Here is a 72,089-nt window from a genome sequence, read left to right on the forward strand (position 1 = left end):
GGCTCATCACCACCACAATGTGTCCCATTCCTTACCATTTATCAAAACCCTGCCATATTATAATTGCGAGATTACTCATGGTCCCCACCTTGAGTAGAATAACAATATGCCAGCTTGCGGAACGACCATGGCTGGGCCCCATTCAAGAGCATGTACCACCTGCCACTAAGGAACTCCTTCCCAGGGTCGTGGAGACTATGTGTACTATCGGCTATACCTGTGAAGAGATTGTTTCTTCCCTAAAGCACAGGGAGCCAAATAATGTAATAGCCACCATGAATATCATCAAATACCAACTGAGCTGTGGAGATAGCCATATGCTGAATAAGACCTGGTTAAATGTGACCCATGCAGCTCCCCTTAGCCTCCCAGCCGCCTTGATGAGGAGAGCTACTGAACCAGGTGGAGATAGCCATATGCTGAATAAGACCTGGTTAAATGTGACCCATGCAGCTCCCCTTAGCCTCCCAGCCGCCTTGAAGAGGAGAGCTACTGAACCAGGTGGAGATAGCCATATGCTGAATAAGACCTGGTTAAATGTGACCCATGCAGCTCCCCTTAGCCTCCCAGCCGCCTTGAAGAGGAGAGCTACTGAACCAGGTGGAGATAGCCATATGCTGAATAAGACCTGGTTAAATGTGACCCATGCAGCTCCCCTTAGCCTCCCAGCCGCCTTGAAGAGGAGAGCTAGTGAACCAGCTCTTTCTGCTGGAGAGAGGCAGTTGCACAAAGAGGGTTTGGGAGAAAGTGTCAGGAGGTGCAGAAGCTGTACCATGCTCAAGGGATCCTGCAGCATGGAGGTGGTGCCGTGTTCAGGTAATGCAGACCCAGAAAAAGATGCCTTTATGGCTGATGTCATCAACTCTACTCCAGAGAACACTGCAGTCAACAGGAATTCAGCTGACAGTCAGCCTGGCAATCTCTGCTACCCAGAATCAACTCTGGATGGAACATTCACTGGGTTTGTGAACATGGGCTTCACAGAGGAACCATCCTCGGGGCAAGGCATCCCCAGTGACCAGTCCCAGGCGGCACCCACAACATCTGGATCCAGGCCATTCCGGGGCTGGAAACTGGTGAGGAAGAGAATTTCCCAGGCACTGAGAGCACTGTGCTGCTGCTGCTGCTGCTGCCTGACCACACCACGGTGAGTCCTGGATCCTTGTGTCAGGGGCTTCACAGAAAAGAGAGGACAGTGGAGACCTACGTGGAGTGCAGGTGGTTTGGTCACCCGGAAGGATTCCTCCCTTGTATTTTCACAGTGTTGTTTCAATAGCATTTATAAATGACAAGTTGAACCCACATAGAAGGCACAGAGATTAAGATGTCTTCCTGTTCATGTAAATACCCACAATGCTGAGCCTGAAGCAGATAGCATAGCATGTGGACCACAGGGTGGGAAGGAAGGGAGGGGATTTTGGGTAAAGAGGACAAAGCTTCAGAATGGAGGAATTGGAAGGGGAACTATGGCACCCAACATATCTCTGTCACAGTTACTAACAGGGGTGCTTTCTTGTCTCTTTCTGCTTTGCAGTGTGGAAATTGAAATGGCCTAATAGAATTCCAGCCCTGGTGAGGAGTGACTGCTAATGAAGGAAGTCAGGACAGATCTCCAGAGTGCCAGTCCCTCCAACCCAGGGCCACAGACTCCTGCATCCATCCTCCAGCTACTGGGAATCAACTGTGATTTTGCTTCTCCTTCAGCTTCTTCCAGCTCCAGCACTGCTGCTGTACAAAGAGCTGGTCATAGGCACAGCTTCCCGATGACCCTCTACCTCCCTAGCTTTGGTTGTGCTTGTGAGGCCACTCACATTGCATGTAAAACAGCTGACTCTATAACCAGGCATGCCTTTATACCAATCTGGGCTGCTCTCATCTCGATAACTCTAACCTCTCCACCTTAATCTGTGACTGTGTTCTGGAAAGGACAGCGAGACCTGTGTGAGTCTGGGGAGGAGGGAGATGGGTGAAAGGAGATAAAGGGGACGAATTGGGAGACAGGATGGAGACAGGAAAAGGGGAAATGAGAGGTGGTGTAGAGTAAGGAATACAGTCTGTCCTGAGGAACTTCTATCAACAAATGACATGAAAGAGATGGGTGTGCTGACCTGTGACAGGGACCCTGGACAAGCTAGAGCAGGAAGAAACCTCCCCTGAAGAGCATAGAGGGAACAACCAGCCATGAGCATCAGAGGGCCTTCTCTGAGGTTTCCAGCATTGTCAAGGCACACAAGTAGGATGCTGCCTTGGAAATTTCAGTCTGATCTTTCCTACTGAGCTAGGGTGTGGCAGGAGAAAAGGGAGGCCTATTGGTCAGTGGATTTCCATCTTCCTCAGTGCTGAGAATCTCCTCTCTGTCAAAGTCACTAGAGAGGGACTTTGATTATTCCCTTGGGTTTTTTTTTTGAGAGGGAGTGCGATGACCTGTTTGAAACACTGTCTTGGTGTGTAACTGAAGGATCAGGTCAGATGCTGTGTCCTGTGATGATATGTCAGGGCTACAGGTTCTGGTGTCCATCTTCCCGCTATAGAGTCTCAGTTCCACCTCCCTGCTGCCCTGCACTGTTGTTGGGCATCTCTGCGTAGTCACATGCAGCATCAACACTGAAGGCCTCCCTCCCTTGTCTCATGGATCCTGTCGGACCAGGCTTCTCCAGCATCTAATAGCCGGCCTCTGTCGATAGGACAGGCTTGCACACAGGATTCAGGCTTCAGTCCTTTGTGATCTCTCCATCACCCTCAAATTGCTCTCTGACTGTCTTTAGGAAGAACTGCAGGAAGCATAAAAGCAGTGGGGGAAGAGGAGATAATGGGGGAGGACCAGGGGAAAAGGAGGTGGAGAGGATCAAGAGGAAGTGAGAGGACCTGCAGAGAGAGGGCTAGTGTCTGTCCCGAGGCACTAACCTGGAAATGAATCAGGAGAAAAGAAGGTTTTGCTGGGTAGGGTCTTGAAGAAGTAAGACCAGGAACAAATGTCTCCTGCAGCACAGAGTAGGAACTCTGGTTTCTTGCCTCCTTGAGGAGGAAAGTCTCTGCTCTGAAGGTTTTGGCATGTGTCAAGGTAGAAAAGTGTAAGGCGGTCTTGGAAAGGCCTTCTTGACTGGGGCTACTGATGAAGGTAGGACAGAACGGTGCTCTATCATAATTGGAGTCCTCCCCTGGTCTTGTCTGACATGGCCTATGGCAGGTCTGATGACTTCTGTATCTTTGTCCTCACAGGCTCCTTCATCCAGGGTTTCCATGTTGCCTTCCATTGCCTGATCCAAGAATCTGGAATCATTTCCCTACTCACAGAGGGATTTATGACCTACATTAGACCTCACATTACCATTGTTCTGCTCCATCGTGGGAATGTAAGTACGTCATGTCAGGTCTGATGTGAGTTCTGTCTTCACAAGGCCAGCACCCAGGGGACGTCTCTATGACCAATGCCCGCCATAGGGGCATGTGCACAAGGAGATCTTGGTCATCATGGAGCCCCTGATGACAGCCGGTGGTGCAGTGTGAACACTGGTGAGTGTGGGGTCTGAACTGTTTTTCAGGACACCTTCCAGGTAGGGAGCAGCTCGCTGAGCTGCCAAGGGGAACTGAACTCAATGGGTAATCCAGGGCCATATCTATGCACAACATCCCCTGAAGGTAAGATTGATTGCAATAAGTATCTGTTTATGGTAGAAGATGAGTTTCTGAAGTCTTGTCCTGATGTTGTGAAGAAAAGGATCCCATGAGGTGGCCTCTGCCAGCACCCCTAACACAGAGGGAAACTTACCATTGACTCGCTTGACTGAAGAGCAATGGGAGGCGGAGAGACTATGGAGGTGTGGCAAGGGAGGAACCATCTCTCTGTGGTACTTGGCATCCGGCTTCCATCCTGACCATTTGACCTTTTAGCTAACACTGGTGCATAGTGAAGACTTGGCCAGATCTTCAGCCCAGCAGGACAGCAGCCATCTTGTGATGTCACGTACGTTCTAGAACCCTGACCATCTGGTGAGTCTCACATACAGGTAACAAGAAGCAGAGGCTTAGGAGGTAAGAGCAACTTTAATTAATGGGCATCAGCTGGGATCAGGTCTTGTTTCTGTTGCTTATCAGTGAAGCCAGGGCTGTGAAATGGTTGAGGGTTCTGTTGAATTCTGGAAATGAGATAGGGAAATTTCCTGAATCCATATTTTATATTTTATGTTTTGAGACTGGATCTCACAATATAGTCCTGGATGTCCTGAGACTCTCTATGAAGAGCACACAGATCTCAAACTCGTAGAGATCGACCATGTACCCCTGCCTCCTGAGCGCAGCACTACAGATGCACACTGCCATGCCTGGTTTCATCAGCTGTACGGCGTCTATGGTAAGTTCCTCCAAACAGCTGTATGGCGTCAATGGTAAGTTCCTCCAAACATTTGTATGGCATCAATGGTAAGTTCCTCCAAACAGCTGTATGGTGTCAATGGTAAGTTCCTTAAAACAGCTGATGCAGAATCGTACCAGTTCTGTGCTTTTTTCGTCTTGACAGGGTCAGGACTGAACTGAAGGTTTTTTCATCCACGATGGACTAGGAACAGGGGGCAAAGATCTAACATAACCTTCGGAATAGAAGTGTATGTCCAGCATGAACAGACACCTGGAGGTAAGAAGTGCCATCAGGAGTTCTTCTGTGGACACAAGGCAGTGGGCTGGGGACATGTGCCATTGCTGATACATCCTTGGGAACAAGGCATAGAGTATTAAGTCTATGCACCAACCGTGTTTTTACAGAATCTCCACCTGAATCTTGGCACAAGTCATATGACTTCAAACTGACCAATCAGCAGGGTCCAGATTGGTTTCCTGGTGTGATTGAGTTCTCTCTATTTGGGCTCTGAGAACAAGTCTCAAGGTTTGTCAGTGTGACACTGGGCTCCTGTCTTGGGATTTTGAAGTCAGAGATTTAACTCTATGGACACCAGTGCTAGAGGCAGTGCAAGAAGCCACAAATCCTAGAAAGAAGCTTCCAGTCCTCCTCATCCAACACAGATAGAGTCCACTTGGCTGCTGGCTTTCTTTACTGGGTTTGGGTTGGTTTTTCGACCATTGAACCTTCTTCTTTCTTGCTGTCTAGTGGGGATCTCAGAGCTGCCGGAGCCCTGATACTGAACAACTAGGACTCTGCAGCACACGCGGGACTCTGTGAGGGCAGAGGTGATCATTCCCCCCCCCCCCAATGTGTGCGATCCCTGGGGGACCACTGTCCAATTCTGTGTCCTCAGTGTTCTGTCATTCATGTTCCATCTCCTACAGACCTCCAGATTTTCCATATGACAGAAGAGAGATCTCTTTTGCTTTTGGGACTTGCTTGTCTCACATAATGGAGCCTTATTAAGAAACATGCATTCTCAAAAAGTCAAAATTTGACTTTTGCTGCTGAGCATGTGCCCTTTCCCCATATCTTCAGATAGTTATGTCATCAATTTTTTCACCAGTTTTTCATATTTGAAACAGTCATGTGTCTTTTGCAATTGTCCCATTAACTTGTTTCCCTGTATGGGTGTAAATTTCCAAATCTGACATCAGAATCTCCAGTCCCACAGCTCTCCCTGCTTCTAAGTAAAGTGACATAGTCGAGCTGGAGATGGAACCAGAGGGTGAGAGACAGAGGCTGCAGAGGCAGCAGGAAAGAGTTTGCAGAGGGAGGAATATGGACGGGATGGAAGAGACAGAGGGGAGGAGCCATGGGGAGAGGGAAGCTCAGTGGGTAAGGAGAGTGGAGACTGAGAGCTGCATGTTTCAGTTCCCTTAGAGCCCCTCTCACGGGTCCTTCCTGTTTAAAGTGATGAGCTCTGGACATCAGGAGACACCGGAAGGAGACTGCAAGCGTGGCCTGAGACTCAGAAGTAGGAGCATTGGAGGAATTCCAGATGGCAGGGTGCCCGCGTACCCAGTATAAAGGGTCTCTGTCCAACAGAAGAGGAGGTAAGCCATCTGCCACAGGTTTCTCCCCAGGACACCATAATTTTCAAGGGAAAATGTCCAGGGCTGGCCCATCACAGCATCCTTGACAGAGGGAAACTTGAGCCAATACCATGTCCAAGCTGCCCATGAATGTGCAGACCCTGTGGACTAGTCTGCAAGGGAATATCTCAGCAGAACTCATTAATTTGTGTGCTTCTTCAGGTTTCTGGTTCTAGTGAAATGTTTCCCCACATGAGACAAGGGAGCTCCTTCCCCTCCTCCATCTGTCTCTGCTCCCTGCGTTTTTGTTGGCTGGATTTTTATCCTTGTGTCCTGGCCATCAGAAAAGACACAGTCACACTGTGTGCAGCTCTGGTTACTGTGTTTCTGAAGAAGCCTTACTGTAGAAAGTTTTATGAGAACTGTATTTTTCCCCTGACAGGAAGTGACAGCCAACTGGAGGAAAATGGGCATCACTTTGGAATGCCGGGACTTTGCTCCACTTTGGAAGTGAGTTGGGCTTACCTAGACTAGGACACAGAGGCCAGCACTCTCACACCTACTTAATACCCAGGTCCCACTGGTCACAGGGGTCAGGCCTAGGCAGTTTTGTTGATCATAAAGCTAGGAGTTTCAGCTCAGCTGTCTGCTTGGTTGTCCTGCTGGGCTAATTGTCTAAAGTGTTGTCAGGTGCACCTGACAGCAGATCGCTGTTCCGTGCAGTGAAGGAAGGCCACTCTGAAGGGGTTGAAGGCCAAGGCTCATCTGTGGGCAGCACATGGCTGAAGGCATCACAAGACCACTATAGACCAGCCTATGGAAGTTGAGATGTGTTTGGTTTCTGGTCTAAAGTTGACTCTACCTTATGCATTAGGAAGCTTAAAGCTGGCCAGAAATGCTTCTCTCAATCCCAAGGGAAAGTGGTCATTGAGCTTGTGTTACAGAGGACAAGAAAGAGAATGAGAAACAACACGCAAGCCATGGCTTCAGAGGGATGTTGAGAAAACTTGGTGTAGGTAGCACATCTCTCTCCTCTGATCTTAAATCACTGGGGAGGTACAGTTTGAAACAAAGAAGATGAACATCTCACACAAGGGGATTATAATAACCACAGCACACGATATAGATGGCATTCACTCCACAGTGACTTAGTCTATGTTGAGTTCCACCGCCGGGAGCAGGATGGTTCACACATCGAGCAGGAAAACCAGCCCAGAGAAGTTGACCTGCTTCCTCCTTGGCAGTTGGCTGATCTGTTGATCAGTGAGTGACCACTAAGGCAAGTCAGTCCTGATGTACTTTACTGTCACCAGTGCCTGGGCAGAGACACTTGGGGACTGTGACCAGGTCATGGAATCTCAGAAGAGACAGCCCAAGTGGACCAGGGGCCCCAAGCCCATGTGATGGTCTCTAACAATGTGAATCTCAAAATGCAGACATGATATCCAAGAGGCCCAGTGGGTGTAATGTGCACTTTTTATATCGCTGGCCACTAGAGGGACCCATTGTGGTCTTTAGACTGTTACCTGAGCTCAGTCAGCTTATGATCAGGCTCACACATTTAACATCCCCCTTCCTCACTGTCTCCCTGATGGAGGCAACAGGAAGAGGTGCAGTCAATACCAGCTATTTGTACCCAGATCTCTGCACACACAATCCCAACGTTGCTCAGTACTGTTTCGCTTGCAGTGGGGAAAACTTGCTCTTTGGACAGTGCATGACTGGTTGGATTCCTGTTTAATTTACTTGGCCCCAGATACGATGACCATTGTGGTAGCAGCCTGGGTCTCTTGCAGTCTCAGAGGTCAACCCCAGACCTCTCATTGACCGCCCTTCTCTCCTCAGATCTCCAGGATCTGTTGGACATGCTCTGGGACAAAGCTCATTGTCACCGTATGTGCATCCTGTGTCGTCTAGGCAAGTGTTGAATGAGATGGGGTGCAGGAAGCACAGTGCCCAGATATAGACATGTTGCTGGGAACCTGCTTTTCCTCCCTGACCCTAGAACCCTTTCACAGGACAGGAGCAGGGAAGTCAGGACAAAGCAATCCCTGCAATCAGAGCTTCCTGAGGAGACCATAGTGAATTCTCCTTTAGGAAGGTCACATAAGAAAATCAACATTGACCCTACCTCATTAGGCCCCAAATCCCACCAAAAAGAAAGCTGCCCTTCTCCAAAGTCCACAGGATAAGGACTGGTGAATGAATCTTTCTGCCAGCCTCATCCTTAGTTAAAATAAGGCTTCTCTTGTAGGTGCTGGGCCACAAACTGAATCATGGACCCTGAAATTCCTCACCTGAGGATGAGCACACTGAGCATTAGTGACCTTGAATGTGGAGTCTGTCCTCACCTCTACGTCTCCTGGAAGATTGGCATGCCATTGCCTGAGCTCTTGAGGATCTCAGAGGCTCCACTGGACGTCATGAGGACACTCTGTGGAGGACAAAGAAATGGTTGCTCTTCCAACTACCAACTACTGACAACCACCTGAATGACTGACAGGATTTGGAGAATCTACCAAAAGGGCCTCTTGGGAAAGCCTCCCAGTGGTTAGATACTGTTGTGTCCCTGCCCAACTTAGACCCCTCTGTATTTTGACACTGCAAAACATGACCTGTGCCTCTTTGTCCTCTCAGATAACCCAGAAACCCTGTGTGAGCAGGCTAAGAAAGGATCACAGAAGGGCCTTGAGTAATGAATGTGTTTCTCTTTCTGACTGGATCTCCCAAGAAGGGAGCTCTGCCAGCTGTCAGACCCTGCTGAACAACACCCGCTTCCCCCACACACAACCTCAAATACATTCCTAAATATTGGTTCATGAAGAAGGTCCACTCAATCACATACTACCTGCTAGGTATCAGGCCCTGCTGAGCAATCGAGTCCCCACACCTCGTATGTCTACCAAGGCATGGACCTTGAATGACACTCATTTAACCCCACTAAGTGGCTAGTTACCGGGCCATGGCCAATGATCTGCCAGTCTACCCTAAACACACTGCTATTATTTGGTACCTACAGGAAACCATCCTACCACACAGGTGACGTTCTCCAGTGTTAATTACCAGACCCTGTGATACCTCATGACAACAACTCATATAAATTTTAGGATATCAAACCTTGGTATCCAAACACTCAGGCCATGATAACTCCTACAATGGTAGCTGAAGGCCCTTGAAACACACACATTCCCCTAGGCAGCCTCACATATATTTCTAGGTATACATCCCTAGTGGTACCCGTGGATATCAGACCAACCACTGCCAATCCAGTATATTAACAGGCCTGGATGGACACTAATTCTCCCCATCAGGTATGGGGTGCTGCAGGACACCCCCTTCTACTGATCCTCATGGAAACACATTCTTATTCTTCATGTCTCTTGGACACACTACCACCGCAATGTCCAAGTCATAGGGCAAGGTTTCAGATCCTGCTAGGTAAACCCTACCTGACAGCCACATTCTTCTTATACACTGGATATCAGGTCTCCCTACGAATCCCCCACCTTCAGTTAACCCCATCCAATGGGTATTACGTGTTAGCTCCTGCCAGGGACTCCCTTAAGAATAGTCAAATACCCTACATATAAACAGATACACATAGGACTAGGGATCACGTTCTTTGATTCCCTCCGTTAACATCAAAGTCCCCGGATGTACAGTTAGTGCCAGTGTCTGCTAGGTCTACCTCCTAATAGAGTCTCAGGTACATGACTATGTGTCAGGTCCTTCTCTGAAACACCTCCGATAGAGGAAAACTTCAAATACACATGCATAACAAGGTGTCCTGTCATGCTAAGAGTCTCCTCCCTTATAGCCAGTTACACCCATATACATAAGGATGGTGTAAGCTTGCAGGCACCTACCTTACATGTTAATCCTACTCTCTCTCTGTCTCTTTCTCTCTCTGTCTCTCTCTCTCTCTGGCACACATACACACACACACACACACACACACACACACACACACACAAATAGAGATATTTAGAGAGAAGGAGAGAGGAGAGGCGAGAGAAAAGTAAGGGGAGGAGAGTGAGAGAGACAGAGATAGGAACAAAACTAGGGCTCATGTCCTACATGGTATCCCCACACTTACCTCAAAAGCCCCACCCACATACATGCATAGGTTTCTGGTCCTGAGAGTAATGCTGGCGTCTACAGTCAATGACAGAACACAGGGTGGGTGTCATGTCACGCCAGCTGTTCCTTCTGTCACAGCCTTTGCTCTGCCTGCACATTGGTCTTAGAGCATGCTAGATGTGCACTAACTTAAAACCAAAATTCAGAGAGACAGACACACAAACTGACATACATGCACACATGTGTACTTGGCTATATAGCATGTTGTCCCTCCTGTTCTCTCAGGAACAAATGAAGCCTCACCAATCCACTCATGGCTATAACTCAAGTCCTTCTAGTCCCTCCTGCCAAATCCACACACTCAGCTTTTCATGTAGTCTTTCCACATATCCACTCCTCCACAGCCAAATCCCCATACACACACACACACACACACACACACACACACACACACACACACCCATGTACACACCATTATGTCTAAGAGTCATTGCTTGAAAACTCTCCCTTGGAGTGGCACACCTTGGTATGCCCCCTACAGTCAATGGCTTCCGTACATGCCTAGGTCTTGTGTCCACCTCATTTTTTCCTCCTGTAAAGCAAATTTCCAAACATGCATGTAACGTTAGGAGTCACATCATGCTAGGTGTCTCTGCCCCTACATCCACTGTCACAGATACATATAGGTTGTGAAGGCTGTTCCTGACCTTGTATTCAAAACCAACTCTCTCTACCTTCTTTCATTCTTTTCTTTTCCTTCCCCACTCTCTCTCTCTCTCACGCTAGGACCCTGGTATCTTTGTTAATTCTGTACCATATACCCAAAGGCAAACACCTCTTATACATAAAGCCCTGCCAGGTGACACACACCCTCTAGCCAAACCATCTCATACATAAACAACCAAATGTCTGGTTCTTCTAGACATTGCCTCCCCACGGCAAAGGCCCTAATGCACACACAGGGCTATGTTTCAACTCCTGCTGATTACGATCTTCCCTACAGCCAAAGCTACACATGGAAGGATAGATGTCGCTTCCTGTTGGCCTCCCTTCTTTCCCCGCTGCTCTTTGTTCCTCCATGTTTTATTCTCACCTTAGAAGTTTGGGAGATAGAACACCAGATGGCGAAATTTCCTGCCATAAGTCTCTCGGCATCTAGGACCTGTCTCTTGAGATCTTTCCCACAGACATCCATTTACACAGAAAGATGTCTTTAAAACACAGAGGGTTAATTGCTGAACATCTGATACTGGCTTGGGGTTTTGCAGCTGCTGGCAGGTTACAGGACCCATTTCTTAGTGCTGACTAATATGGGAGATCTAGGCCCACTGTGGGTGTCTCCACCCCTGTAAGCTGTCTTGAATTGTGTAAGAAAGCAGACAGACAGCCATGAAGAATGAACCACTAAACATCTGTCTCCTGCTCTTGAGTGAGTTCCTACCCTCACTTCCCTATGATGGACTTTGAGCAGGACATGAGCACCAAATAAAATTTTCTCCACCAGTGGATTTTGCCATGATTTCTATCAGAAATAGATAGCACTATAGCTGTATATTATTTGTGTTTAATAAACAAAGCTTGCCTGAAGATTAGAGGGCAAAGCACCACACTAGTCAGCCATATAAGCCAGGCAGTGGTGGCCCACACCTTTAGTCCCAGGAGTCAGGAGACAGAAGCAGAAGGACCTGTGTGATGTCTTGACCACCCCGGGCTACCCAAGATTGAATTTGTCTAAAAGAGAAAGCTGGGTGATGGTGGTGCATGCCTTTAATCTCAGCACTCAGGAGGCAGAGGCAGGCGGATCTCTGTGAGTTCGAGACCAGCCTGGTCTACAGAGCTAGTTCCAGGACAGGCTCCAAAGCCACAGAGAAACCCTGTCTCAAAATACCAAACATAAATAAATAAATAAATAAATAAATAAATGAAAAAAAAATTAAAGAGAAAGAAAGAAAGAGATCACACACCCTTAATCGAAACACTAGGGAGGTACAGACAGAAGCAATATGGACGGGCAGAGATAGGAATATAAAGGGGAAGAGACAGGAATTCAGTGGAGCGTGGAGTCTGAGGTTGGTGGAGAGCATTGCAGGATCGCCCCTTTGTTCGCCTGACCCTTGGTAGAGGTAAGATATCTCTAGTGGCTTAGCCACTTGTTTTCCCTGATCATCAGTTTGAACCCCAATATCTGTGTCCGGATTTTTATGATTCATGCTACATAGTACACTAGGACTGTATCCCAGGACTTGTTCTCAAACCTGGGGTCGTCCTGCCTCTACCTCCTGAGTGCTGAGATACACGTATGCACTGTAACACTATAGGAACAAACAGCAGCTTTACGAGTGGTCAGATGCATGGAGAAAACAAATCAAGACCCAGGAAAATACACTTCCATGGGATGAGGCTGGTTTTAATGACATTAACCAGAGAAAGTATCATAAGCAGATGGATTTTGGAAATCATACTAAATGAGAGTAGGAAAAACAACAACAACAATGAAATAAATGAGCCCAAAATGTATACAATCGCTTGGGGAGCAATCCTGAGTTTATTTTTTTTAACATGTTGAGACCTCATCAGAGGATACAAACGGAAGAGTGCATTCATCTGACTTGAGATAGTTAAACAGGGGACATTGAGCAGCAGCAGTGATTGCAGGAACATCAGTTTATGAGGCTGGCGGAACTGTGCCGACATCAAGGATGGTTCACTCCCTAGATCAAAGCCTTAGTGAATATACACACGACACTGTGTGCAATGTAAGTCATGAGTTCGGAATATACATGAACACATAGGGACCAGCACACAACCTTTGTAATACACATAATCTGGCTCATGAGATCAGTGGGTGTGGGACATTCTGAACCCTGCCCCAGCACACATCCTGTCACAATTCCAGAAGGCTGGTTTGTTCGGTAGAAGGGACACCCTCCTAGCTCATCCAGCACCAGTCACCTAGCCCATCTACAGTCCAGCCAGCACCATGTGTCTCCACACATGAGCTCAGGAAAAACACAGAGGAGCCAAGCACAACCCAACTAGGAACAGCAAACACCAATCCAAACACTCCCTGAACACAAAGGTATCAGAAACACTTCACGAACAAACTCAGTCCAGGAAAGCAAGCCCTGTTACAAAAGAGAAGTTACATGTGGGGTGGAGAAATGGCTCGCGGTTGGGAGACTGGCTGTTCTCCTAGAGGACTTGAGTTAAATTCCTAGCACCCACATGGTAGCTCACAACTGTTTGTAACGCCAAGATGTGACATCCTCACATAGACATACATCTACACCAATACACATAAAACAAAAATAAAGAATTAAAAAAGAAATTACATGAAAAACCAGGACAACAAAAGTCCCCCCAAAATGGCCAGTCCCGTAGTAGTGGCAAACAGGAAGAGTGACATAAATTAGATTCAAGACACAGTTATTCCAAAGAATGATTTTTAATATGTTCAGATAAGTTCACCAATGGGTTTATCAGGGTTCAAATAATTTCCTCAATTAATTCAGAAAACAAAAAAATTAAATCAGTAAGAAAGGCAAGTTAAAAAATAGAACTTAATAGAGAGACCTATAAAAAACTATCTTAGAAGGTAAAGAATTAAACAATACTAGAAATCAAAAATACATAAGTCTAACCAAAAGCACATTGGATAGCCGCAAAATCAGAAGATGTTGTATGCAAAACTGGGCTACAAGACAAGGGAAATTTAATCATCAAATACAAGGCCTATGATAATTTAATTAATTCTTTTATTAGGAAAGAAACATGTGAATTCTTTGGGAAACCAGGAGAAATATGCAACTATGAATTATGGAAATAGAAGAATGAGAAGAATCCTTCCGGTGAAAATATGCAAAATACATTAAGTAAAAATCATAGAAGAAAATTTCCACACACAGGGGTGTAGTAAGGAGGCCACTTGTTTGTCCCAGCAGCCCAGAACGGAAATAATCACACAGAAACTGTATTAATTAAATAACTGTTTGGCCTATTAGCTCTAGCTTCTTATTGGCTAACTCTTATGTATTAATTTAACCCATTTCTATTAATTGGTGTATCTCCACGTGTCTGTGGCTTACTGGTTCAAGTTTTGGCATCTGTCTCTGGTGGGGCTACATGGCTTCTCTCAGACTCTGCCTTTTCCCCCCCAGAATTCAGTTTAGTTTTTTCTGCCTAACTATGTTCTGCCCTGCTATAGGCTCAAACCAACCTTATTAACCAATGGTATTCACAGCACACAGAGGGAAATCCCATATCACCTCACCTTTTTTTGTTTAAATAAAAAGGAAGGTTTAAACTTTAACACTGTAAAATTAAATAAAACAAAACAGGTATCAAGCAATAATTAGTTACAATATTTATATCTACTTTTTTTATCATAACTAAAGAATATTATAACTACAGCTATCAATTCTTCAACTCCATCAAAGAGTCCAGAAGCCTGGGGGAGCTGGCACGTCTGTCCCACATTCCCTTGCTGCATCTGTTGCATGTGATGCTGCATCCACTGCTTCTGTTGCTGCTGGGGTGGGTAGCCAATTCCTTGGGACTGCTGGAACTGGTTGTGGTTGGCCATTCCAGGGCCAATTCCAGGACCTGCTCCCTGCTGTTGCATCATCTGACATCTTAAGATGTCTCGGAACTATGAAGGCATGGTGTTGTGATTCGTATTCATTGGCTGAGCTTGAGGACTCATTCCTCCCATGGGTGGCTGGAGCTGCTGCTGGGGCTGCTGCTGGGGCAAGCCAGCTCTCTGGACACCTGCCTGCATAGGATCCATACTCTGCAGGGCTGGGTTGGAGTGAACACCTTGCTGACCAGGCATGGTAGGTGGCTGCAGTCATGGCTGTCCCTGAGGCATGCCAGGCTGTCCAGGGAGAGGTTGTGGATTAGAGTAGGCATACTTGGCAGCGCACTGCTTGATAAATGCAGCCAACAGTTGGGGGCTGGAATGAAGGATACTAAGCACTTGTTGCTGCTGTAAGGGAGAACTGGGAGACCTGAGAGTCTGCAAAAGGTTTGTAAGGCTTGTTGAGACACAGTGCCTGGTTTGAGAGGGCTCAACCTTCTTTGCCCAATCCTGGCTGTAGAGCCATGTTCAAGGGCTGACCATGCTTGACCACTGACATCATGGCAGGCCTCGGCAGGCCTGACTACAACTGCTATGGCTGAGAAATTCCTCCTTGGGCTCAAGGTGGATGATGTTGCATTCCCTTGGGACCCACTCCTGGCTGCAAATGCCCACCAGGACCTCTGGCCATAGAAGGTGGGTTTATACCTATAGGAGTCGTGCGCATCATCCGGGGCATCTGGTGCTGGACTGGTCTTTGGAAAATTTGCACATGAGCCATCTGGCCCTGTGTCTCTGCTGCCCTCGGAGCCTGCATTTCCATTACTACTGGCAGGTGGAGGCCCTGGAAGGGAGGAAGGAGCAGTCTGAGGTGGGGTTGGTTTGGTCACGTGACCTGCTGCCTTACCCTGAGACACATTTTGAGTCCAGGGCAAGTAGGGTGGTATCAGGGCCTTGAGTACCAGCCTCAGGACCCCCCTCAGTCTCAGAATAGGATTTCTATGGCAAGCGAAGATCTGAGGCCAAAAAAAATTAACTCAGGCAAGTTATTGATGCATGTTCTTTATTTCTTTGCACGAATAAGCAGTGAGAATCACAACCAGAATAAGGGGTGATCTCCATGAGGTTTCTACTTTTTACAGACATAGTTGGATATTTCCATGGGCAAGGAAAACCATAATATGCAAATCAAAATCACAAAAAGTGCAGGTAGAACCTGACAAAGCTGCACTCCAGAACAGGTGACACCACCCGGGAAAGAGCCTGCACCAAGGGGAAGTACCTGAAGTTCCAAACCATTAGGTAAAGTTACTAAATGTCCCTGAACCTGGACTTCACCCAGACCCCTCTGTCTGGTAAAGGCGGTGCCAGCTGCCTTTCTGCTCAGTGCCTGTCTTCCTATAGAAATTTCTATGTGGTTTGTTAGCTGGTAATAGTGTACGATTGACTCTATGTAAATTTGACCATTAGAACAAAGAGTGAACATTGTTGCTAAAGGCTTCCTGGTATGGGGGAACCAAAGGTCAGTCCTTTGCCTGTGTAGAAGTCACACTGCTGAGGTGTTTGGGAATGAATTCCAATTTGAAGAGGGCTTCAGCAGATATGACAGCGACTTTTCCAAAAGACAAATGTACCTGTAGATCTGCAAACGGGGTGCCCATAAGGTGTACACTGTGGGTATGCTTTATGAATCTGTCAGCTGTGTATTTCCTGTAGAGTCTTGTGGGCTCCAACAGGGTGGCATGATGTTGGGAGGACTGGACTGACGTTGAGATGTGGTTTAGGTCTAGGGTGTCTATGGAATGGCTGGCTGTTGGTCAGAAGCGCTGGTTGGAGTCTCAGGAGTTGGGGACGGCAGACCCAGCTGGTGTCCTGCCACACCAGTCCGTTGCATGCTGGCCATCCTCCTGCGGAGCATCTGAGCCTGCTGGAGCCGGTGCTGCAGCTGTCGCTGCCGTATTTTTTTCTTGATGTTAGAGCAGAATGGCACCGGACATCCGTTCTTCTGGCAGCGCTTGGCATGGTAGCAGCAGAGGGCAATAAGCTGTTTGCAGATGGGGCATTCACTATTGGTTTTCCGTTTAAAGCCTTTGGTGTGCAGCAGGACCCTCTTCATCTTCTGGCAGGAAGGCAGAGAACAGTAGGCACTGCGGCACTGGCACGCATGCACCAGATTCCGTATGCAGCATTGTGTGCTCAGAGGGCGAGGGGTTTCCCGCCGCGGTATGGGCACTTCTGCTTCCTGGTCGTTGCTCTCCTCACCCAAGCCAACGCCTAGTTCCTCCATTTTATGGTCACAGGCGTCATAAGCCTGGAGGGGAAAAACAAGATGAAGGGCAACTCTGCAAGACTGAAATAATTCAAAACCATATTATATATTTTACTTGGGCTAGAAACCGGCTGTCGTGCCATGGAAAAGACACAGCAAGGTTTTGGAAACTGACACACTTGGTGGCAACCTCTTGCCCTTTGCAGCTGTGTCCACTTCCGGGGGAACCAACAGGTTCTTTTAAGCCCTCCCTAATGAAGATGGTTGTGCCTAAACTGGCAGACAGGCACGTGAACTCCCAAGCGTGGAGTAAACGTCAACTTATATTTTTCTTTACTTTCCGCGTGGAAGCGACAGGCCGCACAATCCCTAAAGCACAGGACCTTGAAACAAGAAGACAAAAGAAGGGGTATCGCAGTTTCGAGCCCCGTTTCCTAGCTCCTGGATGGGGAGGCGTTTCCTTCCTACCTTCTTCCACGGACCTCACCCACAGCTAAACAGGAGCAAAAACGAACCGGGGTGGTCTCTGGTCGGGACTAAGATCCTTACCTCAGTTTACCAACCCTGCACCTCTCCGCCCCAAAGGGTCGCTAGAACGACGCGTCCGCCCAGTGAGGCCCTCGGGGTTCCCTTTCCCGGCGGGGCTGAGATCTTTCCCACTTACCTCAGGGCCCGGAGATATCCCCATGATGCCAAAATCAATTTCCTCGTAGTCACAGTTCGCATGAAGTCATATAGCCCTAGCCTCTCACTGAGAGTGTGCTCATTGGCTACCGCGCCTGAACTCGGACCAATCAAACCGTAGGAAATAGACTAAACAGGTTCCTTGTTTCCCCCGCGCCCCGCCTCCAATATGGAGGGGTTGGCTATCCCGGGTCCTTATGGGAGTTGTAGTTACTCTGCCGTGCACAAGAAGGGGCATGGCATTAGCGAAGTACAGAACTCCTGGAGGTGCTGCTCTCATCGTCCTCTGTATGCCAAATTTACTTTTTTATTACATTTTTTGTTTGTTTTAACTGACCTCAGACTCGCAGAGATTCGCCTGTCTCTGCCTCCCGAGTGCTGGGATTAAAGGTGTGAACCACCGCTGCCGTGCAAATAAAAGTTTAATATTATTTATATTTAAAGTACATTAGGTTATTGTTGTTGTTGTTGTTGTTGTTATTATTATTATTATAATATCTGTCTGCATGGATGCCTGTACTCCAGGATAGGCTACTAGATCTTATTATAGATGGTTGGGAGACGCGATGTGGTAGCTGGGAATTGAACTCACGACCTTTGGAGAAGGAAACAATGCTCCTAACTGCCATCTCCAGCCATGGATGCCAACGTTAAACCCTTCCTAGCACCTAGCATGGACACGTCCATGTGCCATACAAAATTGTCCCAGCACCGTCCCTGGTAGGAAGCAGAGGTGGTCTACTGGGATGCCGAGAAGAAATGCCCAGGCCCTCTTTAAAAGCAAACAGAAACTGGAATCCTCTTAATACCTACGAATGCTATAAATGCTCTGCTCCCTCACAATTCTCAAAGCCAGGCCTGGAGAGTGGGTTCAGCATTTAAAGGAGCGTGACACACGAACCCATCTACCTGTGAGCCCGCGTGACAAACGATCCCATCTACCTGTGAGCCCGCGTGACACACGAACCCATCTACCTGTGAGCCCGCGTGACACACGAACCCATCTACCTGTGAGCCCGCGTGACACACGAACCCATCTACCTGTGAGCCCGCGTGACACACGAACCCATCTACCTGTGAGCCCGCGTGACACACGAACCCATCTACCTGTGAGCCCGCGTGACACACGAACCCATCTACCTGTGAGCCCGCGTGACACACGATCCCATCTACCTGTGAGCCCGCGTGACACACGAACCCATCTACCTGTCAGCCCGCGTGACACACGAACCCATCTACCTGTGAGCCCGCGTGACACACGAACCCATCTACCTGTGAGCCCGCGACACAACGATGGAAGGAGAGAACCAACTCCTCGAAGTCGTGCTGACCTCCACGTGCAACCCGCACACACATCAAACAAACACACGCACGCTGAATAAATAAATGTAACAAAAAAAAGCTAAAGACTGGAGAAATCGTTCAGCGCTTAGTGGGTGTTTTTCAGGGTTCAATTACCAGCATGCACATGGCAACTCACACGTCAGTAACTCCAAGTGTACTGGTTCCTATTATCTCTTCTGACCTTGGAGGACGACAGGCAAACAGGGTGCACTCAATCGCACGTGCACGCATACACACACAAACACACATGCGTGCACGCACACACACACAGCAAAACACATATGCATAAAGAACAAATTCTACTGATATATGTTCTAGCCCTCTCAGGCTAGGGCAGATGACTCAGGGATGGCAGCTAAAGCAGGGGACCCGAGTTCCATCCCTGCACATGATGGAGTATGCCTATAACCCCAGCACCGGGTAAGCAGGGACAGGAGGATCCCTATGTCTTGCTGGCCAGACAGATTCCAGGATGAGGGCTGTCCAGACGTGGAGGAAGAGGAGGAGGAAATGTTCTGCTGGAGAGAGTAATTGGACAGGGCAGCGTCATTTAGAGGGTGATCTATGGAAGTTCCCACAATCTGTCATGTCAGCTCTTTCATGCTGAAATCCACAGAGAACTCACAACAAAATTGTTATGGATTGAGATGGGCTTGGGTTGTGGAACTAGGTTGAACCACTTTTTACCTCTCTCTGTCCCCGAAAATGTGAGTGGACACTGGCTAACTATAGAAACACGCTTAAGATTGCACTGATGCTCCTTGGAGAGGCAAGGACATGTCAGGAGGACATTGAGATGACAACGCCATAGAACTAACTGTACTTCCCTGCTCATGTCCAGGTCATTAGTGCTCTCATTACGTTGACACATGTTTCTATAAATCTGAGGTTACATAATCTCTACCTCCTTTTTTTTTGTTGTTTTTTGATTTTTTAAGACAGGGTTTCGCTGTAGTTTTAGAACCTGTCCTGGAACTCCCTCTTGTAGACCAGTCTGGCCTCAAACTCACAATGTAGTGGCTGGAGACATGAATATATGAGATAAAATATTTAAAAGTCACTTTGGACTTTTGCCAAGCCCTGATTGGACCGCTGCATGTGACATCACATGGATTCTATGTGAGGTAAGTTAGACATCAGCCAATAGAAGGGCACCACCTAAGATTGGGATTTGTCCCTGTTCTTCAGAGAAGCAGTTGGGTCTGCGGGGTGAGCAGTTGGATTCAGTTGTTTCTCCTAGATTTGGACTTTTCAAAACCTGGAGGATCTCAACGTAGTGAGACTATTTCCCAGGATTCATTCATTTGGTATCTATTTATTCATTTATTTACCTCAATGGTTTTCGCTTTGGTTTTACTTGAAGTTCTTTTTTTCTCATTTCACCCAATTTTCTCTTTATTAACGTCTTTTCTTTATCATTTTCCTCATGTTTTGTGTGATTTACATATTTAGTGTACATATTAACTGGTTTTGATTAGGAATTTGACCATGACTTCCTGTATCTGCCTGTATTGCATCTTGATCATATTTACCTGCTCTATTTCACTTACCCACCCTTTGAGTGTGACAAGAACTTCCAAATGGAGAAAGGTTGTTCCCCCTGCTTCTTCATAACCCCTAGGAAACAAAATGTGACCCTTGTGTTTGTAGAACTGGAATATTTGAGGTAACACTTTCTCTAGTCCCAAGTTTTCCCTCAAAAGGCATTTCATTCATTTGATGTCTGATTATTGGAATTACCTATAATGTTGTATGTATTCTATACCATGTGTCAGGTGTGTGTGAAGACATCTTGAACATAAAGTATGGTCTTCTTAATGTGGTATTAAACTTGGTGTGATAATGAGAGATAATTCTTAATTCTTAGAATTATCTCTCATTAAGTATTTTCTAATCTGTGTTATTCAATTACATTATGATACTGTGCTCTTTTAAAGTTTTATTTACTTGGTTTGAAAATAAGGGTAATGCATCTTTTATGAAAAAATGTGAAAATATTCCTTCCCTCATGATGATAGGCTACTGAAATATTTGGAGAACATTGCTATTTATGTTAAGATTATAGAATCCACCAGTGAATTGTCTTGGTCACTGAAAAGTCTTTCATAATGCTCAATTATTTCATAGTGTTTTGTCTAGCTTTATTTCCTAGACTTATTTTTTTTTGATTTATTATTTCACTCCTTTCTGGATGTATTTTCTTTTTCAGCAGGTCAGAGAGAAAATGGCCAGAGGTTATAGAAAGACAGTGTAGCTAGGGCATATCTTCCCTTGAGACAAAACGTTGTAATGATTGACACTCAGTGGGTATCTGAAGTTCTTTTCCAACCCAACAAAGTATGTCTCCATGAATTTCAAGGTTTCTATGAGAAAGGGAGTTGCTGCAATATCAGGAAACAGGCTTGGTTAATATGAGACCTAAGCTATATGTCAGAGAATGGGATCTGGAATTTAGGCTACTTGAAAAGCTCATTGATTTTATTCAGGGGTGGGTGAGAGCAATATGGTCAATGTGTGACTGTGACAGCAATGACTCTATCTTGACTCTGGGAGAGTAACGGGTGGGTTGGGGATGGATAGCAGCCATCTCTGCTAAGGGCATTTGTCCTTCGGGGCAAGAATGTAAACTGAAATATTTTTTTAAAAACAACTGTGTTTTTTTTTAACTGAGCTTTGATTGGTCTATTGCATGTGACATCACAAGGAGTTCTTGATATTAGCCAATAAAAGGCACTTCCTGTACTGGTTTTGTTTGTACTTCAGAGAATCGGTTGGTGGGAGAGCAGTTGGACTCCATTTGTTCTCATATACTTGGTCTTTTCCCCAACCTGTTGTAACTGGACATAGTGAGTTTGTCTCCCAATTTTCAGTTTAGGCTTTTGGTATTTGGCATTTAATTATATATTTACATTATTGGTTTGGATTTTAATTTTTTTCTATAAGTCCTTTTTCTTCATTTCAACATATTTTCCTTTTATCAACTTCTTTTCTTGGTCATTTTTGTCTACGTTCTTCTGTTTTTTTTATAAATTTAGTGATATACATTAACTCTATAGGATGAGGAATTTGATAATGATTTTGATATCTGTCTGTGCTCTATTTTAAACATGTTTATCTGCTATATTTCACTTCCCCACCCACTGAATTTGACAAGTACTTCCCATTATACAAAGGCTCTCTCCCTGCCTGCTCATGTTTTGTGGGAAACAAAATCTATGGGAAACTTTTGTTTGTAGAATTGACTTGTTTGTGGAATTGATATATTTCTAATAAGTTTCTCTAGTTCCAAGCTTTTTCCTCAACTAGGCATTTCATTCCATTGATGTCTGATTACAGAACTTAGTGTGCTATGCTCTTTGACAATTTGTACCTGTGGACTAACCCTTAGTGTTCCTGGTTAAAGACATCTTGATCATGAAGTACGGACTTATTAATATGGTGTTGAACTGATGTGAGCTATCTATTACTCTCATTCAGGATTTTCCAGACTGTCAGTCAAGGACATTGCCTGATACTAGAATATTTTTCAAATATCTTATATGGGTTGAGAATTAGAATAATCCTTCCATGTGAAAAGAGTTTGAAAATGTCCCTTCCTTGGTTTTCTGGACTATGGAACCACATGTGGCGCACTGCTGTTGTTGAGATTGTAGAAGGTGATTTCCAGTTTGTTTATTTATATACTGGGATTAGGTTTGTTGCTTTATATTTATGCTTTTCCCCTTTGCATTTTATTTATTCTTCCTTCCTACAGTACATTCTGACTGTATCATTTCTCTTCACTCCTCCCAGTTGTCCCCAACCCTCTTTCTCTGCCTGATTCACTGTTCCTCAGTTTCCCTTAAGAAAAGAACAGGCTCCCTAGGGATAGCAACTGAACATGGCACAACAAGAAACATTAAGATTATACTATTTTTTTTTTGCTTTTTTCCAGGGGTATTTTATTCTTATATTATCTCTTTCATCATTCACTATTACCCAATTTGATTTTTGAAAAGTCAGTCTTTTATTTCCCTCTGGTTTATTTTTTCTTGTGTAAAACACATTTTACTATTTATTAGAAATAATAATTATATACTACATACTGCATATTACATGATATAGACATAAATTATATTGCATGCTACATGTTATACAATATTTAATATATAATTATGGTACTGTAATTATATGATATATAGTATACAATATGTTAGGTGTTATATATGTGCTATATATTATAATACTCATAAACACTGTCTATAATAATATATGTTAATTATATTATAATATATAAGTGTACTAGTTTAAAGAATTTATTATACCTTATTATAATCACAATTATATAATAAGTATAATATATATTTCACTAATATATATAATTTATATATCTTACAAATGAGCAATTGAATGATTCAGATTCCACACATGCCTACCTGTACTTTGATTATATTTCCCTGCACTATTTTGGTTTCCCCATTACATCTTTATGACATACACTATGACTTTACAAAAGCTCAACCCCTACCTTCCTCATGACCCAGAAGAGATCGAAGAGACAAAGGAGATCCTAAATCTGTTTGTGGACCAGCCTTGTTTCAGGGAAAACTATACCTAGTGTTAGCTCTTTGCTTATAACACAACCGTTCACTATTCCCTGTGCTGAGTGTGGACCCCAGAGTTTCCGTCTATACTGTGGTGTTGATCAATTAGTTTGTTACAAATGTTACTTCAGCTCCTGGGTGAGGCCATTCTGACCCTTTAGTGTGTTGCTGAGATGGATGTGCAGTATCAAGGAATCTCATTAAAGAGTCCACATCTGGGCTGGAGAAAGGGCTCAGCGATTAAGAGCATTGCCTGCTCTTCCAAAGGTCCTGAGTTCAATTCCCAGCAACCACATGGTGGCTCACAACCATCTGTAATGAGGTCTGGTGTCCTATTCTGGCCTGCAGGGATACACACAGACAGAACATTGTACACATAATAAATAAATAAATCAATATTTTTAAAAAAAGAGTCCAGATCTGTGTTCATCAAGGAGAGGAGCCTCCACTTGCTCTGTTCATTGAGTTTATTTGATTGTACAATCAGGGTAACACTGGCATGGGGTGAGTTCCATGTCTTCCTTTGCTTTCTCTTTCTGGAAGTATATTCTATAACCGTGGTCTTCATTCTTCTGGAAAGTTCTGAATGATTCAGGGATTCCAAGAGATTGGTCTCTGCTGTGTTTGGAGCTGTTTTGCTGACACTCCAAACCTGTTCATTATGCCTGATGTGTTTACGAGCTTTCATTGTATCTTAATTCAATATTCACACGTCTAAAATTTCCTTACATATTTTCTAAATTCCAGGTGTATAAAACGGTAAAATCACTGAAAGGCCCTCTGGACTATAGTTCTATCAGTTACAACATCGATTTTTTTTTAATGTAATTTGTATCTGCTCTCTCCTGATCAGTTGTTGTGAGGGGTTTGCATTGTGGCACAGTTTTGAAAACAACCAGCTCATTCCTTCAGCAATCTCAGGATTTTCCTGTGCCCACTTCACTGATTCCAACTCGGAACTTTCCGTTGATTCTTCATCTACTGCTTTGGGTTTGAGCTCCTCGTATGTTTATATCATTGAATAGCATCGTTAGGTGGCTTAGAATATCTAGATTTCACAAGAGAGAACTGAAAGTTATAAACATCCATCCTAAAACTGAATGGATTATTTTGTTTGTATGTTTATTTGTTTGTTTTTAGCATTGTGTGACTTTGAAATTTCCCACAAGAAAAAGTGGTTGAAATTGGTCAAAACACCATGGCCAGCAACATGGAAGAGGACACTCTTGAAGAGGATTTCAAGATCTTACTATCCCTAGGTTGTGGTGCGTTCGGGGAGGTGAAGCTGGCCTGCCACCTGCCCACTCAAACACGAGTGGCTGTCAAGGTCCTCGAGAAAAACACCAACAGTGTGGCTGACATCAGCACTGAAGTGAACATCCTTCAGTCTGTAGAACACAGGAACATTGTTCGATTTTTCCACATGATCGACACACTGACAACCACTTACCTGATCATGGAGTATGTGGCAGGAGAAGATCTGGAGAGCTGCCTCAGGGCGCTGGGCTGTCTAAAGGAGGAGGAGGCTAGAGCGATTTTCCGGCAGGTTGTGTCAGCAGTGCACTTCCTCCACCAGAGACGCATCGCACATCGAGACATTAAATTAGAAAACATCCTAGTCGATGCAGCAGGAAATGCAAAGCTTTGTGACTTTGGCATGGCAATTGAAGTCACAGAGGGGCAGATGTTGGAGGAGATCTGTGGCTCCTTGCTCTATTGGGCCCCAGAGATCTTGGCAAGGAAACCGTACGATGGACTGGCAGGTGACATGTGGAGCCTGGGCATCGTCCTATACACCCTGGTCACAGGGCATTTTCCATACGAAGAAACCACCATGGAAGCTATGCACAGGCTCATCACCACCACCATGTGTCCCATTCCTTACCATTTATCAAAACCCTGCCATATTATAATTGCGAGATTACTCATGGTCCCCACCTTGTGTAGAATAACAATATGCCAGCTTGTGGAACGACCATGGCTGGGCCCCATTCAAGAGCATGTACCACCTGCCACTAAGGAACTCCTTCCCAGGGTCGTGGAGACTATGTGTACTATCGGCTATACCTGTGAAGAGATTGTTTCTTCCCTAAAGCACAGGGAGCCAAATAATGTAATAGCCACCATGAATATCATCAAATACCAACTGAGCTGTGGAGATAGCCATATGCTGAATAAGACCTGGTTAAATGTGACCCATGCAGCTCCCCTTAGCCTCCCAGCCGCCTTGAAGAGGAGAGCTACTGAACCAGGTCGAGATAGCCATATGCTGAATAAGACCTGGTTAAATGTGACCCATGCAGCTCCCCTTAGCCTCCCAGCCACCTTGATGAGGAGAGCTACTGAACCAGGTGGAGATAGCCATATGCTGAATAAGACCTGGTTAAATGTGACCCATGCAGCTCGCCTTAGCCTCCCAGCCGCCTTGAAGAGGAGAGCTACTGAACCAGGTGTAGATAGCCATATGCTGAATAAGACCTGGTTAAATGTGACCCATGCAGCTCCCCTTAGCCTCCCAGCCGCCTTGAAGAGGAGAGCTACTGAACCAGGTGGAGATAGCCATATGCTGAATAAGACCTGGTTAAATGTGACCCATGCAGCTCCCCTTAGCCTCCCAGCCGCCTTGATGAGGAGAGCTACTGAACCAGGTGTAGATAGCCATATGCTGAATAAGACCTGGTTAAATGTGACCCATGCAGCTCCCCTTAGCCTCCCAGCCGCCTTGAAGAGGAGAGCTACTGAACCAGGTGGAGATAGCCATATGCTGAATAAGACCTGGTTAAATGTGACCCATGCAGCTCCCCTTAGCCTCCCAGCCGCCTTGAAGAGGAGAGCTAGTGAACCAGCTCTTTCTGCTGGGGAGAGGCAGTTGCACAAAGAGGGTTTGGGAGAAAGTGTCAGGAGGTGTAGAAGCTGTACCATGCTCAAGGGATCCTGCAGCCTGGAGGTGATGCCGTGTTCAGGTAATGCAGACCCAGAAAAAGATGCCTTTATGGCTGATGTCATCAACTCTACTCCAGAGAACACTGCAGTCAACAGGAATTCAGCTGACAGTCAGCCTGGCAATCTCTGCTACCCAGAATCAACTCTGGATGGAACATTCACTGGGTTTGTGAACATGGGCTTCACAGAGGAACCATCCTCGGGGCAAGGCATCCCCAGTGACCAGTCCCAGGCGGCACCCACAACATCTGGATCCAGGCCATTCCGGGGCTGGAAACTGGTGAGGAAGAGAATTTCCCAGGCACTGAGAGCACTGTGCTGCTGCTGCTGCCTGACCACACCACGGTGAGTCCTGGATCCTTGTGTCAGGGGCTTCACAGAAAAGAGAGGACAGTGGAGACCTACGTGGAGTGCAGGTGGTTTGGTCACCCAGAAGGATTCCTCCCTTGTATTTTCACAGTGTTGTTTCAATATCATTTATAAATGACAAGTTGAACCCACATAGAAGGCACAGAGATTAAGATGTCTTCCTGTTCATGTAAATACCCACAATGCTGAGCCTGAAGCAGATAGCACAGCATGTGGACCACAGGGTGGGAAGGAAGGGAGGGGATTTTGGGTAAAGAGGACAAAGCTTCAGAATGGAGGAATTGGAAGGGGAACTATGGCACCCAACATTTCTCTGTCACAGTTACTAACAGGGGTGCTTTCTTGTCTCTTACTGCTTTGCAGTGTGGAAATTGAAATGGTCTAATAGAATTCCAGCCCTGGTGAGGAGTGACTGCTAATGAAGGAAGTCAGGACAGATCTCCAGAGTGCCAGTCCCTCCAACCCAGGGCCACAGACTCCTGCATCCATCCTCCAGCTACTGGGAATCAACTGTGATTTTGCTTCTCCTTCAGCTTCTTCCAGCTCCAGCAATGCTGCTGTACAAAGAGCTGGTCATAGGCACAGCTTCCCGAGGACCCTCTACCTCCCTAGCTTTGGTTGTGCTTGTGAGGCCACTCACATTGCATGTAAAACAGCTGACTCTATAACCAGGCATGCCTTTATACCAATCTGGGCTGCTCTCATCTCGATAACTCTAACCTCTCCACCTTAATCTGTGACTGTGTTCTGGAAAGAACAGCGAGACCTGTGTGAGTCTGGGGAGGAGGGAGATGGGTGAAAGGAGATAAAGGGGACGAACTGGGAGACAGGATGGAGACAGGAAAAGGGGAAATGAGAGGTGGTGTAGAGTAAGGAATACAGTCTGTACTGAGGAACTTCTATCAACAAATGACATGAAAGAGATGGGTGTGCTGACCTGTGACAGGGGCCCTGGACAAGCTAGAGCAGGGAGAAACCTCCCCTGAAGAGCATCTAGGGAACAGCCAGCAATGAGCATCAGAGGGCCTTCTGTAATTCCACCATTGTCAAGGCACACAAGTAGGATGCTGCCTTGGAAATTTCAGTCTGATCTTTTCTACTGAGCTAGGGTGTGGCAGGAGAAAAGGGAGGCCTATTGGTCAGTGGATTTCCATCTTCCTCAGTGCTGAGAATCTCTTCTGTCAAAGTCACTAGAGAGGGACTTTGATTATTCCCTTGGGTTTTTTTTTTTTTTTTGAGAGGGAGTGCGATGACCTGTTTGAAACACTGTCTTGTAGTGTAACTGAAGGATCAGGTCAGATGCTGTGTCCTGGGATGATATGTCATGGCTACAGGTTCTGGTGTCCATCTTCCCGCTATAGAGTCTCAGTTCCACCTCCCTGCTGCCCTGCACTGTTGTTGGGCATCTCTGCGTAGTCACATGCAGCATCAACACTGAAGGCCTCCCTCCCTTGTCTCATGGATCCTGTCGGACCAGGCTTCTCCAGCATCTAATAGCCGGCCTCTGTCGATAGGACAGGCTTGCACACAGGATTCAGGCTTCAGTCCTTTGTGATCTCTCCATCACCCTCAAACTGCTTTCTGACTGTCTTTAGGAAGAACTGCAGGAAGCACAAAAACAGTGGGGGAAGAGGAGATAATGGGGGAGGACCAGGGGAAAGGGAAGTGGAGAGGATAAAGAGGAAGTGAGAGGACCTGCAGAGAGAGGGCTAGTGTCTGTCCTGAGGCGCTAACCTGGAAATAAATCAGGAGAAAAGAAGGTTTTGCTGGGTAGGGGTCTTGAAGAAGTAAGACCAGGAACAAATGTCTCCTGCAGCACAGAGTAGGAACTCTGGTTTCTTGCCTCCTTGAGGAGGAAAGTCTCTGCTCTGAAGGTTTTGGCATGTGTCAAGGTAGAAAAGTGTAAGGCGGTCTTGGAAAGGCCTTCTTGACTGGGGCTACTGATGAAGGTAGGACAGAACGGTGCTCCATCATAATTGGAGTCCTCCCCTGGTCTTGTCTGACATGGCCTATGGCAGGTCTGATGACTTCTGTGTCTTTGTCCTCACAGGCTCCTTCATCCAGGGTTTCCATGTTGCCTCCCATTGCCTGATCCAGGAATCTGGCATCATTTTCCCTTCTCATGGAGGGATTTATAACCTACATTAGACCTCACATTACCATTGTTCTGCTCCATCGTGGGAATGTAAGTACGTCATGCCAGGTCTGACGTGAGTTCTGTCTTCACAAGGCCAGCAGCCAGGGGACGTCTCTATGACCAATGCCCGCCATAGGGGCATGTGCACAAGGAGATCTTGGTCATCATAGAGCCCCTGATGACAGCCGATGGTGCAGTGTGAACACTGGTGAGTGTGGGGTCCCAACTGTTTTCCAGGACACCTTCCAGGTAGAGAGCAGCTCGCTGAGCTGCCAAGGGGAACTGAACTCAATGGGTAATCCAGGGCCATATCTATGCACATCATCCCCTGAAGGTAAGATTGATTGCAGTAAGTATCTGTTTGTGGTAGAAGATGAGTTTCTGAAGCCTGGTCCTGATGTCATGAAGAAAAGGATCCCATGAGGTGGCCTCTGCCAGCACCCCTAACACAGAGGGAAACTTACCATTGACTCGCTTGACTGAAGAGCAATGGGAGGCGGAGAGACTGTGGAGGTGTGGCAAGGGAGGAACCATCTCTCTGTGGTACTTGGCATCCGGCTTCCATCCTGACCATCTGACCTTTTAGCTAACACTGGTGCATAGTGAAGACTTGGCCTGATCTTTAGCCCAGCAGGACAGCAGCCAGCTTGTGATGTCACGTACGTTCTAGAACCCTGACCATCTGGTGAGTCTCACATACAGGTAACAAGAAGCAGAGGCTTAGGAGGTAAGAGCAACTTTAATTAATGGGCATCAGCTGGGATCAGGTCTTGTTTCTGTTGCTTATCAGTGAAGCCAGGGCTGTGAAATGGTTGAGGGTTCTGTTGAATTCTGGAAATGAGATAGGGAAATTTCCTGAATCCATATTTTGTATTTTATGTTTTGAGACTGGATCTCACAATATAGTCCTGGATGTCCTGAGACTCTCTATGAAGAGCACACAGATCTCAAACTCGTAGAGATCGACCATGTACCCTGCCTCCTGAGGGCTGTGCTGCAGATGCACACTGCCATGCCTGGCTTCAACAGCTGTATGGTGTCCATGGTAAGTTCCTCCAAACAGCCGTATGGTGTCCATGGTAAGTTCCTCCAAACAGCTGTATGGCGTCAATGGTAAGTTCCTCCAAACAGCTGTATGGTGTCAATGGTAAGTTCCTCCAAACAGCTGTATGGCGTCTATGGTAAGTTCCTCCAAACAGCTGTATGGTGTCAATGGTAAGTTCCTCCAAACAGCTGTATGGCGTCAATGGTAAGTTCCTCCAAACAGCTGTATGGTGTCAATGGTAAGTTCCTCCAAACAGCTGTATGGCGTCAATGGTAAGTTCCTCCAAACAGCTGTATGGTGTCAATGGTAAGTTCCTCCAAACAGCTGTATGGCGTCTATGGTAAGTTCCTCCAAACAGCTGTATGGTGTCAATGGTAAGTTCCTCCAAACAGCTGTATGGCGTCAGTGGTAAGTTCCTCCAAACAGCTGTATGGTGTCAATGGTAAGTTCCTCCAAACAGCTGTATGGCGTCTATGGTAAGTTCCTCCAAACAGCTGTATGGTGTCAATGGTAAGTTCCTCCAAACAGCTGTATGGCGTCAATGGTAAGTTCCTCCAAACAGCTGTATGGTGTCAATGGTAAGTTCCTCCAAACAGCTGTATGGCGTCAATGGTAAGTTCCTTGAAACAGCTGATGCAGAATCGTACCAGTTCTGTGCTTTTTTCGTCTTGACAGGGTCAGGACTGAACTGAAGGTTTTTTCATCCACGATGGACTAGGAACAGGGGGCAAAGATCTAACATAACCTTCGGAATAGAAGTCTATGTCCAGCATGAACAGACACCTGGAGGTAAGAAGTGCCATCAGGAGTTCTTCTGTGGACACAAGGCAGTGGGCTGGGGACATGTGCCATTGCTGATACATCCTTGGGAACAAGGCATAGAGTATTAAGTCTATGCATCAACCGTGTTTTTACAGAATCTCCACCTGAATCTTGGCACAAGTCATATGACTTCAAACTGACCAATCAGCAGGGTCCAGATTGGTTTCCTGGTGTGATTGAGTTCTCTCTATTTGGGCTCTGAGAACAAGTCTCAAGGTTTGTCACTGTGACACTGGGCTCCTGTCTTGGGATTTTGAAGTCAGAGATTTAACTCTATGGACACCAGTGCTAGAGGCAGTGCAAGAAGCCACAAATCCTAGAAAGAAGCTTCCAGTCCTCCTCATCCAACACAGATAGAGTCCACTTGGCTGCTGGCTTTCACGGCTGGACTTGGTCATGGATGCCCCAAGATTTCTTTACTGGGTTTGGGTTGGTTTTTCGACCATTGAACCTTCTTCTTTCTTGCTGTCTAGTGGGGATCTCAGAGCTGCCGGAGCCCTGATACTGAACAACTAGGACTCTGCAGCACACGCGGGACTCTGTGAGGGCAGAGGTGATCATTCCCCCCCCTCATTGTGTGCAATCCCTGGGGGACCACTGTCCAATTCTGTGTCCTCAGTGTTCTGTCATGCATGTTCCATCTCCTACAGACCTCCAGATTTTCCATATGACAGAAGAGAGATCTCTTTTGCTTTGGGGACTTGCTTGTCTCACATAATGGAACCTTATTAAGAAACATGCATTCTCAAAAGGTCAAAATTGGACTTTTGCTGCTGAGCATGTGCCCTTTCCCCATATCTTCAGATAGTTATGTCATCAATTTTTTCACCAGTTTTTCATATTTGAAACAGTCATGTGTCTTTTGCAATTGTCCCATTAACTTGTTTCCCTGTATGGGTGTAAATTTCCAAATCTGACATCAGAATCTCCAGTCCCACAGCTCTCCCTGCTTCTAAGTAAAGTGACATGGTCGAGCTGGAGATGGAACCAGAGGGTGAGAGACAGAGGCTGCAGAGGCAGCAGGAAAGAGTTTGCAGAGGGAGAAATGTGGACGGGATGGAAGAGACAGAGGGGAGGAGCCATGGGGAGAGGGAAGCTCAGTGGGTAAGGAGAGTGGAGACTGAGAGCTGCATGTTTCAGTTCCCTTAGAGCCCCTCTCACGGGTCCTTCCTGTTTAAAGTGATGAGCTCTGGACATCAGGAGACACCGGAAGGAGACTGCAAGCGTGGCCTGAGACTCAGAAGTAGGAGCATTGGAGGAATTCCAGATGGCAGGGTGCCCACGTACCCAGTATAAAGGGTCTCTGTCCAACAGAGGAGGAGGTAAGCCATCTGCCACAGGTTTCTCCCCAGGACACCATAATTTTCAAGGGAAAATGTCCAGGGCTGGCCCATCACAGCATCCTTGACAGAGGGAAACTTGAGCCAATACCATGTCCAAGCTGCCCATGAATGTGCAGACCCTGTGGACTAGTCTGCAAGGGAATATCTCAGCAGAACTCATTAATTTGTGTGCTTCTTCAGGTTTCTGGTTCTAGTGAAATGTTTCCCCACATGAACACAAGGGAGCTCCTTCCCCTCCTCCATCTGCCTCTGCTCCCTGCGTTTTTGTTGGCTGGATTTTTATCCTTGTGTCCTGGCCATCAGAAAAGACACAGTCACACTGTGTGCAGCTCTGGTTACTGTGTTTCTGAAGAAGCCTTACTGTAGGGAGTTTTATGAGAACTGTATTTTTCCCCTGACAGGAAGTGACAGCCAACTGGAGGAAAATGGGCATCACTTTGGAATGCCGGGACTTTGCTCCACTTTGGAAGTGAGTTGGGCTTACCTAGACTAGGACACAGAGGCCAGCACTCTCACAACTACTTTATACCCAGGTCCCACTGGTCACAGGGGTCAGGCCTAGGCAGTCTTGTTGATTGTAGAGCTAGGACTTTCAGCTCAGCTGTCAGCTTGGTTGTCCTGCTGGGCTAATTGTCTAAAGTGTTGTCAGGTGCACCTGACAGCAGATCGCTCTTCCGTGCAAAGAAGGAAGGCCACTCTGAAGGGGTTGAAGGCCAAGGCTCATCTGTGGGCAGCACATGGCTGAAGGCATCACAAGACCACTATAGACCAGCCTATGGTAGTTGAGATGTGTTTGGTTTCTGGTCTAAAGTTGACTCTACTTAATGCATTAGGAAGCTTAAAGCTGGCCAGAAATGCTTCCCTCAATCCCAAGGGAAAGTGGTCATTGAGGTTGTGTTACAGAGGACAAGAAAGAGAATGAGAAACAACACGCAAGCCATGGCTTCAGAGGGATGTTGAGAAAACTTGGTGTAGGTAGCACATCTCTCTCCTCTGATCTTAAATCACTGGGGAGGTACAGTTTGAAACAAAGAAGATGAACATCTCACACAAGGGGATTATAATAACCACAGCACACGATATAGATGGCATTCACTCCACAGTGACTTAGTCTATGTTGAGTTCCACCGCCGGGAGCAGGATGGTTCACACATCGAGCAGGAAAACCAGCCCAGAGAAGTTGACCTGCTTCCTCCTTGGCAGTTGGCTGATCTGTTGATCAGTGAGTGACCACTAAGGCAAGTCAGTCCTGATGTACTTTACTGTCACCAGTGCCTGGGCAGAGACACTTGAGGACTGTGACCAGGTCATGGAATCTTAGAAGAGACAGCCCAAGTGGACCAGGGGCCCCAAGCCCATGTGATGGTCTCTAACAATGTGAATCTCAGAATTCAGACATGATATCCAAGAGGCCCAGTGGGTGTAATGTGTACTTTTTATATCGCTGGCCACTAGAGGGACCCATTGTGGTCTTTAGACTGTTACCTGAGCTCAGTCAGCTTATGATCAGGCTCACACATTTAACATCCCCCTTCCTCACTGTCTCCCTGATGGAGGCAACAGGAAGAGGTGCAGTCAATACCTGCTATTTGTACCCAGATCTCTGCACACACAATCCCAACGTTGCTCAGTACTGTTTCGCTTGCAGTGGGGAAAACTTGCTCTTTGGACAGTGCATGACTGGTTGGATCCCTGTTTTAATTCCTTGGCCCCAGATACGGTGACCATTGTGGTAGCAGCCTGGGTCTCTTGCAGTCTCAGAGGTCAACCCCAGACCTCTCATTGACCGCCCTTCTCTCCTCAGATCTCCAGGATCTGTTGGACATGCTCTGGGACAAAGCTCATTGTCACCGTATGTGCATCCTGTGTCATCTAGGCAAGTGTTGAATGAGATGGGGTGCAAGAAGCACAGTGCCCAGATATAGACATGTTGCTGGGAACCTGCTTTTCCTCCCTGACCCTAGAACCCTTTCACAGGACAGGAGCAGGGAAGTCAGGACAAAGCAATCCCTGCAATCACAGCTTCCTGAGGAGACCATAGTGAATTCTCCTTTAGGAAGGTCACATAAGAAAATCAACATTGACCCTGCCTCATTAGGCCCCAAATCCCACCAAAAAGAAAGCTGCCCTTCTCCAAAGTCCACAGGATAAGGACTGGTGAATGAATCTTTCTGCCAGCCTCATCCTTAGTTAAAATAAGGCTTCTCTTATAGGTGCTGGGCCACAAACTGAATCATGGACCCTGAAATTCCTCACCTGAGGATGAGCACACTCAGCATTAGTGACCTTGAATGTGGAGTCTGTCCTCACCTCTACGTCTCCTGGAAGATTGGCATGCCATTGCCTGAGCTCTTGAGGATCTCAGAGGCTCCACTGGACGTCATGAGGACACTCTGTGGAGGACAAAGAAATGGTTGCTCTTCCAACTTCCAACTACAGACAACCACCTGAATTACTGACAGGATTTGGAGAATCTACCAAAAGGGCCTCTTGGGAAAGCCTCCCAGTGGTTAGATACTGTTGTATCCCTGCCCAACTTAGACCCCTCTGTATTTTGACACTGCAAAACATGACCTGTGCCTCTTTGTCCTCTCAGATAACCCAGAAACCCTGTGTGAGCAGGCTAAGAAAGGATCTCAGAAGGGCCTTGAGTAATGAATGTGTTTCTCTTTCTGATTGGATCTCCCAAGAAGGGAGCTCTGCCAGCTGTCAGACCCTGCTGAACAACCCCTGCCTCCCCCACACACAACCTCAGATACATTCCTAAATATTGGTTCATGAAGAAGGTCCACTCAACCACATACTAGCTGCTAGGTATCAGGCCCTACTGAGCAATCGAGTCCCTACACCTTGTATGTCTACCAAGGCATGGACCTTGAATGACACTCATTTAACCCCACTAAGTGGCTAGTTACCGGGCCATGGCCAATGATCTGCCAGTCTACCCTAAACATACTGCTATTATTTGGTACCCACAGGAAACTATTCTACCACACAAGTGACGTTCTCCAGTGTTAATTACCAGACCCTGTGATACCTCATGACATCAACTCATATAAATTTTAGGATATCAAACCTTGGTATCCAAACACTCAGGCCATGATAACTCCTAGAATGGTAGCTGAAGGCCCTTGAAACACACACATTCCCCTAGGCAGTCTCACATATATTTCTAGGTATACATCCCTAGTGGTACCCGTGGGTATCAGACCAACCACTGCCAATCCAGTATATTAACAGGCCTGGATGGACACTAATTCTACCCATTAGGTATGGGATGCTGCAGGACACCCCCTTTTACTGATCCTCATGGCAACACATTCTTATTCTTTATGTCTCTTGGACACCCTACCACCACAATGTCAAAGACATAGGGCAAGGTTTCAGATCCTGCTAGGTAAACCCTACCTGACAGCCACATTCTTCTTATACACTGGATATCAGGTCTCCCTACGAATCCCCCACCTTCAGTTAACCCCATCCAATGGGTATTACGTGTTAGCTCCTGCCAGGGACTCCCTTAAGAATAGTCAAATACCCTACATATAAACAGATACACATAGGACTAGGGATCACGTTCTTTGATTCCCTCCGTTAACATCAAAGTCCCTGGATGTACAGTTAGTGCCAGTGTCTGCTAGGTCTACCTCCTAATAGAGTCTCAGGTACATGACTATGTGTCAGGTCCTTCTCTGAAATACCTCCGCTAGAGGAAAACTTCAAAAACACATGCATGGCAAGGTGTCCTGTCATGCTAAGAGTCTCCTCCCCTATAACCAGTTACACCCATATACATAAGGATGGTGTAAGCTTGCAGGCACCTACCTTACATGTTAACCCTACTCTCTCTCTGTCTCTTTCTCTCTCTGTCTCTCTCTCTCTCTGGCACACACACACGCACACACACACACACACACACACACACACACACACACAAATAGAGATATTTAGAGAGGAGGAGAGAGGAGAGGCGAGAGAAAAGTAAGGGGAGGAGAGTAAGAGAGACAGAGATAGGAACAAAACTAGGGCTCATGTCCTACATGGTATCCCCACACTTACCTCAAAAGCCCCACCCACATACATGCATAGGTTTCTGGTCCTGAGAGTAATGCTGGCGTCTACAGTCAATGACAGAACACAGGGTGGGTGTCATGTCATGTCAGCTGTTCCTTCTGTCACAGCCTTTGCTCTGCCTGCACATGGTTTTAGAGCATGCTAGATGTGCACTAACTTAAAACCAAAATTCAGAGAGACAGACACACAAACAGACATACACGCACACATGTGTGCTTGGCTATGTTGTCCCTCCTGTTCTCTCAGGAACAGATGAAGCCTCACCAATCCACTCATGGCTATAACTCAAGTCCTTCTAGTCCCTCCAGCCAAATCCACACACTCAGCTTTTCATGTAGGCTTTCCACATATCCACTCCTCCACAGCCAAATCCCCATACACACACACACACACACACACACACACACACACACACACACACCCATGCACACACCATTATGTCTAAGAGTCATTGCTTGAAAACTCTCCCTTGGAGTGGCACACCTTTGTATGCTCCCTACAGTCAATGGCTTCCGTACATGCCTAGGTCTTGTGTCCACCTCATTTATTCCTCCTGTAAAGCAAATCTCCAAACATGCATGTAACGCTAGGAGTCACATCATGCTAGGTGTCTCTGCCCCTACATCCACTGTCACAGATACACATAGGTTGTGATGGCTGTTCCTGGCCTTGTATTCAAAACCAACTCTCTCTACCTTCTTTCATTCTTTTCTTTTCCTCCCCCACTCTCTCTCTCTCACGCTAGGACCCTGGTATCTTTGTTAATTCTGTACCATATACCCAAAAGCAGACACTTCTTACACATAAAGCCCTGCTAGGTGACACACACCCTCTAGCCAAACCATCTCATACATAAACAACCAAATGTCTGGTTCTTCTAGACATTGCCTCCCCACGGCAAAGGCCCTAATGCACACACAGGGCTATGTTTCAACTCCTGCTGATTACGATCTTCCCTACAGCCAAAGCTACACATGGAAGGATAGATGTCGCTTCCTGTTGGCCTCCCTTCCTTCCCCGCTGCTCTTTGTTCCTCCACGTTTTATTCTCACCTTAGAAGTTTGGGAGACAGAAAACCAGACGGTGAAATTTCCTGCCATAAGTCTCTCAACATCTAGGACCTGTCTCTTGAGATTTCCCACAGACATCCATTTACACAGAAAGATGTCTTTAAAACACAGAGGGTTAATTGCTGAGCATCTGATACTGGCTTGGGGTTTTGCAGCTGCTGGCAGGTTACAGGACCCATTTCTTAGTGCTGACTAATATGGGAGATCTAGGCCCACTGTGGGTGTCTCCACCCCTGTAAGCTGTCTTGAATTGTGTAAGAAAGCAGATAGACAGCCATGAAGAATGAACCACTAAACATCTGTCTCCTGCTCTTGAGTGAGTTCCTACCCTCACTTCCCTGATGATGGACTTTGAGCAGGACATGAGCGCCAAATAAAACTTTCTCCACCAGTGGGTTGTGCTATGATTTCTATCAGAAATAGATAGTTACTATAGCGGTATATTATTTGTGTTTAATAAACAAAGCTTGCCTGAAGATTAGAGGGCAAAGCACCACACTAGTCAGCCATATAAGCCAGGCAGTGGTGGCCCACACCTTTAGTCCCAGGAGTCAGGAGACAGAAGCAGAAGGACCTGTGTGATGTCAAGACCACCCCGGGCTACACAAGATTGAATTTGTCTAAAAGAGAAAGCCGGGTGATGGTGGTGCATGCCTTTAATCCCAGCACTCGGGAGGCAGAGGCAGGTGGATCTCTGTGAGTTCGAGACCAGCCTGGTGTACACAGAGAGTTCCAGGACAGCCAGGGATACATACACAGAAAATACAAAAACAAAACAAAACTGATGATGAGCGAGAACACCCAGGGGAGGGCTACAGAAGGCTGCGGTCATCCTTTGACTTCTCCAGCCTCTCGCTAACATTTCCCCTGCAGTTCTCTCCATGCTCCCAGCTCCTTGGAGAGCTACAACTGAGTGGCTGCAGAGAAGCCAGAAACTCTCCAAACCCACAGGCAACCTCTGTTCATATGTCTACTCCAGAGCATGCTGGGGAGCTTTCATTAGGGCTCAGGGAAAGCTCACTTACACAGGATAACTAAGCAACATGACAAAGGCTAGGAGTCCATTCAATACCCAGCTAAGCAGAGGCACACATGCACTGAGCAGTTCTCAACCCTTCTGCGGGAAGGGAGCGCCAAACAACTCTGTCACATGGGTCACATATCAGATCTCTTGCATATCAGACATTTACATTATAATTCATAACAGTAGCAAAATTACAGTTATGAAGTAGCAATAAAAATAATTTTATGGTGGGGGGGTCACCACAACATGAAGAACTGTCTGGGCCATGGTGGCACATACCTTTAATACCAGCACTTGGGAGACAAAGGCAGGCAGATCTCTGTGAGTTCTAAGCCAGTCTGGTCTACAGAGCTAGTTCCAGGACAGTCAGGAATACACAGAGAAATCCTGTCTCAACACCCCAACCCTCCCAAAAAAATGCTGGGTGGTGGTGGCGCACGCCTTTAATCCCAGCACTCTCTGTGAATTTGAGGCCAGCCTGGTCTGCAAGAGCGTTCCAAGACATTCCCCAAAGCAAGAGAAACCCTGTCTTGAAAAGCTAAAAACAAAACCAGAACAAAACTAAAAAACCCCCGAAAGAACTGCATTAAATTGAAGCATTAGGAGGGTTGAGAACCATTACCTTAAAGTTTTTGAGCCTTTTAAAATAGGAATTACTGGGCATGGTAGGGCATGCCTTTAATCCCAGCAATACGGAGGCAGGTGAGAAAAAGGTAGGCAGATCTTTGTGAGTTTGAGATCAGCCTGGTCTACATAGTGAGTTTTAGTTCAGCCGGAGCTATATAGTGCGACCCTGTCTCAAAAATAAAATAAAGGAGCCAAGTGTGGTGGCGCATGCCTTTAATTCCAGCACTCCCAAAGTCAGACAGATCTCTGTGAGTTCAAGATCAGCCTGGTCTACAAAGCTAGTTCCAAAACAGCTAGGGCCATTACACAGAGAAGCCCTGTCTTAAAAACAAAAAACAAACAAAAAACCCCAGAAAACCCAAACAAACAAAATTAAATTAAATAGGGGTCTGGTAAGATGGCTCACTGGTTAAGAGGACCCAGGTTTAGTCCCTAGCACCTATATGGCTCACAGCTGCCTCCACTGCCTCAAAGTCTTGAGGTCCCAGGGTACCTGACACCCTCTTTTGATCTTAAAAAAAAAAAAAAGAAAGAAAGAATAAAGAAAAGAAAGGAGTGGGTGGCACTTTCTGAGGCAAGGTCTCACGTACCTCGAATGACCACTAGAGATGAGTTCCCCAAACTGACTATGTGTCTGCCTCCAATAACGTGATGGCTCAGCTCAGCATCTAGGACCCCAAGAAGGGCAAGAGTGGCTGCTCTCACCTGCAGTCTGGCCAAGATACTGGCTTTCTTGGAGTTGGAGGAGTAGCTCCTAGAACACGAGACACTGCAGAACCTCTTGGTCTTTGAGAAGAAAGCGTCTCTTGTGCCCACGATACCACACATCTCACAGACCGCTAGAAAGAGAAGCCGGCACATGACTCCAGACATAAGTACTTCAAGTCAGACCAACCCATGGGCTCCTCAGAGTCCAGAGCACTGTGTCAACCATGTGAGTGAGAGGAGGAGGACAGCGCCTGTCGTTCTGTCAGGAGTGAGTCTCGCAACATGCTGCCTCTGCAGTCAGCCCCTCCAGCAGCTGCCACTCCATCTATCCACCTAAGATGGCAAGCGGTTCCTCCTGGGCCTGCAGCAAGAGCCAGTGCTAAGGGGCTGAAAACCCACACGAACACCTGCAGAACCTGGTGACAAGTTTTAGAGAGAGGACAGGGACAAGAGAGAGGTGCTGAAGTCACTTAGTATTTGTAGCTCTGTGTTCTCAGGGACAAGTGGACAAGCTGTGTTTCCCTTGACTTCACCGTAGGTCAAACGGTGCTGTGGCCTGGGCCCCAGTGACATGGGTATCTGAAGTGCTTAACCAGCTTCCCAGGGGACCCATCTGCAGCCAGGGTCATGAACCAGCCCCTGGCCCAGTGGCTCTCCCTAGTGATTCCTGCTAGTATTGAAATGCTCAGATTTTGAGAAGGGCGAAAGATGAAAAAATGGGGGGAGAAGTCAAGATGGTTCCAAGGGAACCGGACCTCATTGCCCAGGAGTGCAAGCATGAAGAAACAGGAGGGGCCGTCTGCAGATGGGAGCCTGCCTCTTTCCCAGGACACACTGCTCACACTCTGGAGTCCTGACACAGGGACTGGCAACCATCAAGATCCACCTCTTCGAAGCCAACTGGCTTTCAGATGATCTTTGACCACTCCCTTCTGTCCATCTCCACGTCTGTCCGTCTGTCCGTCCTGACCCGAAGGTCACTATCCTGCATGTCTCCCTACAATGTGTGTTAACTTGTAGTCCATAAGCTGTTTGCAGGGCTGGAGAGATGGCTCAGAAGCTCAGAGCACCGGCTGCTCTTCCTGAGGTCCTGAGTTCAATTCCCAGCCACCACATGGTGGCTCACAGCCATCTATAATGAGATCTGGTGCCCACTTTTGGCCTGCAGGCATACATGGAGGCAGAACCCTGCATACATACTATACTTAAAAAAAGCTATGTGGGTCTCACCGCCTTCACGCCCAGGCGACTCACACTAAGGCAATGGCATCTACCAAGTGCTGAATAGATACAATAGACATGAGGTGTCAGAGAATTATACTAACTAGACTGCAGGACAGGGAATGACCCTCGAGGACAGTCCCTTAGATATCTGCATGGCTCTGCCCACATCACCTGCGTTCGCCCACAAGCTCCCGACTCCCCTCCATCTTTAAGGGCACTGTGAAGAAGTCACCTGGCTCAGAACCACTTCCATCCAGGGAGCGAGTGTTCCCAGGGCTGAGCAAATGCAGAGGTGAGGTGGGAAGCTCCCCGGCTTCCCGGTCTTCATTCTCTGCCTCACTCGACTCCTCCAGATAGGAGCTGCTCTCACTGCCCGCGCTGCTGTTGTAACTTCGGAAGCTGTCGTAGCCCCCGAAGAGTTCCAAGTCATCCTCCTCCTCTTCTTCCATTGGCTCTGAAGACGGCGTCTCCTAGAGGAAGATGGACATGTGCTTGGCCTGGGAAGAGAATCTGCAGACCTGCTAATCCACCTCGTGTGGGCTGCGAATTTGAACTTTGGTCTTCTGAAAGAGCAGTAAGAGTTTTTAATTGCTGAGCCATCTCTTCAGCTCCCTACAGGATTTTTTTTTAAATTTATTTATTATGTATACAATATTCTGTCTATATGTATGCCTGAAGAGGCCACCAGATCTCATTACAGATGGTTGATCCACCATGTGGTTGCTGGGAATTGAACTCAGGACCTTTGGAGGAGCAGGCAATGCTCTTAACCGCTGAGCCATCTCTCCAGCCCTCTACAGGATATTTTAATATGGACAAAACAGAATACGGATGGGAGCGCTGGAGAGATGGCTCAGCGGTTAAGAGCACTGGCTGTTCTTCCAGGTGTCCTGAGTTCAATTCCCAGCAATCACCTGGTAGCTCACAGCCATATGTAGTGAGATTTGGAGCCTTCTTCTGACCTGTATGCAGACATACAGACAGAACACTGTACACTGTAAGATTTATTTACTTAATAAATCTTAAAGAAGTCAGGTGTAGCGGCATGGCCCTCTAATCTCAGTACTCAGGAGGCAGAGGCAGGAGGATCTTCTTCGAGGCCAGCCTGGTCTACAGACCAAGTTCCAGGATAGGCTCCAAAGATACACAGACAAACCCTGCCTCGAAAAGAAAATTAAGAAGGGAAAAGATGACACCTAGTCTACCTTAGCATAGCTAACTGCAAGCTGTGGTTTGTGTATGCCTCTGCTCACCACGACCTCTCACATGGGGAGCTTGGGCACAGAGCAAACTTCAGAGAACAATGTCCCTGAATCAATATTGTTCTCACACCACTATAAAGTCAAAAAATTATGCCAGGGATCAGAGCTCTATATAATAACACCGTGGGGAGAGGACTGGAGAGATGGCTCAGTGGTTAGGAGCACTGGCGGCTCTTCCAGGAGACTCAGTTCAATTCCAGCAACCATATGACAGCTCACAACTGTCTGTAACTCCTCCAGTTCCAGGGAACCCGACACCCTCACACAGACATGCATGTAGGCAAAACACCAATGCACATAAAATAAATGATAAATCTTAAAAACCAAAACAACAATACATTATTTAAATTAACTTGAATCAGGAGGACTTTAAATTAAAAAAAAAAAGTGGAACTATACTAAACACCTCAAAGGAACTTCCTGGGCAGACAGCATTTGAAACCCATTCTTCCCTGTTCAGTATAGGCACACCAAAATGGAGCCCTGGTTGTGCAGGAACTCACACAGTCTGGTAGATCAGACTGGCCTTGAACTCACAGAGATTTACCTTCCTCTGCCTCCACAGTGCTGGGATTAAAGGTGTGTGCTACCAGCACCTGGCTCAAAGACACATTTAAGGTCAGCAGCTGTGGTAATCCTGTTACTGCCTAGCACACTGCAAGTCTAGTCAGTAAACCTATTTTCTTCCTAACAGAGGGGGAGGCAAAGGCAGATAAAAATTGAGACCCAGACTGTCTCAAGGAGGATCTGAGCAGGATGCCACAGGCAGTAATTGCATGGTGGTATGGACCACAGCTTACTCTTAAGCTCGGATCTTAATCAACCACTGATCCTCGGGTCATTTACCTTCTGAGAACCTCAGTCTTCTCACCTGTGACAGAACGTGTTGGCTCACAGAACGTGGGGTACAGATGTGATACTACTTAAAAACCAAGGGTTCGGGGCTGGAGAGATGGCTCAGCGGTTAGGAGCACTGACTGCTCTTCCAGAGGACCCAGGTTCAATTCCCAGCACCCACATGGCAGCTTACAACGGTCTATAACTCCTGTTCCAGGGGATCTGACAACTTCACACCAATGCACATAAAATAAAGTTAAATAAATCATAATAAATTATAAAAAAAAACCCAGGGTTCAAATACCACCTCTACTGCTTCCTAGCTGTACAATCCACAGCAAGTCAACTCCCATTGTCTCAGCTTCCACTAAACAAGGACATTAACACTTTATAAAAATATTTTGGGAAGAAAGGATGACAAAAGTAAACCATGAGAAGAGCGCTCCATAAACGTTGGCCATTATTACTGCGTGGAAAAGGGAAGAGACTTCAAATGGAAGGGGTGGTGGGCAACCGGCTACCGTGTCACGGAACACATGACAAAGTTTTGGAAACTGACACACTTGGTGGCAACCTCTTGCCCTTTGCAGCTGTGTCCACTTCCGGGGGAACCAACAGGCTCTTTTAAGCCTTCCCTAATGGAGATGGTTGTGCCTAAAGTGGCAGACAGGCACATGAACGCCCAAGCGTGGAGTAAAAGTCAACTTATATTTCCCTTTACTTCCCTCGTGGAAGCGACAGGCCGCACAATCCCTAAAGCACGGGACCACGAAACCAAGAAGTCAAAGAGGTAGCGTCGCAGTTTCGAGCCCCGTTTCCTTGCCCCTGGATGGGGAGGCGTTTCCTTCCTACCTTCTTCCACGGACCGAGCCCACAGCTTAACAGGAGCAAAGACGAACCCGAGTGGTCTCCGGTCGGGACTAAATTTCTTACCTCAGTTTACTAACCCTGCACCTCTCCGCCCCCAAGGGATCGCTAAAACGACGCACTGCCGAGTGAGGCCTTCGGGGTTCCCTTTCCCGGAGGGGCTGAGCCCTCTCCCTCTTACCTCAGCGTCCCGCGATTTCTCCATGGTGCCAAATTCACCAGGTGCAGGAAGCCATATTGCCCTCGCTGCTGACCAAGAGTGTGCTCACTGGCTACTGCGCCTGAGCTGTGGACCAATCACACCATAGGAAATAGGAAAAGCCGGTTCCGCGCTCGCTCTCACCCCGCCTTCAACATGGAGGGGTTGGGTAGTCCGGGCGGTGATGGGAGTTGTAGTTTTATTCGGCGTGCACTAGAAGGGGCGCTGCCTTAGCAACGCAAAGCATAAAACTCCGGAGGCTGCTTCTCTGTCTTTCTGTGGCTGCCAACTTTAAACCCTTCCCAGCACCTAGGATGGACGCGTCCAGGCGCCAGGCAACACTTCGCATCGTCCCTAGGGAGGAAGTAAAGGTGCTTTTCTACTTGGATGCCTAGAAGAAATGCCTAGTCTCTCTTTCAGCTCAGTCAGAAACTGGAATATTCTTAATCACTATGTATGCTATAAATGCTGTATTCACTCAGAATTCTCAGACTGGGGCTGGTGAGATGGTTTAGCATGAAAAGGAGCTTGACACACGAACTACCTGAGTTCAACTCTCCAATCCCACTCGCAAACATGGAAGGAGAGAACCGACTCCATGAAGTTGTCCTGACCTCCGCATGCACTCCGCCCCCCATATCAAGCAAACACACACGCACTAAATAAACAAATGTAATAAAAAAGGCAAGGACTGGAGAAATGGCTCAGTGGTTAGTGGCTATTTTTCAGAGGAGCAGGGTTTGATTCCCAGTTCCCACAAATCCATATTCATACTGACTTTTCTTTATTTTTCAGTTTTGATTATTTGTTTGCTTTTTGGGACAGGGTTTCTCCGTGAAACACTTTTTGCTGTCCTGGAACTCATTCTGTAGACCAGGCTGGCCTCAAACTTACTGAGATCCGCCTGCCTCTGCCTCCCAAATGCAGAGATTAAAGGCGTGCAACACTAGCCAGGGGTGTATAGGTGTGTGTGTGTGTGTGTGTGTGTGTGTGTGTGTGTGTATCCTGCTACTCTGCGCCATAGCAGTGTCTGGCATCCTCAGAAGACAGAGTAGGAACCACTACAACTGCAGTTACTGAAATGCGTGAGTTGCCCTGTGGCAAACCAAAACCAAAACCAAAACCAAAAAAAAATTACTGGGAGGAAGGTGGATCCATGAATTCAAGGCCAGCCTGGTCTTCAGGGGGAATTCCAGGAGAAACCTCTCATAGAGTACACTAGACATATACTAGAGACACCTTGTAGCATTTTGGGAACAAAGAGGTTATTTTCTCTTAACAAGACTTTTTGTACTGAAAACAATTTTTTTTCTTTTTTTTATTGATAAAAGGAGAATAGAAAAAAAATTTCCACCTCCTCCCAGCCTACCATTTCCCTTCCCCTCCTCCCACTCTTCTCCCCATCCTCCCACCCTTCTCCCCCTCCCCCCACTCCTCTCCCCCTCCCTCTCCAGTCCAAAGAGCAGTCAGGGTTCCCTGCCCTGTGGTAAGTCCTAGGTGCTCCCCCCTCCGTCCATATCTAGGAAGGTGAACATCCAAACTGGCTAGGCTCCCACCAAGCCAGCACATTAAGTAGGATCAAAACCCCGTGCCATTGTCCTTTGTGTCTCATTAGCCCTCATTGTTCGCCATGTTCAGAGAGTCCAGTTTTATCCCATGCTTTTTCAGTCACAGTCCAGCTGGCCTTGGTGAGCTCCCAATAGATCAGCTCCACTGTCTCGGTGGGTGGGTGCACCCCTCGTGGTCCCGACTTCTTTGCTCATGTTCTCCCTCCTTCTGCTCCTCATTGGGACCTTGGGAGCTCAGTCCAGTGCTCCAGTGTGGGTCTCTGTCTCTATCTCCATCCATCACCAGATGAAGGTTCTATGATGATATGCAATTTTAAAAAAATCTTTCTCAGCCTAAAAGACAGTTTTTCCTGGAACGTGTAAAAACTGTGCAGTAGCCGTGTGTGGTTTAAGCAAACATGCCAGGTGAGCCTGAGGGATGATAGATTACAAAGAATCTATTTTTGTTTTTTTTTTTTTGTTTTTTTTTTTTTTTTTTTTTTAAACCTCCAGGGCTTTATTACAAAAGGAGTTGGTTGCTAGAGCGGGACCTCTCCAGTCTTTTTTTGCGTCTTCTTCCCTCCCAATATGTAACTCCAGGGAAGGTCAGTGGGCCACTCAATGGTGTCTGGGAGAGTGAAATATGGTAGTATTTTCTCCAAAGTCCTCCAAGTCCTCTGGCTGCTGTTGAGAATCTTCTCATAGCAGAGGTAGGGGCTTAGCTCTCATCTCCCAGATCCTCCATATCTACATCCTGGGGAACTTTCATCTTCTTTTGTCTTTTGGGCTGTGGCTCACTAGTCCTGGATGACTTGGAGGGGTTTTCCACTTCCATGGCTGCTTTTTCTTTCTGAGCATGGCGGATTTGCTGCAGGAGTTTCCTGCGCTTCTTCCCGGACAGCGTGATGTTGGCACGTGCACTGGATGCCCGCTTCTTGAGGTGGTGCCTTGTGGTCAGCCCCGCGTCTATCACAGCCCCGACCACCTGGCGCTTCCGTCGCCGATCCCTGCTCAGCACCCTCCGGCGCTTGAATAACTTCTTCTTCAGCTCCGTGCGGGGACGATTGATCTTTCCTCCGGGAGGTCCCATAGCGGCCAAGAATCTATTTTTGTTACGGCTGGTCGGTCCCCGCAGTCCTTTTCCCCCTTGTGTGTGTGGTTCATGTGCACTGGGAGACGACTGAGGCCTGAAGCCAACCATATGCTCCTGCCTTGCACCTCCAATAGGTTTTATTATTTTTAAAAATTAATGAAAATATGTATTACTAATAGTTATTGTAAGAAAACTCCAGTGGGCTGATTTTAACCTGCAAATGTCTGAGGTTTCTTGCTTGTGCGCTCTTCCTTACTCTTCCCCCTAAACACACTTTCTGTCAAACTTGAAAATAGAAAGGAAAAACCCTCAACTGTTGTAAATCGTGCAGTTAATGTTGATTACTTACCAATAGGAACTTTGGGTCACAGTATAGAATGTTAAATCTGTTTTCTTATTATTGCTTGTTAAATAAACTGTGTGAGACAGACGCCTTGGCTTGTTTCACTTCTTCAAGGCTCATCTTAGTCTTAGCGAACACCAGGTCAGGACAGGTGATGAAGCTGGCAGACTGCTTGCTTGACATGGACTCAGTTCCCCCGCCCCGACAAAAAAGATGAAGGTGTTAGCATTCATCAAGGACAACCTTGGATCAGATTAACTCAGCCAGCAGACACAGCACCTGTTTCTGGCTTAGGTCACACCAAGTATACAACAAACAAGCTTCCAGGTCCTTGAGCAAGCTGGCTGTGCACGCAGGTTGACTTCCTCTGGGGCAGGAAGGGTGGACTGTTCACTGGTTGGAGGGCTGTGAGTTTGTGCAGTGTTTCTTTGAAATCTAGGGTCCTGGGTTTGTTCTCCTCCCCCAGGCACTCTCCGTCTCCTCTTCTTTTCGATCCCCTGTGGAAAGAAAGACTGCAGACCATGCTGGTGCTTGTCCCTAGTTAGCACTTGAGTTTTCAGCTGCTCTTCATTCATCCTGGCAGGGACAGCCGCTCTCCTGGATTCTTCCCTCCCAGTAAATCTCTTGAACGAGGTTTGGGTGAAGACCTTCTTTCTCCAGAGGAGAGGAGCCGGAGACAGAGGACTGGAGCTGGGCTCTAACACTTTGTCTGGGAAACCTTCCCCTAGCAGAGCGGAGCTGTTACACCCAGGAGCACTGGACCCAAAGTGTAAGATTTTCACTGGGGAAGCCTCTCCTGCTGGAGCAGAGCTGTTGCATCCGGGAAACATTTCCCTGGAGCAGGGCTGTAAGCTGCTAAGCTTACTGTGACCTATGCTACTCCCTGAATACTCTTCCACTGAGCTGTAGCCTTCGGTATTTCCTGGCCCCCCGAATGCCAGAATACTTTCCCATGCCAGGTGGAGCACTTCATTAGCCTTGGCTCCCGACTGCCAGGATCCCTTTCTACCTGGGCTGTGAGACTTTGCAGCACCTGGTGATGATTGAGGATATTGAATCTGGCATCATGGAGAAATCGCAGGCAAGTGAGGTAAGAGGAAAAGGCCTCACTCAGAAGTGCACTGCAACACCCTTTTAGGGATGACTTGAGGGGGAGAGTTGCAGGATTGGTAAACTGAGGTAAGGAGATTAGTCATGACCAGAGACCACTCAGGTTCATTTTTATTCTGTGGGCTTGGGGTCGTGGAAAGAGGAGATAGGAAAAACCTTCCCATCCAGGGGGATGGAAAAGGGGCTCTAAACTGTGACACCTTTGTCTTCTTGGTTTCTTGGTCCTGCTCCTTAGGGATTGTGCAGCTTGTATATGAACTACTCAACTTCATACTGAAAAACAAAAAACCCAGGATAGCCAAAGCAATCCTGTACAGTAAAGGAACTTCTGAAGGCATCACAATCCCTGACTTCAAACTTACTACAGAGCTACAATACTGAAAACAGCCTAGTACTGGCATAAAAATAGACAGGAGGACCAATGGAACCAAGTAGAAGACACAGATATTAATCCACACACCTACAAACACCTGATTTTTGACAAAGAAGCAAAAACTATCAAATGGAATAAAGAAAGCATATTTAACAAATGGTGCTAGCAGAACTGGATGTCAACCTCTACATAAAGCCAGCCACACTGAACCTCATAGAAGAGAAAGTGGGAAGTAACCTTCAAAGCATAGGTACAGGAGACCACTTTCTAAATTTAACCCAGTAGCACAAACACTGAGAGGGTCAATTAATAAGTTGGACCTCCTAACACTGAAAAGCTTCTGTAAAGGAAGGACATGGTCAACAAGACAAAACAGCAGCCTGTAGAATGGAAAAAGCTCTTCACTAACCCCACAACAGACAGAGGTCTGATCTCCAAAATACATAAAGAACTCAAGAAATTTGTCATCAAAAGAACACATAATTCAGTAAATAAAATGGGGTATAGACCTAAACAGAGAACTCTCAACAGAGGAATCAAAATGGCTGAAAGACACTTAAGGAAATGTTCAACATCCTTAGTCGTCAGAGAAATGCAAATCTAAACAACTCTGAGAGTCCATCTTACACCTGTAAGAATGGCCAAGATCAAAAACACTGATGACAACTTATGTTAGAAAGGTTGTTAGGTAAAGGGAATACTTCTTCATTGCTGGTGGGAATGCAAGCTGGTACAGCCCCATTGGATATCAGTATGGCGATTTCTCAGAAAATTAAGAAACAACTTTCCTCAAGACCCAGCAATACCACTTTTGGGTATATATCCAAAGGATGCTCAACTGTGCTACAAGGACATGTGCTCGAATATGTTCATAGCAGCATTGTTTGTCATAGTCAGAACCTGGAAACAACCTAAATGCCCCTCAAGTGAAGAATTGATAAAGAAAATGTGGTACATTTACACAATGGAGTACATACAGCAGAAAAAATATAACGACAGCTTGAATTTTGCAGGAAAATGGATGGAGCTAGAAAACATCATATTGAGTGAGGTGACCCAGACCCAGAAAGACAATTATCACATGTACTCCCTCAGCAGTGGGTTTTAATTAAAACAACGAAAGCCAGCCTACAAATCACAATCCCAGAGAACCTAGACAACAATGAGGACCCTAAGAGAAACATATATGTATCTACTCTACATAGGAAGTAGAAAAAGACAAGATCTCCTGAATAAATTGGGAGCCTGGGGACCATGGGAGAGGGTTAAAAGGGAGGGAGAGAAAGGGAGGGCAGTAGAGAAAAATGTATAGCTCAAGAAAAATCAATAAAAAATGATTATCTGCAAAGTTGAAACATCAGAGAACTCTGAGCAAACTTCTCCAAATTTAGAACAGCAGTTTCTATTAGCGGAAGCAGATCACTAGAGTGCAGAGTGTGAGTCTGGCCAGGGACTTCTCGGATTGCTGTTTTCATTAGAGTTCTGTGGTTTTTGTTTAAAAGAGGATGTTAATTTTTAGTTTTGTTTTTTTTATTCAAGTACTGTCTATAGTATATTATTATGTTAATTTTATATTTAAGCACTTATTTCTTCTTTGAGAAAATGATGGATTTTCATGTAATTTTATATTCTGAAAATTGGCTACTGTATCATTTTACTTTTTTTTTTTTTGGTTTTTAAAGACAGAGTTTCTCTGTAGCTTTTGGAGCCTGTCCTGGCACTAGCTCTTGTAGACCAGGCTGGCCTTGACCTCACAGAGATCCACCTGCCTCTGCCTCCTGAGTGCTGGGATTAAAGGCGTGCGCCACCACTGCCCGGCCTATTTTACTTTCTAGAAATTTATTCTAGAAATTTACACTCGAAGACGCTCTTAACCTCTCTCATGCTCTCTCTCTCTTTCCCTCTCTCTTTCTCTCTCTCTCTGTCTCCCTCTCTCTCACACACAATTTATGTGCAGGCCCCGCTCTAACCAATCCCTCACACACACATAAAACCACGTGTCTAGACATTTCCTCCCCCAAAGCAACCCCACATACACACACAGGCCTAGGTTTCAACTCCTGCTAGGTACGATTTCTCTAGGAGGATCTTGGGAGGATCTCCAGGGGATAAGATAACTAGCCATGGAAGAGGAATAGACACACAGCCAAAGCTTGCCACAAACAGCTAGGTGTCAGGTCGTGTTGGTACCCCCTCCCCTCTCTGTTCCTCCATGGGCTAGACTCACTACAGAAGTCTGGAACCAGAAATGACTGATGGAGAGGACCTCTGACATTTGACTTTCTGGGTGCTCTCACTCAATATAATCTTTTGCATCCATCCATTTACACTGAAAGATGGCTCAAAACCAAAGAAGGTGATTGATGTGTCTGAAATAGGTCTGTGATTGCTGATGCATTCATCTTAACAGACCCATTTCTTTCCTAATGCCTAATGAGGGCCATCTAGGCCTACAGTGGGTGGCTCTCCTGCAAATTAGCCACTCTAAGAGTGAACATCAAAGCCGTGACCCTGGAAGTAGTTATGTCAGTCTAGAAAAGAGAAACTACTTGAAAAATTGTTGGCTGAAGTGAAATTCCACGAAAAACCAACACCTGTTCAGCTGGAAGCAGATAATATACCTGTGTCCATTTCCATGGGAAGCTCAAAGTTTCCCAAGTCTATCACTGTGAGTCCGGAAGGTTGTCTGTTACATTTATGAACACTATTGAAGTGCCAAGGGTCCGTGAATGGGAATTGATGTGGAATGTCACCACTGTCACATAGGTTTGTATTATTGGTCTCATGAGGCTGTGCAGTTGGGGACACTGTGCAATCTCTGCACTAGGACCTACCAGATCATCTTAGATGATTGGACGAATGGGGGATGAAAATGCCATGCAACCAACTGCATCACATCCTGATGTCCATCCCACAATTTCCCCATTCTGTGTCTTATGCCCTTGTGAATCCGAGGTTAAAGAAGCTCTCCTTTCATAAGCCTATTGTTTTTTAAAAAATATTTATTTATTTATTTATTTATTTATTTATTTATTTATTATGTATACAATATTCTGTCTGTGTGTATGCCTGCAGGCCAGAAGAGGGCACCAGACCCCATTACAGATGGTTGTGAGGCACCATGTGGTTGCTGGGAATTGAACTCAGGACGTTTGGAAGAGCAGGCAATGCTCTTAACCTCTGAGCCATCTCTCCAGCCCCTCATAAGCCTATTGTTTAAAGCTATTTGATCACAGCCATGAGAAGGATTAGTATGGTTGTTCAGAATAGAAAGTGGGAGGGGGAACAGCAACAATTGAATACTGTGGGTTTTGCTGAAGTGTGATTGGCCCAAGCCAAGTGACATCACAAGGATTTATTATGAGGTAAGCTAGATACCAGTGCATATAAGGTGTTACCTGGAGCTGGGTTTTGTCCTTGTACAGCAGAGGAGGAGTTGTTTGCTGGCTGAGCATTTAGATTCAGTCATTTCTTCTAGGCTTGAACTTTCCAAACTGGCTGGAGCTTGAAGAAGTGAGTTTCCCTGGTTTTCTGTTTGACTTTTGGTGTTTGGCATTTATTGATTGATTTTTTTTTACCATATTGGTTATTGTTTCAAATGTGGCTGTGATTTCTATTTCTACACTGACTGAGAATTTTCATTTTTTTCAAATCTCATTTCTTTGTCATTGTTAGATGTGGTCTGGTTTGTTTTAAACTTTGTTGGTTTGTACGTACAGTGAGGAATTTAGGGAACTGTGCTGAATATTCAACAGCTGTGTGTCACCTCCCCGTCCAAGTCAAGTGACCAACACTTTTATCATACAAAATTCATATTCTCAATATGAACAAAAGGTACACAAATGATGATTTTAGTGTTTATAGAGTTAGATTAGTAATATTAAAAATTTCTCTAATTCCACATTTGTCCCTGGCTGTGGCATTTCATTCCTTTTCATGGGTGGCTGTGTTCACTGGATGTTGTGACTATGCTCAGCTCTTTGTAATTTTTTGTATGTTGGTTGATTCTTGTGTTCCCAGTGAAGGCATCTTGATCACGAAGAATGGTTTTTTCAATATCATTGACAGTAAAGGATCGCTTTCTCTCCTCAAGGTTATCCCCATGTTTTTAGTAAATGACCCTGTCAGATACTTTTCTCTTTTCAGTGTGTCTTTACTTAGAGAGTAAGGGCTTTATGAAAAGAGTTCATTTTATGGAAAGATTGGAGAGTAACTCTTTCCACGTTTTATAGACTACTGGAATATTTGTGGATCATTAGAGTTATGTCTTTAGATTGTTGGATGTAGTAATATGGAGCGGCAGGGCTGCGTCCCCAATACCCCAGCCGCCTGCCCAGCTAGCTTATGCCCCGAAATAATTACACGGACACTGTATTCATTTAAACACTGCTTGGCTCATTTCTACCTAGCATCTTCTAGGCTAACTCTCCCACCTGGACTAGCCCATTTCTTATCATCTGTATAGCACCGGTCTTACCGGGAAGATTCTAGCCTAAGTCCATCCTGGGTCGGAGCTTCATAGCGTGCGTCTTCCCTGGAGCAGGTAGCATGGCGTCTCTCTCTGAGGTGTCTGCTCCGGAGAGGAGAGCTGTCGAGTCTGACCTCACTTCCTCTTCCTCCCGGCATTCTGTTCTGTTTACTCCACCTACCTATCTCCTAACCAATGAGAGCCAAACAGTTTCTTTTAATTTAACCAATGACCTTCCTCCATCATTTCCCCTTTTTCGGTTTAAACAAAAAAAAAAGGCTTTAACTTTAACATAGCAAAATTACATATAACGAAACAGTTATCAAGTAAAAGTTACAATAATCTTTATCATAACTAAGGAAAACTATAACTATAACTAACTATTCTTAACTCCATCAAAGTCTCCAGAAAGATACAATACTACGTAAGCAAACAAGAAAAAAGCAACTTTTAAAACTCTAGAAATGACAGAGACATCTCGCTGCCTGGATAGTCACCCAAAGTTCCTCTGTACCGTTGGGGCATCCATCTTCAGCCTTCAGGCCCATGGTATCCAGCAGACATTTCCATAAAGCAGGAAAATTCAAAGTCAGTTCAGTCACTATCTGTTGTGTCCTGCAGAATGTCTCGCAGACTCTGTCATGAATCAGGAACCCCGAAAGATCATCTCACCTTAGGAAAGTTCAGTAGTCCTCTCTCTGTGGGTTCTCTGTGTTCAGTTTATGCAATAGTCCAGGCAAGAGCAGTTTCTTGCCTAAATGGCTATCAAACTCCATAAGGATCCTCTTCGATGCCCATCTTCCTCTTGAAGTATATTGGTGCTGCCAGGAGCAGAGTGTCTCATTGTCATGAAAAGTCTTAAGTTATTAAAATATTTTAAATGCCATATTCTGTAGCCTTTGAGAGATGAAGAATGCCTATCTGAAATATATCTCTATATAGCTAGAAAATCTAAGTAACATGACTACAAACTTTACTATCATCGATGATTATCCATTAGCAACCTCTATTTCCTATTATACATTACATTTTAAAAATGAACTACACAATCACAACCCCTTATTCAAGATCAGAAATACATATACATATAACAAAATTGACTGTAAAATCCATACCAATGCAAATTATTCATACCTATATCATTTCCCCCTTTAAATGTAAAAGAACATTTATAAACAATATTTTGGGAACATGGGCGCAGTTTTTTCTCTCCAAACTGCTTCCTGCTGAATTGGGGCATAGTTAATTAGGTCTTTCATGGTATAACCTGTGTGCCAGGGTCATCTCAGTTGGCAGTTGAGCGAAGTAATTTTTTGAGGGTGTTCACATCAACCTTTCAGGAGGGCGTGGTCTATCATACCAAATTGGGATAGAAGAAATCCACAGGGTCTGGTCCTCTGTGAAAACAAAAGAAGACCCTCTCCAAAACATCATATCCTTAGACCCAAATTCTGAAATCATACCCTCATGATATCCATTCTGGTTCCACTTGGCACCCCATATAATGAAATGTCTCTCTGTACTTAGCTCCTTCACAGTCAAAAATTTTAAAGAAAACACAATGTACATAATCCAGATTCTCTGTGAATTTTCCATTTTTACGTGGCTTATTTTTCTTTATTTCTTTTAATCTCTTAACTATCTGTACTCTGTCTCTTTAAAGACTTTACCTTTTTTTTTAAACCATTAACTTTATTCTCTATATTCTTTTTCTTCTCTCTCTCAAGCCTACGTACATTCATCCAACAGTGTGGTCTTTTATGTCTGAATCTGTTTTATTGTGAATCTGTAACATTTTTTACTATCCAGGAGCATTTTTTAAAATGTTAAGCAGTTCTTAAAAACCTAAGTGGCACCATATAGGGGTAATACGGTACTGCCTGTTTACTGCCAAGTCTAAACCTTTACTGCGCTGTTTTTACCATAATTACGGTAGTTCCTGCCTGAGACCAGCACAGTTCATCATGGTGGAGCTGAGCAGCTCCTGCCTCAGAGCCTTTTGGTGTCCCTGAGCCACAAACAGTTCCAGGCACACAGCAGTCCACATTGCCATCAACCAAGCCGTAGCACATTATTCCAAATGCTCCATTCAAAAGCTCTGTCTGCTGCAGAAGCCAGACAGAGATCGCAATGGCGGCACAGCCCAGACTCAGCTTCTTTCCCTTTTTTTTTGTTTAAACAGAAAAAGGGGAAGTGATGTGGGAGTGTCATATATCAATCTGTTGATTTCATTGGTTAAACAATAAAGAAACTGCTAGGCCCATTTGATAGGCCCACCCTTAGGTGGGTGGAGTAAACAGAACGGAAGGCTGGGAGAAAGAAGCTGAGTCAGAGAGTCGCCATGATTCTCCCACTCCAGACAGATGCAGGTTAAGATCATTCCTGGTAAGCCAGCTCATGGGCTACAGCAGATTATTAGAAATGGGCTAGTCCAGGTGCGAGAGCTAGCCTAGAAGAGGCTAGCTAGAAATGGGCCAAGCGGTGTTTAAAAGAATACAGTTTCCGTGTAATTATTTCGAGTAAAGCTAGCCGTGGGGGCAGCCGGGTGCCGGGGACACAGCCCGCCGCCATTATTTCAACAGTTGGATTCATCAGTGAATTTTCATGGTAACAATACAAGACATTGCCAACCAATTGGTTATTTCAGATGGTGTTGCCTAGGTTATTATTTAGACTTTGAAGTTTTCCACAGTCTTGTGTCTCTCCTTGTTATATATGAGTTTGCTTCTTTAGTGGGGCAGGGAAAGATGGGGGGCTGTGGCGGGACTCCAGTGTTAGGAGGGATCCTCCACCCAGGCACAAGGACTCTAGTAATGGTGGCCACTCATTGGGAGTCAGAAGCAGTTTCATTCCCATCAGACAAAGTCACCATGGACTTCAAGGTTTCTGAGTGAAGGTGAGGTCCTGCACCATCAGGAAGTAGGTTTATTTAATAGGAGGCCTATGTTACATGGCAGGGGAAGGAAGTTGGAATTGAGGCTACTTGCAGGGGTCATTGTTACTCTGGTGGAGGTGGGTGGGGGAGACTCAGGCAGTGTGACTTATGATAGCAATGAATCTGCCTTGACTTCTGGGGAACACGGATGGATGTGTATGGATGCGAACATTTTTTTCAATGCCCATGTTTATTGGTTGCTATTCTGTTTTCATAAGAGTTCATAAACAGCCTGCAGGTAGGTTGCTCCATTACCCCCATCCTAACCCCTGCAATCATAATGGAACTCTAAAACACAGCCTGCTACTACACAGAGAGGACCAAGAGATGAGTGAAATGCCACCTGGCAGGACATCCCCACTCTCTAAGCCCTCCATACTGGAGCAAAACCTCAGGCCCCTCCCCCACATGCATCAGCTTCTATAGTCAGCCAGCAGGTGAGTTTCCTGCAGGTAGGCTGCTCCAAAACTCCTGAGACACAGACAGTGATAGTACTAAGCAGACCAAGAACAGTTTCCAAATATGCAAACAGACCCTGCAAGGAATGGACCAATAAGCAAAGAAAGACACTGGCGGCATCAATTGAAGGAAGAGATGGGTAGGCTCCAATGTAAGAATTCATCCAACAATGTAAAAAGCAAATTGGTAACACCATAACCCAGTGGTCATACACCAGGAAGACTTGATCATCCTGATCCAGAAGAAGCAGAACAAAATGATTTTAAATGTAACCTTATGAAGACAATGGAGATCTTAAAAGAAGAAATGAAAAACCCCCTTAAAGAAATGGAGGAACAAACAAACAAAAATTGGAAGAAATTAATAAATATCTCAAAGAAACCCAAGAAAAAGAAAATCATAACAGATACAAAATTTGGAGTAACCCCCGGTGTCTAATTGGATCACCATGATTTAAAGTAAGAATTTAACAACTACAACACTCGCAGAAAGCCAACAAACTCATGGATATTAAAATGCTCTATGAACCACTCCTACATCAAGGAAGAAATAAAGAATTTAAAGACTTCCTAGAATTCAAAGAAAATGAAGGCACAACCCACCCAAACCTATGGGACACTATGAAAGCAGTGCTAAGAGAAAAGTTCATAGCACTAAGTGCCCACATAAAGAAAGTGGAGAAAGTTCACACTAGTGACTTAACAGCATACCTGAAAGCTCTAGAATAAAAAGAAGCAGACTCACCCAGGAGGAGTAAGAGACAAGAAATAATCAAATTGAGAGCAGAAATCAATAAAATAGAAATGAAGAAAACAATATAAAGAATTGATAAAACAAAGAGCTGGTTCTTTGAGAAAATCAACAAGATAGACAAACGCTTATCCAAGCTAATCAAAGGGCAGAGAGAGAACATCCAAATTAATTAAATCAGAAATGTAAAGGGGACATAACAACAGACACTGAGGAAATCTAGAGAATCATTAGGTCATACTACAATAATTTCACAAAATTGAAAATGTAAAATAAATGAACAATTTTCTTGATAGGTACCACCAAAATTAAATCAACAAAAGGTGGACAATTTAAATAGACCTATAACCTGCAAAAAAAAAAAGACGCTATCATCAAAAGCTGCCCAAACAAACAAACAAAATCTCAGGGCCCTATGGTCCCAGTGCAGAATCCTACCAGAATTTTCAAGAAGAGCTAATACCTATACTCCTCAAAGTGTTCCACATAATAGACATAGAAAGAACATTGTCGAACTCTTTTTTATGAGGCTACAGTTACCCTGATACCCGAACAACACAAAGACTCAACCAAGAAAGAGAATTACAAACCAGTGTCACTCATGAACATCGATGCAAAAGTACCCAATAAAATACTGGCAAACTGAATCCAAGAACACGTTAAAAAAGTCATCCACCATGATCAAGGATGCTTCATCCCAGAGATTCAGGAATGGTTTAACATATGAAAATCTATCAATGTAATCCACCATATAAAAAAATTGGAAAAAAAAGCCACATGATCATCTAATTAGATGCTGAAAAAGCATTTGACAATATCCAACACCTCTTCATGATAAAGGTCTGGAAGAAATCAGGGATACGAGGAAGATATTTAAATATAATAAAAGCAATATATATCAAACCAACAGCCAACATCAAATTAAATAAAGAGAAACACAAAGCAATCCCACTAAAATCAGGAACAAGAGAGAGCTGCACACTCTCTCCATATCTATTCAAAATAGTTCTGGAAGTTCTGGTTTGAGCAATAAGACAACAAAAGAAGATCAAAAGGATTCAAATTGGAAAGAAAGAAGTCAAACTTTCATTATTTGCAGATGGTATGACAGTATATATAAGTGACCAAAGCTCTACTAGAGAACTTCTACAACTGATAAATACATTCAGCAATTTAGCAGGAGACAAGATTAACTCAAAAAAGAATCAGTAGCCCTGATAAGTAAGCTGAGAAAGAAATCAGAGAAGCATCACCCTACACAATAGCCAGAAATAATATAAAATATCTTGGGGTTATACTAACCAAAGAAATGAAAGACCTATTTAACAAGAACTTTAAGTCTTTGAAGAAAGAAATTGAAGAAGACAGCAAAAAAAAAAAAAAAAGGAAAGATCTCCCATGCTCTTGTATAGGTAGGATCAATATAATAAAAACGGCAATTCTACCAAAAGCAATATATAGAGTCAATGCAATCCCTATCAAAATCTAAACACAATTCTTCACAGACCTTGAAAGAACAATAATCAACTTCATCTGAAAACACAAGAAACTGAGGATAAAGCCGGGCGGTGGTGGTGCACGCCTTTAATCCCAGCACTCGGGAGGCAGAGGCAGGTGGATCTCTGGGAGTTCGAGGCCAACCTGGTCTACAAGAGCTAGTTCTGGGATAGTCACCAAAGCTACAGAGAAACCCTGTCTTGAGAAACCACCCCCCAAAAAAAATAGAAACAAAAAAAGAAACTGAGGATAGCCAAAACAATACTGTGCAATAAAGTAACTTAGGGAGGCATCACAATCCTTAACATCAAGCTCTATTATAGAGTTACAGCAATGAAAACAGATTGGTATTGGCATAAACAGAGGGTTGATGAATGGAGTCGAATTGAAGACCAGGATATTAATCCACACACCTATGAACACCTGATTTTTGACAAAGAAGCTAAAATTATACAATGGAAAAAAGAAGCATCATCAAGAAATGGTGCTTTCATAACTGGATATCAACATGTAGAAGAATGAAAATAGATCCATACCTATTACCATGCACAAAACTCAAGTCCAAATGGATTAAAACCTAAATATAGATCCGACCACACTGAATCTGACAGAAGAGAAAGTGGGAAGTAGCCTTCAATGCATGGGCACAGGAGACCACTTCCTAAATATAACCCCAGTAACACAGACACTGAAAGCAACAATAAATAAATGGGACCTCCTGAAACTGAGAAGCCTCTGCAAAGCAAAGGACATAGTCAATAAGACAAAAAGGCACCCTACTGAATGAGAAAATATCTTTATCAACACCACATCAGTCAATGGACTGATCTCCAAGATATATAAAGAACTCAAGAAATTAGACATTAAAATTCCAAATAACCCAATTAAAATTGGGGTGCAGAACTAAGCAGAGAATTCTCAACAGAAGAATCTCAAATAGCTGAAAGACACTTAAGAAAATGTTCAACATCCTTAGTCATCAGGGAAATGCAAATCAAAATAACTCTGAGATACCATCTTACACCTGTAAGAATGGTTAAGATCGAAAAGATCAAAGAAACCTTATGTTGGAGAGGATGTGGAGTTAAGGGAACACTCCTCCATTGCTGGTGGGAATACAAACTTGCACAACCACTTTGAAAATTGGTATGATGGTTTCTCAGAAAATTGGGAATCAACCTACCTCAGGACCCAGGAATACCACTTTTGGGCATACTCAAAAGATGCTCAAAAATACCACAAAAGCATTTGTTCAACTATGCTCATGGCAGCATTATTTGTAATAGCCAGAACTTGGAAACAGCCTAGATGCCCCTCAAACAAAGAATCAATAAAGAAGATGAGGCACACTTATATATTATAGTAATACTCGGTAAAAACCAATGGCATCTTGAAATTTGCAGGCAGATGGATGGAACTAGATGACACCGTCTTGAGTAAGGTAACTCAGACCCAGAAAGAAGAATATGGTATGTACTCACTATAAGTGGATACCAGCTGCAAAGTAAAGGATAATGAGCCCAGAGTTTGTGATCCTAGAGAAGCTAAGTAACAAGGTGAACCCTAAGGTAAGCATACATAGATCCATTTAAAAAGGGGAAATAGACAAGATCACCTAACAAAATTGGGAGCATGGCAGCGGGGAAGTAGGGAGGGTGGAAGGGGAAGATGAGGGGAGAAGGGAAGGGGGGAGGAGAACTTGAGGAAACAGGGTAGTTGAGATGGAGGAAGGACAGAGATGAGAGCAAGGAAAGAGATATTTTGATTGAGAGAGCCACTGTGGGGCTAGCAAGAAACCTGGCTCTAGAGAAATTTCCAGGAATCCACAAGGATGACTCCAGTTAAGACCCTAAGCAATAGAGGAGAGGGTGCCAAAACTGGCCTTGCCCTGTAGTCAGACTAATGAATATCTTCATACCACCATAGAAACTTCATTCTGCAACTGGTGAAACAGAGGCATAGACTTGCAACGGAGCACTGGACTGAGCTCCCAGAGTTCAGTCGAGGAGTGGGAGGAGTGATCAGCAAAGAGGTTAAGACCATGATGGGTACACCCACTGAAACAGTCTACCTGAACTAATGGAGGCTCACCAACTCCAGCCTGGCAGGGAAGCAACTAGCATAGGACCAAACTGACCCTCAAAATGTGAGTTACAGTTGCATGGCTGGGACAGACTGAGGGGCCACTGGCAGTGGTGCCAGTGTTTTACCTTACTGCTTGTATTGGCTTTCAGGGAGCCTGTTCTCTTTGGATGGATACCTTGCTCAGCCTAGATATAGCACGGAGGGCCTTGGACTTTTCCCAAAGCAATGTGCCTTACCCTCTCTGAGGAGTGGATAGGGGGTTGGATGGGGAGGTAGGTGAAGGGAATGGGAGGAAGGAAGGGAGTTGGAACTGGGATTGGTATGTAAAATGAAAAAAGATAGTTGTTTTCTTTTTAAGAAATAATAAAAAAACTCCAAAAGCTACAAAAAAGTTCATAAACAGGGAATCTGCAGAAAGAACGCGCATCTTTGACTGACTTTTGGAGGGAAGGAGCCCGTGGTGGTGTACACAGGCCTGGCAGCCAGTTGGAAGCTCGAAGGCAAAACAAGAGACTGAGGGTCACAGCCTCAAACTTAAGCAGGAGGCAGAAGCAGCAAATAAAGACTAGGATTGCTCATCTCAAGGACAGCCCCAGGAATGGACTCTGACACCAAGGCTGCACCATATAAAGTTCCCCAAAATGTACCACCAGCTCTCCTGTGTGTCCATGTGTTCAAATGCCCCATGTGTATGAGGCACTTTTAATTCAAAGTGACACAGGGATTTATTATAATGTATGTCAATGTGTTGAGCATTGGGTTTCTAGTTTGGGAATTTCTGTCACATGGTTGTGGAGCCAGCTAGAGGAACTCTCCACTTGGGGATAGAGAATTTCTAATGCAGGCTCACTAGCCACCTAACACGCAGCTCTATAGGGAACAAGCTGCTCCCACCACCGTGGCTTCAGTGTCGCTTGAAAGCCTGTGCACAAATAAACCTTCTTCCCTAGAGTTGATTCTGGTCTGAGATTTGGTCCCAGAAATGAGAATAATATTCAAGGCAGTGGTTGTGCTACAGAACCTGATCAAAACCACTGTCAGGTCTGACAAGCCATGATTGGTCGGTTGCTGTGGTGACATCACAAGGAGGCATTACAAAGCATCCTAGCAACTAATCCATGTTAGGCAGTGCCTGCATTGGGCTTCTGTCCTTGAATCTTGGAGTAGCTGTTGGCTGCCTACAGAGAAGTTGGACTTAAAATTGGCTCTGACAGACTAGGAATCTCCAGTATACTGGACCTTGCAGGAGTGAGTTCAGTTCCAGTATGTGGTATCGCTTCCAGGGGTTAAGGTTGGCTGTTAAATATCTACATTTATGTCATTGGTTTACATTATAGGTTTGGTTTATGAAATCTTCTCTAGTTCTTCATTATTACCCGTTTTCCTATTTGAAAACTCATTTAGTCTTTTTGTAAATTGGCTTAATTTTCTTTTGTGTGATTTTACATATGTTATTGTATACTATACTAGCAATTTCATGATAACATTCCCACAAGCCTATACAGCATTTTGGTGATAGTGTCTGACTCTATTTCACTTCCTCCACCCCATTCTGTGACATTATGGACTTGATGGTAAATGTGAATCTATGAAGTATCGCTCTGCTGTAAAGGAGTCGATTCTGAAGCCTGACCTTACTGTAGCACCATCCCAAGTGCAGAAAATAACTCATCACTTGGCTTGTGCCAGTTTTCCTTCCACAGAGGGAAAGATATCATTGCCTTGTCTTGCTGAAGAATAACGGGAAAGTGAGTTTGTGCAAACCTGTGCACAGAGAGGATCTAGTCTGTTGGAGTTGACACCATCCATTCTGACCATCTGATGTCATGTCATTATAGAGCAATATGTCCTGTGACTCCTCAGAGCCTGTGGGGCCCAGGGAGTCCTCTTGTGCCTACAGCCCTGCTGAAGACTTCTCACTGCTTGCTCATCAGACTGAGCCCCGTGGCCTGCAGCTGGCGCATCCATATCTTTTTTTGAGTATTAAAAACATGCTTTGAATTTCATAAAAATAAACTTCTTTATAAACATCTTGAAAGTAAATAAAGACAACACACACCGGGATTACCCAGACCTGAAATCTAGATAACGTAAAGAGCTTATTTACTGTTAGATGCCTCTTCCATTTCTCCTGAAGTCATGCTCATCTTCTCACCTCTCACCTGAGTAGCATGTACCAAATTTGGTCAACTGTCATCTATTTCCAGCTTCACATCCTTTCCTAGATGTCCCCCGAGCACCAAGTGCCTCAGGCACCAAGGGCTGAAGGTCCCCTGCAGCTGATGACTGAACTTCCTCCATGATTCTGCACTTGATACAATTCTGCTGTAGCACTGCGTGAGCAGAGATTCTTTGGGTGGGAAGCAACAGAAGTGAACCCTGGCTGACATGGACAGAAAGAGCACCAGTGACGGGAACTAGGACATTCAGACAATGGAAAAAAACAAAACCCACTCCAGTACCTGACAAGATGAAGCAAGAATAATAAAAACTCAGAGAGAGAAATTGGGTTCAACCTAAAAATTCGGAAAGTAACAGTCAGCCGCTGGCTTTTACCTCAACCTCAGACCAAAATGGTGATCCTGCCTCTCAGAATCTCAGAATGAGACTGTCTCTGAGAGCTGTCTCCCCTGTCTTATATTCCTCTCTAGGGCTGGGATTAAAGGCACGCACCACCCAATTGCTAAGGCAACTAGGGTGGCCTTACCTAGGGTGGGATTAAAGGTGTGTGCCATTATGGCTACTGGGATTAAAGCTGTGTGTTACCATAATCTGGTCTGTAAGGCTGACCAGTGAGGCTGTTTTACTCTCAAATCTTTAGTCAGTCTTTATTTATTAAAATACATTTGAAATGCCACTACATTGTCGAAAAAATAAAAAGGCTATAACTAATATAAGAAAACTATATACAATAAGTACAATAATTATGTACAATATATACAGGCAAAACATACGTAAACAATGTCTAGGCCATTTGCATTTGACAAATTCAGAGAAAACATTTCATATCTGTCCTATCTTGGTGAGTCCAAAGTCTTATACCCAATTTACTTTCTATCATAACTTGCTTTCTGTGTCTGGTAAGCTGTAACTATAGCTATCTAATCTTCAACCCCTCAGAGAACCAAGAAAGAAATAATATTAACTGAGTAAGCAGAAAGTGCAAGCAAGTGCCTTCCAAAAAATGTAATGACAGAAACAGCTCACTGCCTGGACAGTCACCCAAAGTTCCTCTGCAACGTTGGGCTATCTATCTTCAGCTTACAGGCCTAGCATATTTGACAAGACTTTTCTGTGAAGCAGGATATTTTGTGTCCTGCTTGTCTGATTAGGATAACATAATGCCAGCAGTTGAGGCATGGGCATTTTCTTGCCCAGTGGTTTATTTTTTCCACAAAGAAAGTAAACTCCATGTGGAGTGTCTTTGATGCCCATTGTCTTCTCTGAAGTAGATTGGTGCTTCGGGGAGCAGACACGTCTCATTGTCATAAAAAATACGTAGGTTATTAAAACATCTTCAATGCATATTCTTTAGATCTCTGAAGTGTTTGAAGATGACCTATCTATCTAAATTACATTTTTGTTTTACCTTGAAAACATACCTAACGTGACTACAAGTTTGTTTATACTAAGTGACTAACTATTAACCTTTATTTCTTTATTATCCTAAACAGTTGGTAAAAGTAATTTTCAAGGACTAGAAATTTGAATTAAATTGTTAAATGAGCTGTATAGGTACAATACCTTGAAAAAAATTTAGAAATGTATGTACAATATGCTTTAACGAAATGAATCTCAAATTTGTTTCAATATACAAAATTTGTATATAATATTAAAAAGTAAAACCAATGTAAAACTTTTAAAACTAATAGTTCCTTTTAAAAATTGATTCAGTAATCTACCTTTATAATTTATCATATTTATATCCCCTTTTATCTTTTTCTTTTTTCGAAAGTAGATCTCCGAGCCTATAAAATTTACACCCCAAACCCAACCCTATAACAGTGATGATAAACCCCTTACAACAAATTGGCAAGGTAACCCAGTATAACAAATAGAGTCCCTAAATCCAGTAACGGTGTTGGAGACAGCACCTATTCCAGCTGTTGAGAGTCACATCAGAGGTCCAAGCTTCACATCTATAACATAAATGAAAAGAGAAGTATAATTGCTACATGATAATAGCACACTGGTGCTATGGCCTCTGAATTCAGGCAGTGAAAGAGAAACATAATGAAAGAACTAGGCACCAGAGCTCAGAAGGGGACAAGAAACTGGTGCAGTAATTCATAGAGCTAAGTGACTTCTAGGCAGTGTGGTATGGATGGAGATGGGTGGCTGTTGGAGAATATTATTTTCAGGTGTGTGTCTTTTATTTATGCTGCACTTGTTTAATGCTGTGAAGCTGTGTTACCGTGCCTACCCCAAACACCTGATGATCCTAATAAAGAGATGAATGACCAATAGTGAGGCAGGAGCAAAGGTAGGCAGGGTTAGCATGCAGGAGAACAAGGAGAGAACACCAGGGCCCAACCACCCAGCCACCCCGCCAGCCATGGAGTAAGAAGGATAGTAAAGTATAGAGAAATAGAGAAAGATAAAAGCCCAGAGGCAAAAAGTAGATGGGATAACTTAACTTAGAAAAGTGGGCAATTTCAATGGAAGAATGGATAAAAAAATGTGACATATTTATACATTTACTACTCAGTGGTAAAAAACAATGACATCTTGAAATTTGTAAGCAAATGAATGGAACTAGAAGACACTATCCCAAGTGAGGGCACCCAGATCATAAAAGATGAATATGGTATGTTTTCACTAATAAGTGGATAGTAGCTATAAACAAATGGTATCGAGCCTATAGTTCACGATCCTAGAGAAGCTAAGAAACAAGATGAACCTTAAGAAAAACATATATAGATTCAATTTGAAAGTTGAAACAGACAGGATTGCCTGACATAATGAGAACATAGGGGTGGGGAAAGAACGGACAGGAGAAGTGGGAGAAGAGGGCGAAAGAGGAGGGAAAAGGAGAACTTGAGGGAACGGGATAGTCAAGATGGAGGAAGGACAGAGATGAGAGCAAGGAAAGAGATTTTTATACATGTGATAGCCATTATGAGGCTAGTAAGAAACTGATGGAAACAGAGGCAGAGACCAGCATCGGAGCACTGGACTGAGCTCCCAAAGTTCAGTTGACGAGTGGGACGAGTGAGAATATGAGCAAAGATGTCAAGACCATGACGGGTTCACCCACTGAAACAGTCTACCTGAGTTAATGGGAGCTCACCAACACCAGCTGGACTGGGAAAGGACAAGCATAGGACCAAACTAATCCCTCTGAATGTTCTTGACAGTTGCATGGCTGGGGCAGACTGAGGGGCAACTGGCAGTGGCACCAGGATTTATCCCTACTGCTTGTACTGGCATTTTGGGAACCTATTCTCTTTGGATGGATACCTTGCTCAGCCTCGATATGGTAGGGAGGGACTTGGACCTTCCCCAAAGCAATGTGACTTCTGATGAGTGGATGGGGGATGAGGTCAGACAGTAAGAGAAGGGAATGAGAGAAAGGGAGGGAGTGGAAACTTGGATTGGTATGTATAGAAAAAAAAAGATTGTTTTCTTTATTGTTTCAAAGAAAGGTTGACAAGAATCAAGTCAAGCTAAGGTCGGGCAGTCATTAGTAAGAATAAGCCACAGTGTATGGTTTATTTGGGGACCGGGTGGTAGACCCCTCAAAAAGCCAAGACTGTAAAACATCGTACAACACATAGACAGTTTACATCTATGAAAAATAAAGTGATTAATAATAATAATAATCACGACACCCTCAGGTGCAATTGTCTCTGAAGCAAAGGTCTTTTCAACATCCCAATCCCTTATATGGCAGCCTCCCTGGGCGACATTTCTTGCCATGTCAATGGTCACCTGAGTCATTCTTTAGTTGATCTTCAGGATGGGCTCTGCTTATATAGCTGGGGGTTGAAACCCTTTTTGTCTCTTTCAGCTGAACCTGCAGCCGGGTTCTGTGGCCCCACCCTGACTCTGTTCAGTTGTGTATTAATGCTCCAGTTCTCTCTGGGCCCTGATCAGTGGGTCTCCATCATGGCTGCCCACAGCTTTCGTGGACATTTTCATGGTTCTGCATCTCACTGTGGTGTCCTCTGGCTGTTGAGTAAAGTCATAAAGATGAAAGAGGGAAGAATGAGAAAGGAAAGGCTACAGAAAAAATAACTTTGAAAAGGAAAGTGTGCTCCCAAGTGTCACCTCTCTGGATGTGAACTTTGTCTTGAGTCTTAACTAGTCCCTGACTGTAGTGTGAAAGCCTTTACCTCCCAACACACCTGTTCCCACCAGGAAAAACATCACAGCTGCCCCCATTGCCATTTGATAAGACACTGAGATATTTAGATTTTCAGAAATGATTCTAAAATTCCATAAGTATAGGATTTTCGAGTTTCCACAGTAGTATGAAGATCTAGTGTCACTTGGTGTCCTTCTGTGGGACTGTGGATTGGGATGTAATGGGGTCCCTACAAGTCCAGCTCCTGGGATCCCTCTCAGGGTTCAATAAAGATACCACAATAAGCTAAAAGGTGTCTAGAATTATAAAGGGTAAGAAATTTACTTACAATAGGATGTCTGTCCATGTTTTTTTATTCTTTTCTTTTTTCATCCCTTTTCCTCCTTGTTCTAATCGTTACAAACATTCCCAGTCACATGTACCCTTATAAAAAACAATTTCCCAGGCTTATCAGGCTCCAGGACTGGAATTCTGTTGCCCATAAAAATCAGAGAAGAGTTTTCTCTCACACAGACACATAAACACATGCACACACATACACACGGACACACACACACACACATACACAGAGAGACAGAGAGAGACAGAGGGAGAGAGATAGATCTGTGGCTGGCAGCTCTATGGTGGGAGTGGCTAGTATATGTCCAGTGAACTTGGACATGTTAGTTAGAAATGGAGAATGTTAGTTAGAAAGGAATTAAATCATCAGGGAATTCTAGAGGGGAAGTGTAGAAGGAGCTGCAGGCTGCGTTCCTGCCACCCAGCTCACGGCCACCTGGCTAGCTTATGCCCCAAAATAACGACACACAAACTGTATTCATATAAACACTGCTTGGCCAATTTCTATTAATGTGTGTAGCACCACAAGGTGCGCTTACTGGGAAGATTCTAGCCTACGTCCATCCTGGGTCTGAGCTTCATCGTGTCTGCCCTGGAGAGCAGCGGCATGGCATCTGAGCTCACTTCCTCTTCCTCCCAGCATTCTGACCTATATTCTAACCTATCAAGCCAAGCAGTTTCTTTATTAATTAACCAAGGACCTTCCTCCATCAGGGAAGGATATTTTTAAGTGGTTAGTAAAGAGCTAAAAGTTTTATTTTCAGTAAAATTATGAATTGGGCTTAAGAGTAAAACACTTAAAGCAGTAAATTTCATGAATTATAGTCACCAGTAAACTGAGGTGAAAGTGAGCATCAAGAGTTAGGAATCTTTTAAGTGGTGAAATGAAGAGCAGCAGCTTGGATAGGCAGTGATTCTGTTTTGTTGGAGATGTGTGGATATCTTAAATGGAATGCTCTCCTGAACCCTAAGCACTGACCAAGTGCCTGCTGATAAAGATAACTGTAGGAAGGCAGATCCGCGTTTACCTAGGAGAGAGGAATGAAGGCCTGGCAGTGGGAAACTGTTTTCATGAAACAGTTCTGAATCATGGGAATTAATTCCCAAATATATAACAGAAAAGGAGTCAGGTACAGAGAAAATCTACAGAAGAAGACAGCCACTTTATTCACACAGCAATAACAATAAAAAGCCTTGCCTTTTGGTTTAACCTTTATCAGAGCCCTTGGTTCTGATAAGTCACTCGAGAATGACGGTTGAGCACTTAGCTATTGTACAATGTTGCGGCATGTAACAGGGATGCCATCAAGTCCCAAAGACATACATGTGGGATGGTGCCAATCTGGATGTTATGGTCAGTTGGTCCCTGGAGTCCAGCCTTGCTTGCTGTTCTTTCTGTTAGGAGAAAAGGAGAACTATTCGACAGTCATTGGGCTTAGAGACAAGAGATTTGTCCAGGCAGTGGACTTTGACCCCAAGTACTGTGGAAGCCAAGAAGAGAACAGGGGAGTCTGCTGTGGAGAATGCTGGTGCTTCTGAGAGAAAGCAATAATGATGGTTCTAGGTTGCATCACAGGAGTCGGAGGCATAAGAAACTCATGCAGGTAGATACCCAGATGCCAGACTTGGTGAATGCAGCAGCACGGCTGTCTGCATATACAGACTCCAGGATGAGGGCTGTGCAGACATGGAGGAAGAGGAGGAGGAAATGTTCTGCTGGAGAGAGTAATTGGACAGGGCAGCGTCATTTAGAGGGTGATCTATGGAAGGACCCACAATCTGTCATGTCAGGTCTTTCATGCTGAAATCCACAGAGAACTCACAACAAAATTGTTATGGATTGAAATGGGCTTGGGTTATGGAACTAGGTTGAACCACTTTTTACCTCTCTCTGTCCCCTAAAATGTGAGTGGACACTGGCTAACTATAGAAACACGCTTAAGATTGCACTGATGCTCCTTGGAGAGGCAGGGACATGTCAGGAGGACATTGAGATGACAACGCCATAGAACTAACTGTACTTCCCTGCTCATGTCCATGCCATTAGTGCTCTCATTACGTTGACACATGTTTCTATAAATCTGAGGTTACATAATCTCTACCTCCTTTTTTTTGTTGTTTTTTGATTTTTCAAGACAGGGTTTCGCTGTAGTTTTAGAACCTGTCCTGGAACTCCCTCTTGTAGACCAGTCTGGCCTCAAACTCACAATGTAGTGGCTGGAGACATGAATATATGAGATAAAATATTTAAAAGTCACTTTGGACTTTTGCCAAGCCCTGATTGGACCGCTGCATGTGACATCACATGGATTCTATGTGAGGTAAGTTAGACATCAGCCAATAGAAGGGCACCACCTAAGATTGGGATTTGTCCCTGTTCCTCAGAGAAGCAGTTGGGTCTGCGCGGTGAGCAGTTGGATTCAGTTGTTTCTCCTAGATTTGGACTTTTCAAAACCTGGAGGATCTCAACGTAGTGAGACTATCTCCCAGGATTCATTCATTTGGTATCTATTTATTCATTTATTTACCTCAATGGTTTTCGCTTTGGTTTTACTTGAAGTTCTTTTTTTCTCATTTCACCCAATTTTCTCTTTATTAACGTCTTTTCTTTATCATTTTCCTCATGTTTTGTGTGATTTACATATTTAGTGTACATATTAACTGGTTTTGATGAGGAATTTGACCATGACTTCCTGTATCTGCCTGTATTGCATTTTGATCATATTTACCTGCTCTATTTCACTTACCCACCCTTTGAGTGTGACAAGAACTTCCAAATGGAGAAAGGTTGTTCCCCCTGCTTCTTCATAACCCCTAGGAAACAAAATGTGACCCTTGTGTTTGTAGAACTGGAATATTTGAGGTAACACTTTCTCTAGTCCCAAGTTTTCCCTCAAAAGGCATTTCATTCATTTGATGTCTGATTATTGGAATTACCTATAATGTTGTATGTATTCTATACCATGTGTCAGGTGTGTGTGAAGACATCTTGAACATAAAGTATGGTCTTCTTAATGTGGTATTAAACTTGGTGTGATAATGAGAGATAATTCTTAATTCTCATTAAGAATTATCTCTCATTAAGTATTTTCTAATCTGTGTTATTCAATTACATTATGATACTGTGCTCTTTTTAAGTTTTATTTACTTGGTTTGAAAATAAGGGTAATGCATCTTTTATGAAAAAATTTGAAAATATTCCTTCCCTCATGTTGATAGGCTACTGAAATATTTGGAGAACATTGCTATTTAAGTTAAGATTATAGAATCCACCAGTGAATTGTCTTGGTCACTGAAAAGTCTTTCATAATGCTCAATTATTTCATAGTGTTTTGTCTAGCTTTATTTCCTAGACTTATTTTTGTTTTGATTTATTATTTCACTCCTTTCTGGATGTATTTTCTGTTTTCAGCAGGTCAGAGAGAAAATGGCCAGAGGTTATAGAAAGACAGTGTAGCTAGGGCATATCTTCCCTTGAGACAAAACGTTGTAATGATTGACACTCAGTGGGTATCTGAAGTTTTTTTCCAACCCAACAAAGTATGTCTCCATGAATTTCAAGGTTTCTATGAGAAAGGGAGTTGCTGCAATATCAGGAAACAGACTTGGTTAATATGAGACCTAAGCTATATGTCAGAGAATGGGATCTGGAATTTAGGCTACTTGAAAAGCTCATTGATTTTATTCAGGGGTGGGTGAGAGCAATATGGTCAATGTGTGACTGTGACAGCAATGACTCTATCTTGACTCCTGGGAGAGTAACGGGTGGGTTGGGGATGGATAGCAGCCATCTCTGCTAAGGGCATTTGTCCTTCGGGGCAAGAATGTAAACTGAAATACTTTTTTAAAAACAACTGTGTTTTTTTTTAACTGAGCTTTGATTGGTCTATTGCATGTGACATCACAAGGAGTTCTTGATATTAGCCAATAAAAGGCACTTCCTGTACTGGTTTTGTTTGTACTTCAGAGAATCAGTTGGTTGGTGGGAGAGCAGTTGGGACTCCATTTGTTCTCATATACTTGGTCTTTTCCCCAACCTGTTGTAACTGGACATAGTGAGTTTGTCTCCCAATTTTCAGTTTACGCTTTTGGTATTTGGCATTTAATTATATATTTACATTATTGGTTTGGATTTTAATTTTTTTCTATAAGTCCTTTTCTTCATTTCAACATATTTTCCTTTTGTCAACTTCTTTTCTTGGTCATTTTTTTCTACGTTCTTCTGTTTTTTTTTTTTATAAATTTAGTGATATACATTAACTCTATAGGATGAGGAATTTGATAATGATTTTGATATCTGTCTGTGCTCTATTTTAATCATGTTTATCTGCTATATTTCACTTCCCCACCCACTGAATTTGACAAGTACTTCCCATTATACAAAGGCTCCTTTCCTTCCTGCTCATGTTTTGTGGGAAACAAAATCTACGGGAAACTTTTGTTTGTAGAATTGACTTGTTTGTGGAATTGATATATTTCTAATAACTTTCTCTAGTTCCAAGCTTTTTCCTCAACTAGGCATTTCATTCTATTGATGTCTGATTACAGGACTTAGTGTGCTATGCTCTTTGACAATTTGTACCTGTGGACTGATCCTTAGTGTTCCTGATTAAAGACATCTTGATCATGAAGTACGGACTTATTAATATGGTGTTGAACTGATGTGAGCTATCTATTACTCTCATTTAGGATTTTCCAGACTGTCAGTCAAGGACATTGCCTGATACTAGAATATTTTTCAAATATCTTATATGGATTGAGAATT

At 44.7% G+C, this 72,089-nt stretch overlaps 2 protein-coding genes across 10 annotated transcripts; both read right to left on the reverse strand.

The window, feature by feature from the left end:
- Window positions 1–15,633: 15,633 nt before the first annotated feature.
- LOC142843133 (lethal(3)malignant brain tumor-like protein 2) lies at window positions 15,634–44,097 on the reverse strand. Of its 9 annotated transcripts, none has more exons than XM_075960036.1 (5): window positions 44,001–44,097; window positions 41,086–41,323; window positions 39,627–39,760; window positions 34,437–34,519; window positions 15,634–16,898 (listed from the first exon to the last, which is right to left on the reverse strand). In XM_075960036.1, the coding sequence occupies exons 1-4, from the start codon at window positions 44,022–44,024 to the stop codon at window positions 34,439–34,441; spliced, it is 477 nt and encodes a 158-aa protein (XP_075816151.1). In that variant the 5' UTR covers window positions 44,025–44,097; the 3' UTR covers window positions 15,634–16,898; window positions 34,437–34,438. The 9 variants fall into 9 exon arrangements, 8 of the variants coding, with proteins under 8 accessions (XP_075816151.1, XP_075816144.1, XP_075816152.1 ...); XM_075960037.1 differs by lacking the exon at window positions 15,634–16,898 and adding an exon at window positions 23,071–24,515; XM_075960031.1 differs by lacking the exon at window positions 15,634–16,898 and adding an exon at window positions 24,540–25,082.
- A 1,947-nt stretch (window positions 44,098–46,044) lies between these two features.
- On the reverse strand, window positions 46,045–46,655 carry LOC142844701 (uncharacterized protein C11orf98 homolog). Its single transcript, XM_075963516.1, has one exon. The coding sequence runs from the start codon at window positions 46,653–46,655 to the stop codon at window positions 46,284–46,286; it is 372 nt and encodes a 123-aa protein (XP_075819631.1). The 3' UTR covers window positions 46,045–46,283.
- Between the last annotated feature and the right edge of the window lie 25,434 nt (window positions 46,656–72,089).

The sequence above is a fragment of the Microtus pennsylvanicus genome, chromosome 2 (genome assembly GCF_037038515.1).
Source record: "Microtus pennsylvanicus isolate mMicPen1 chromosome 2, mMicPen1.hap1, whole genome shotgun sequence".
Classification (NCBI taxonomy): Eukaryota; Metazoa; Chordata; class Mammalia; order Rodentia; family Cricetidae; genus Microtus; species Microtus pennsylvanicus.

What these genes read in the sequence shown, in the direction of transcription:
- LOC142843133 (XM_075960029.1), bottom strand. Translation starts at nt 17,544, where the DNA reads ATGGGGATATCTCCGGGCCCTGAG. An exon ending in GGATATCTCCGGGCCCTGAG is followed by an intron (nt 16,899 to 17,520) that starts GTAAGTGGGAAA and finishes TTTCCCCTCCAG; the next exon opens with GCTTATGACGCCTGTGACCA.
- LOC142844701 (XM_075963516.1), bottom strand. Translation starts at nt 46,655, where the DNA reads ATGGGACCTCCCGGAGGAAAGATCAATCGTCCCCGCACGGAGCTGAAG.